At 33.3% G+C, this 72,089-nt stretch overlaps 1 protein-coding gene across 2 annotated transcripts; it reads right to left on the reverse strand.

The window, feature by feature from the left end:
• Positions 1 to 5,019: 5,019 nt before the first annotated feature.
• On the reverse strand, positions 5,020 to 35,460 carry LOC127848480 (uncharacterized). Of its 2 annotated transcripts, XM_052380963.1 has the most exons (16): positions 35,322 to 35,450; positions 28,269 to 28,369; positions 24,207 to 24,306; positions 20,070 to 20,204; positions 19,077 to 19,150; positions 18,535 to 18,689; positions 18,044 to 18,104; positions 17,229 to 17,326; positions 16,289 to 16,456; positions 10,361 to 10,435; positions 9,319 to 9,480; positions 8,473 to 8,540; positions 7,983 to 8,025; positions 7,447 to 7,519; positions 6,695 to 6,768; positions 5,020 to 6,323 (listed from the first exon to the last, which is right to left on the reverse strand). In XM_052380963.1, coding segments are annotated over exons 2-16 (1,575 nt in total). In that variant the 5' UTR covers positions 28,270 to 28,369; positions 35,322 to 35,450; the 3' UTR covers positions 5,020 to 6,035. The 2 variants fall into 2 exon arrangements, with proteins under 2 accessions (XP_052236923.1, XP_052236924.1); XM_052380964.1 differs by lacking the exon at positions 28,269 to 28,369 and having other exon boundaries at positions 35,322 to 35,460.
• Positions 35,461 to 72,089: the final 36,629 nt, after the last annotated feature.

Below are 72,089 nucleotides of genomic sequence, written 5' to 3' on the forward strand. Positions count from 1 at the left end.
TGTGACAAAGATGATGATGAGGGTCCTGGTCTTGAAGAGCTTGATGATGAATTCAACAGTTTGCTTTTGAATTTAGATGATTACGAGGAAAATGAAGTATCTCTACCAGAGGGGCTAGACTTGAACCAAGTAATGGAAAAGCTGAGATCAGAAACACCTTTATCACCGTTGCAATATGAATGTAATGAGATAATCTCAAAAATAAGTGAGTTTAGATTAGAACATTTTGCTAAACAGGAGATTTCAAAGCTTAGTCAGCTTTTGAATGAATCAAAAACCTCTGACACAGGACAGGTTGTCTCTCAAGATCTTGGAATATTCTTTTCAAAAGTTCATACTCATGCCAATAGCTTAGATTTCAGGATGCAATGTCTGAAACTATTTAAAAATGAAACTTCCGATTCAATCGCCCATACAAGAAATTGTTTCAATATTTCAGTGGAAATCCGGAAATTCGTCTTAGCCAAGAAGGCTAAAAAAGTTCAACTAGTTACAAAAAGCCTGTCAAAAAGTACAATTACCGTGCTCGTGTTAGATATGTAGGTGGCTACTGCATTGCAAAGTTGAGGCACAAATATATTAACAAAAAAGCTAGTCACAGGTTTTCAAGTAAACCAAGTGATGAAGACATTTATCAAGAGGCCAAGTGTGCTTTGAACATTTTGGATTATTTTATTGTAGATGAACAGAGCTTAATTGCAACAACAAGTGAACCAGGATCAGGTCAAGGCGTCAACATCTTAATAGAGGTCTCACAAACATCACAGACAGGCTTTTTCAATTCTTCATAAATTTAACCGGGAAATGTTTAGGTTTTTTGATAGATGAAAATGTGAACAGACTAGGTGCAGACATGTTGAAGGTGTGCCAAAAAGAGATTCTGTCATCCTTACCTTTATATGAAGAATTCTTAAAGTGCTGCACAAAAAAAGAAGAGGTGAGAATGGATGATATGTCAATTGAAGGCATTATGCAAAGTGCAGTTCTGAAAGTGTCTCAATATGAGAGTATATATGAATCAGTTATCAAACATTATCTTATGATCATGTTTAATCAGTAAGCCTCCGAAATTGGCTGGTATGCCGAACGGAGAGATTGAAGGGTCTAAGTCACATGACTTGTTATATATATAAGTAGAAACAATTGTTTTCGACAATATTTTTGGTCATGTTATTTTGTATTACTAATGGACAATTTTGAGAGAGAAAAAAAGTTTGAGAGTTTTTTGGGGGAGGGGGGTAGTAGCTAATGCCGAATGCCTGTGCTTTCACCTACTATGAATGTTTATATCACGATATCGGCTGAAGATTATGTCATTTTCTAGACATAAATACGTCATGATGAGGTCACACAGCATAAAAAAATAATTGATTATATGAAGGGATATAACCCTTACATTTTTATTTCATTTGAACGTTGTTTATTGACTGCCATTACCAATGCAGCAATTACTTAAACGTTATGACGTTCACTTATGGCAAAAGTCTGTAATCCCTACCTTCCTAGCTGCTTACTTTACAAAAAATCCGTTAGAATATGGTCAAATATCAAAAACAATTCACCACTCTCTCAGTCAAACTCTAATTACACAGGATTTAGACAAAATATAAATGTTAACAACATTTTATTTAAATATTTTATCATTTGTCTTCGGTTATTTCAAATTAAAGCACATAAACAAACAGCATTTTTATCAACGATTAAAATCGAGTGGGGTTTTAAAAAACGCCTATAGATAACGACCGTGACTATTTATTAGATGGCCATGATTTATCTCCGTGCAAGTGCGGCAGGTTCTTGCAACAAAGTATTGTAAGGCAAAACAAAAATTTTCCGGTGCTAGGCTTGAGAACGGTTTGCAATGCATAAGTATTTTCAAACTCAATGTCCAATTTCATCGTAAGTTTTAAAGAATGCACATGAACGACTTGATGACATTTGCCAGACTACGAGACTCTGACCAAATGGATAGAACAGGATTTGGGCATTCTCCCATAAAAAGGGAGTTTGTCAGCATTCATGTAATTCAAATTATTTTATTTTAAATATACCAACCCCCACTAAGGTCCGAATGTTTTAAATGTCCAGCCAACAGAAGCCGACACACGTTATATACCGTTATATATGATTTTCAATTATCTAAAAAATATACTGAATAGTTAATGTATAGAGGGTTCAAGCGGCTTTCCACAAGAATGTGTGTTAAAAAATATGACATTTCCATAGATGTCCATTAATAGGCGGACAAAATAAACAAGACGCGCTTTTGAACAGGTCAGTTCTATAAAATAAATATGACATAGATTAACATAGACTGTTTAGAATGTTTAGCGTTAAACGTATATTAAACAACATAATACTTTAGTGATGTCAGCAACATTAAAAAAATAGTTTTGTGAGTGGTTTAATATGCATAGACATTTTAATCCTTATTGTCAGAGCATAATAAAGGGTTGAGAAATTTAAGTGTATGTGAAACTTATACAGAAAGCATTGGGCTTACCGCGATATGATTTACCTTCTTATTCCCACCGCACTCTCTGTATATGTCTGCCGTTTTCTGAGCATGCGGAAAGTAACTCGGAAGATAATCATCAACCCATACAAAATATTACGGGTTTGCTTCATCATGAAATCGTCCCCAATAGCCATGCAGGATAAGTTTGTATATTCGTGCGTTACAAACTATGCAAAAAGAGTTAACATGTCGACCGCCACTTTTATCGTCAACAAGTTGTATAGTGTATGAGAACGGTAAATCTTTGTGTCAAGCATGTGTAATCGGAACTGTTGGGTCGATATGACAATTGTTCAAATAAAAGACCTGCAACATGTCCTAAGTGTGTATTCGCTATCTGTTAAAAAGCACAGAGATGTTATTAACGAAATATTATCGGCAGGACGGGTAATAAACCCATGCTCATAAAAACAAAAATCATCCTTGTATGCATCAGCCTCGAGAGGATTTATCATATACAGAGGCCATTTAATTATATTGTTTTAAGCGTTATATAATGCGCAGTATTTATTTCGATAGAATTTATCTGTCGTTCCAGAAACGGTGTGAAAATCATCCGATTTAGAATAACATTTTTCTATCAAATGCTAATACCCTTTAGTGTTTAGATCTGATTAACAATAACTATTCAGATATAGGCGAAATCACTGCTGCGTGTTATCATTTGACTAGTCAGAAACAATTATAATGCGTTTAAGTCACAGAAACGTACTACTGTCAGTGATTGATGGAAACCAAACACCAATAACAATGTCTTTTTAAGAAGGAAGTACAAGTTAGGCCTTTTTACACTTGTAATGTTGTATTTTACAAACATATCATAAATATTCGGGTATTGTTATGGAATTTATTTTGAACTCTGACGACTTTCGTTAATTGAAAAATCTGAAAAACATTTCCTTGAATCATTTATATTATAAAAACCATTGCCCACTAAAGTAATGCATCATTGACCATGGTTTCTATATTTATCATTCGGTACCCCTCGCAGATTATGAATATGTACTTATCCGATGTTTGACGGAAAGGGCCGAGAATGTGCAATTGTATGTTTATTTCGCGAGTATATGACAGCAGCCATTAAGGTACATGTTTACACGTGTATATACACGGCTTACGTATAAATACATCGAATGAGCAACTTCTATTAGAATATGCATTTTTTTCTCATACATTAGTAATCGATCTGTTTAGCTATTGTATTTCACGAAAGACACACACAACACACACAGCAACAACAAAAGTTATATTCGTAAATGTATACGGTTTCTTCGCAGTAATTCTGAACAAGTACAGGTATCTTTTGGTTTAGAAAACAACGATACATTCTTAGAGTAATATGAATAAATTCTAAGAATGTTTGTGAACATCAACCATTGACATGTTGTCGCGACGTAAGCTAGCATATCGTTTATTTTTCGTTAAAGGTTACAATGCACTAAGATTACATTTTCTTAAAATCATCGAGATAGTGCGGATGGCATGTTTTCGTTCCAAGGGAAAATATTGTTGTCAATTAAGATACAACTATTATGCTTCAAATTTGAAGAATTGCGCGTAGGCGATTAACCATCAACTAAAATGTAGCCCGCCAAATTTGATGAAAAAACACCAGAACACATTTATAAGTGTTGAGTTATTCCTTAAATGTCACATGCGATACATTGCTATTGCTTAAACCTAATCAGAGTAAAATGCATTTTAGGAAGCTCGAAATCATATAGAATCGTTAGGTGCAAACTATTGTCTCCATTTTTTATTAAATAGCATAAGGATGTTATTAAGTGTATTGTGAACTTAAAGTATATAATTAAGTTGAGATTAAATGCATACATTTATACTTACGATTTGCTAAAAAGAGCCAATGTTAAATATATTTGTGGAAGATAATTTGAACGGGGAATATATTCAACAATATGTGTTCTTGTGATGATATATTGACTACTAATAACAAACTCGTAGCCGTTGTCCTTCAATAATAAATAGTTAAAGGGGCCTTTTCACGTTTTGGTAAATTGAAAAACTTTAAACAAGTTGTTTCAGATTCGCAAATTCATTTTAGTTATGATGTATGTGAGAAAATAGTAATACTGAATATTTACCATGCTCTAGAATATCCACTTTATGCATCTTTTGACGATTTGAAAACCTGAAAAGTATAAAGCGTTGCAACGCGAAACGATTGAATAAAATTTGGAAAGTTCTGCTGTTGTTATATTTTGTGAAACTACGAGGATTGGTTATATAAGTAAAACATACATCAGCTTTAAGCATGAGCATGGATGGTTGAGTGGTATAGGCTGGCGACTATTTTCACCAGGACTCCAGGGGCAGTGGTTCGAGCCCAGTTTCGGGTTACTTTTTTTTTCCATTTTTAAATTGTATTCTTGTTTTTTAGGACCAATGTTTTAATTTATCAATATAAAGCATTAAATGACAAGCTTCAATACATGCCAAAATCTGTGTGTGCCGTAGCAACACAAACAAACAAACTCGATGGATTGTTCTTTACTATTTATTCAGTTGTTAACATAAAGTCTCCAAGTCCATAATATTTTTTTAATTAGTTGTTAATGAAATATTTCAAAGTCCATGTAATTCTCTAAGTAACTAACAACGTTTCCAAGACATGACAAAATCCGTCCAAATCCATCCAGACAGGATCCCACCCCACCCCACTTGGGGTTGGGTTCTGGAAATAACCTGTAGAGTTTCTCCTACGTCGTAAATCCTTCTTTTTCAAGTGTCAAAAAAGCATTCTTTATATACTTGTATCGTTACATAAGCATGTCAACTTGATGGGTCAAACCAATTTGTTTATTAGCTGGTAATTACAACGATACGGAAACAAACATCTTTCAACTTAGTAATCCTGTCATGATCTACACTTTAAACGGACTGAACTTGTGCGTCTACTGTCAACAAATTAATGAGTTTCGGCCATACTGACGTTAACCAGGGCATGCATTATTATCAAATATACACCAATTATGCGACATGTGAAAAGGCCCCTTTAATACCGATGTAAGTATTCTCGAACAATATTGAAATAAATCATAGTAAAAAGTTTATACAGAATGTAAGAAGGTATAAGCCAGTGATAGATACAACACACGTATGTGATGATACATACACAAAACTATGGTTACAGCACACACATACATACAGGTACTGAATTAATAATATTACATGGACAGTATTGTTTATTTTGAATTGTGCAATACTTGTGATTAATTACAAGTAAATATCATTCAGATATAAATTGAGCAATTAACAAATTTGAAGGAAAATACACGATGTCAAGAAACACTGCTTTTACCATTTTATTTTGTTGTTGCAAGCTGATTGAAACGCGCTTGCGTCATTAAAAATAGTATTTTACAACATAAAAAGAACCGGTACAACTAGAGAAATGCGATGTAATATTTGAATGTGATGTTGTATAGTAAAGTTACGACATTGCATATTTGGCTTTCTCTCAAAATAACATAATTTATAAATCAGTGAATTAACAGTTTTAAAGAAAGTGTTTGAACTTCGACAAAACAATGCACATGAGAAGTTCTACGAGCAAGGTCAATGTGATAGCATGGGCTCCGTTCGTTTTCGCCGGGACCTTGGTTGTTATTGTCGTGGTTGGTGTTCGTGTGGTAGTGGTTGTTGTGGTTGTACTTGTGGTGGTGGTTATAGTGTCAACAACACTGATCGCTCCACCTTCGCTTCTGCCCACCCATTCGTCTTTGGCGGAATAGGTGCAACCGTATGTACCTTTCTGACAGAGGTCTGCGTTTACACGTATCATTTTCTACAAACATAATACACTTTACATTACCAACGTATAGAAATAATGTACAAATATAACTATTGAGTGACACACACACACAAAACAAGGATAAAGAAGTAAACGGCATTCTTCAACGAAACTAAATGTTGTATCGTCGCACTTTTATTTATTTATTTATTGTTGGTGCATAAAGATATTTTTGGTAAATAGAAACGGCGAATAAGTGTGAAACTATTTTGTGTAAAACAACAAAATGTTCATATCTACATTTACTTACATGTCGACTATAAAATATTACATCGTCTCCAAAAACGATTAAAAATCAAACCCGTAAAAATGATGGTAAAGATAAGTATTAAATTGTTATAACAATATTAGCGTGTATATATTACCGGAAACAGCTGCACGCTGCTGGTTTGAAACATGACGTCATTTGGAAGTTTAATTTCAGTGGACACCGGGTTGGCTGGAAAAAAGTTAGATTGTTGTAAGAGCAGTTTATCCTGGTATGAAATGTGTTCGCTTTATTGCCACAATAAGAGAGAACAGCGCGGGAATTTTATATACACACTTTCTCTGTGTATATGTTAATTAACATGTTATAACTGACATTTCCCTGGAACGTTAAAAATGTTGTAAATAAATATTGTCGAAATAAGTTAAAAAAAATGTAACCTCTTCAAACGCGCACCCAGCGGAGTCTAAAAGCATATAGTTTCTTTTGTTGTATTTTTTTTACAGGGATGTTTGTTAATATTATTTCACAAAATGCTTTCCTGTATTTTATAGGCGAATGAGTGATTAAAAATTAGTATACTTTGAGTACTGCGGATCGGTGGGTAGAACGTATCGATGAAATCCGAAACATGCCAAATATCTGCCCCATAACTTATTAATTCCGGTTCCGATTTAAGCAAAAATACCCGTTAAATGGCATAGATATTGGAAAGCATGATCTCTTTTATAACAAATACGATGTCATTAAAAGAATCTTGCACTTTGTTGTCCCTGATAAGCCTGTGCGGACTGCACAGGCTAATCTGGAACGACACTTTACGCACATGCATTAAACCCCTTTGCACAGAGCACGGCTCAATTATTTTTGCCGAAACAAAATAAGGGGTCGTTTCCGTATAAAACTTACAGTTCAATGTCTCCACACCAAGTCGAGTAAGAATCGGTGTCATGACGTCAAAGAGATTACGCAACCCGGGAATCTGGAAATGTTTTAACCCATTTATGCCTAGTGGACTCACCCATCCTTCTACATTGGATCAATTTATTTCCAAAATTAGGGATGTCTAGAATACATATTTCTACATTTAAAATATTTCTTACAGAAGTTCCTTTAAGCAAACAGCGCATACCTTCATCTGGGTCTACGCTGTTTGCCAAGGCCTTTTTTTCTAGACGCTAGGTATAAATGGTTTAAGTATGTTACGTAGTAACTATTATGCATATAAATATTTATGCATATGTGTACACGTTATTTTTTATAAATCTTTATGATAGAAAAATGAACCTTTTCACCACTGTTACTACCCGGCACGTATCGGTATGTGAAGCATAATGTTCGTCTTTCTTTCCGTCCGAAAAAAATATGAGTAAACAACACAGAATAATTTAATTTAAATACTTCATAAAATAATATTTAAAAAAATGAAATTAAAACGTTCTTACCAAAATCTTGCCAATATGTGACTGGTCTATAACAATCTGTCCGCTACAAATTAACAAAGTTGCCCGATTAAAGTCGGTATAATGAAATTGATCAATTATTAACACCTGTACATACACTTATCCAAGTGGCTAAATATACCTACATATGATATAAAATGGATATGTATTATTAATTTTTTAGATCAATAAAGACAAATTAATACTTTCGATTCTTACAAAGGTAAATCAAAAACAATTTTGAATATAATATTTTATGAAATCACAAGGCAAACTTTACTTAACTGCTCATGAACTACCGTTTCACACAATACAATGTTAACTTGCAGTTAAAACACCGTATTGTCGTTATTAAAAATAGAACCAACCGTTATTGTTTTCAAAATATTTTGAAAATAATAGCTATGAGCATATATATACCTATTCTTTAAGTCGTATTAACAAACAATACACGTTATTATACATATACAAGTTGAATTAACGTTTACCTCACCTTGCGTTTGCAAGCTTAGCAGAAATATAACCGTTGAAGAATTTTACTTTTACTGGCAACGCAAAGTTCTGAAATGCAAACATATTTTATCAATTCTGTATGTTTTAATAATAGGTCAATAAACTTAATAAGGTAATTGGTATTGCGGATTGGAAATTCCATACCGAGCCAAAGTCGAAATTCTAGCAGGGTATTGGGTATTGGAACATTTGCAAAAACAGAAAAAGGACGAATACCTGCCAGGGTATATGTTATCAGAAATATTCCGAATATTCAGCGAGAGACAAACCTCGTGCTAAGTATTTGGTATTAGAACTTAAGCGAATATCGATCCTAAGTCGAATACCCGGCTTGTTTGTGAGTGTTAGCAATTTGGCTATTATCAAGATCGGTATTGGGCTTCGTACTTTTGTAGAGCGAGTCGGATATCTACTCCGCATGTTATTCGAACTTAAGCAAGTATCAAGCAAAGTTCACTCAGCTTGGTATTATATATTCGGTCTTAAGCGAATATCGAGCCGGAGACAAATACCCTCGATTTCTATTATTTCGAAATCTCAACAACCAGCTGGGTTTTTGCCATTCGCTCAATATTCGACCGTTTAAGCTGTGAATAAGACCTTGCCTCAATACTTTCTTCGGCTGGAATCGCAATTATTCAGCTGAATATTCTAAATTGGTTCAAAATTCGCTAAGTTCAAATACCCTATCCAAATCTCGGTATTTAACATTGGCTCCATATTTGCAATAATTCGAATACCAACTACTGAGCAGAATATTCAACCCAGGTTCGAGGTCGACGTAGGGATTCTCGTTGAAATAATATAAAAAAATAGTGGTTCTTACAAAAGTGGCGGAGAACATTGGATCTGCTTCGGTGGCGCTTTCGGCGGAAAAATTGAAGCGGCCCCGGATGTTCAGGGTCGCTCCCATAGTGTCAAGTGAGAGGCTGGAGTCGCTAACGTATACACGTACACCCATCACCCTTTCTGGCCACCGTAGCTTCGCCTGGAGAGATGGATATATATATATATATATATATATATATAAATATATATAATATTATATTATATGAGGAAAGATTTTTAATTGTATGATATAGGGCATTCCCATTTAAATGAAATATCATAACCGAATAAACAAACCAAAAAAATGTTTCACAACAAAAATATCTCTAAATATTACACAAACAAAATTGCGTAAATCTATTTTCTCTTTTTTTTAACTCTGCGAATATTCAAATGGTCATTTTGACATTTTTGCCAGGTAATGAATATTGTTAATATTATGTTTTACTCGCATATGGTCCGTCTGTAAGATTTGTTCGTGGTTAGCAAACTCGCTGCTGTAGTCGACGAAGCGCAATTACATGCATAATTCACAGATACTCGGTGACACTGTATTTTGTCAAAGGAAGTTAAGGTTGAATGGTTGTCCGAATATCGCTTTTAAAGTGTAGTTCAATTTGTAACAGTGACATATTGGCCCCTAGAGACATGTGGCTCTGTTGTTCGATCCCCATACAGAGTCGTTCTAAAGACCTTTAACAAAGCCATCAAGCACTACATTGTAATTCTACGGACTCAGCGGTGTGTAACTATCGATAAACATGTTTAAAGTCCCCGTTCTGGGAGATATATACATGTATGGGCAGAATCGTAAGAAAACGTGTTTTTATTGAGGATATCACTGAAAATCTGATTGAAATAGGTTGAAAACAAACAATATAGCGATTTTTATTTTGGGGTCGAGTAAGGTCAAGTACGAAAACGACCTTATTAATATTCATGATTCGACACGTTAATTCCAGCCTAAACAAACCAAATTGCTGATACGGGCGTATTAAGCGGAGAGAAGGTAAGACTTTAAGTAATTCACCCATTCTCACCTGCGGTAGCAGACGACCAAGACAGAAGGCGTTGTCACACGTTAAGTACAGGAAGGTCAGCTTCAAGCGTTTTACCTGCGGTATAATTCCATGTTTTAATCTATTGTAAGCAAAGGATGGTGAAAAAGAGATTAACTATATCCCTACCGGATGGTTATAAAACAAGTTACCTGAGCATAAAGAACGAAAAGAGAAAATCGTCGACAGAACCCCGTATATAGATTATATATGATTCGTATGATACAATATTTAAATCGAGTGGAAATATTAACTTCACCCCGAACTAAACAAGTATATACGTAAATAAAGCACTTAAATATGTTTAAACCTATATTTGTCGTGGTGGTTTTTACTTTAAAGAGGACAATAGATTCGTTCAAGATGGCAGCATCAATATCAATAGATCCCGATGCATTCATTCCTTGGTATTTATTTTTAATAAAACCATTATAAGTTTTTGCCAACCCGATTTGTTTAACGGTCTTATATGAGTCTACATTGATTTTCGTGATTGAAATTAAATCACTTAGCAAACGTATATCTTAACTTAAATGTAATATATATATATATATATATATATATATATATATATATATATATATATATATATATATATATATATATATATATATATATATATATATATATGTGTGTCATAGTCTACAAAAATCAGTACAAACGAGGAAAATTTACATTTTCGTTTTTTGTCATTTTTTAAATGATGAAGGCAAGCATAAGTCAAATCCAAAGTTTAAGGTTTCTAACTATAATAGTTTTTGAAATGTTGGGTTTTGAACACATGCACCCTTTATACGATCTTATAGCTAAATAATGGTTTTCTATATCAATTGACATTGACAACAAACTCTTTTGTAAATACAGTATACATGCATTTACTGTATAAAATTCACACATAGATTCAATGCATAAGTAGAACTGGCCATGTTTTTCACATTTTATGTTCAAACAAAAACAAACATTTGAACACAGTGGTTGCTATGGTAACGAATTTACATAAAATAGGTTATTTTCATTAAAATTGTCTAAATATCAGGAAAAAAATTAATATTTACGTGTTTGTCAATTATATGATAAAACTGCTTACAGTGAATGATCTTTTTTCAACATGATATTTATTTAATACATAGTAACAAAAAGAATCTAAGAAAATAGTTTGAGTTATAGTGCAACATGTCCTTTTTTTATTGAAAAGATCCACATATTTTACAGTGTATTTAGTTCAATCTATTAAAGACTTCGCCCAACGTAAACACCATACATGGAATTTAAAAGTGCCATACATATATGCTGGTAAAAAAGTTAATGTACAGACATTTTGCTGATGGTAATCATGGTTACCAAGGCAACAAAAAGATAAAATATCGATTTTTACTGTTTTGAACAGCAAAAACACCTTATTTTATCAGTAAATCCTTTCTCATACATAACAAACATGAAAAAGAACAACATTATTTGACAAAACAATTTAACTACAATTTGTTTACGAAACCCACATAGTAAAACCTCCATAAATAAACACAAATAATAACGACATTTACTTCTAATTCAAAACAAACAAAGATGAACATGTATTAATTTTAAGGCATTAAAAGGTACCTTCTATAAATCAGTTAAAATAAACATAATAGCATTTTCATATAAATCGAATTAATTAGATCAACAAAGAAGTTAATGCCAACAAAATGTTTCCATAGCAACCAACAATCTTATTTTACATGTAAATGGGTTTCTTAATCATGTGTATGATGAGTTACATCAACAGAGCTGATATTTAACCGCCTGTCATAATAAATGAACACACATGATCAGTGGTTTATTTATATGGCTAAATGTTTTGACAAACTTTATAAAACATGTTTCAAGACATGAAAAGTTCACCAATGAACAGTTTATATGGTAAACAATAACATATAATTTGGTAATCAAAACAAATAATCTAAGACTTTTTGACAAACAGGATCATACAATTTTCAACCTTAACAGGTTCGCACAGACCTTAAAAAGTGCTTGAAAGTAAAGATTTACCTTGAAAAGTACTTAAAAAATATGGAGTGCTTAAAAATGCTTATTTTTGACCATGGTCTTAAAACATGCTTAGAATGTGCTTGAATTCGGCTCCAGACTGCTTGAAAATTGAAATCTTTAATACCTATGCCATTCGATAGATCGACATAAATCATTTTAGTTTCTTTAAAGGGGGCATGAGGCGAATCGTGGATTAAACATAACAGGCTGTATATGAACATTGACGAATCCAGTTTTAACTAGTCTCGTCAGTTACGGAACCACCCTATTGTTCATCGTAGACGTTTGTTATCGCCCGGCAGCGAATCATATTTGCGCTGTATGTACAACTATAGCCGGAAATATCCTGATCGATTATATTGGTTTGTGGAAAATCTGCGAGAAAAAACAAAATAAATTGATCAGAAAACAAAAGGCAACACTTTTTATACGAAACAATAGCAACGAAAATTGTTTGTTTTTTCTTCGATGAGCGACATGATTCACTTTATTTTTTATTTTTCTTTATAGCATCGTATTACATATTTCTCGGAACAAATACTTCAATCTTAAAAATGAATGCATAACCCCTTCCTCTGCATGTTCTTTGCAAAAGACGAAATCTTAAGAAAAATACAGCATAGTTATACCATTGCAACTTCATGAGAATGTTTGCTATTGTTAAACAATGTTTGCTTCATGGGGATTCATGATGAAATTTATCTTTCAGGTGTTTCCAAATACGAGTCCATGAGATATTATCAACTTAGCTATCTTGTTCAAGTCACCATGTTGTGTTTGCTTATTAATTTTATATCTGTGTTCAATAACTCTTTGTGTCAAGCTTGAGCACGAAACAACAATTCAGCAAATAATTTGATTGACACGCAGTCGCTTTAGTAATCTTACGCTGATACTGGTTATCTTTTTCTGCAGGTAGAATCTTGAGACCAGTTATGACGCAGATCGAACATGGTCTATCATTTTACGAGATAACGATGATAAGTGTCACATGGGAAGGTGACAACTCAACCTGTTTGACTGTTGATTGTGTGAAGCCCGAGTTTTTAAATGTGATAAAGCCTCGTTTGAATGACTCATATTAGCATGGGTGTATTTTAGTTACCTGATTCCTGTGTTCGTGATTACCCTTTTTATGTGCTCTACTATGAACATTCTTTGTCAACATGATGACCTACCTAATTACAGTATATTTTACATGGTCAGTTATAAAACATAGTTAAAAGTAATTGATTTTGCTAATCAAAATAACCAATTGGTATACTTGAATTTCATGTAATTTTGCTATTATTTTTTTACACATTTTCATCAGTCAGTAAACATATTGTAATGCTAATATCTAGTCATTCTAACCACTAGTTCATTAAATCATTGTCTTTAATTTCAAAATATAATGATAAAGAAACCATATAATCACAGTTTGGGCATCATGTGTGCTCATGTTGTGCCTTAGTCATTTGATGATTTGGGCTTTGATATTCATTTAAATTTATGATAAATCATTGACATCATGAAAACGGGATAAAATGCATGTGTCGTTAGGAAAAGGTTTTAAAAGCTTACAAGTTTTATTGCACTTGTATTTGTTCAATAAACAAAGTTTAAAATGGATGGATGGGTGGACGGGGGATGGTATAGGATGGTTTGATGGTTGGATGGATGGATAGATTTGGGTAGGTTTCGGATGAATGGGTGATTGGAAAGAGGGAGGGACAAACGACTTGACTTACAGACAAACTGACATCTACTTGATAAGCTTTTATAATGGTTCACTTAAAAATTTGTCTAAAGTCATACAAAAAACAACAATTTAACTATATATGAACACGAACAGTTATTTAAAATTATTAATACAACGTTAAATTATTGGCTTTATGATTTTTACTTATATATACATTTTTTTTGTATAAACACAGCCACTTGTTTTTAGCTCATGAAAGCACAATATGCACATGCTGAGCATCTAATTTGCCTTTTGTCCGTCGCTCGTTGTGCGTCATCTATCGTCAATTTATCCTGTTAACACTCTAGGGCCACATTTATTTCCAATATTCATGAAACTTGGTCAGACGATTTGTCTCAATGATGTCTAGGCCGAATTCAACGATGGGTCATGTGAGGTCAAAAAATAGGTCAATTGGTCAAATTAAAGAAAAAGCTTGTTTACACTCTAGAAGCCAATTTTTTTTCCAATGTTAATGAAATTATGTATAAAAATTTGTTCTTATAGTATCTCTATTGAGTTTGAAAATGGTTCTGACCCAAAAACATGGAAACCAAGGGGCAGGCAGTTTGCCTTATACGGCTATAGTGAAACATTGTTAGCACTCTAGAAGTCACATTTGTGATCCCATCATGATGAAATTTACTCAGAACATGTATAATTATCATATGTCGGCCGAGTTCGAAAATGGTTCCGTCAGTGGAACATGCCTACTAGTGGCTGTGGCAGTTTTTCTGATAAGGCTTTAGTGAAAACTTGTTTATTCTCTAGGAATCACATTTTAGTTTAATCTACATGACGCTTTCAACGGCAACTTTTATGAATAAATCTGTGTGTCATTGTACGGGAACTTTGTGACCTTTCTCAAAACAGATTATACCAATGGGAAAAGTACCTTTATCAAATTTGAAGGGGTTGGGTTTCTCTTATTTGTCACCGGAAATCCTGTTTGCAGGGTAACATGCAGTCAACTTGATACTAAGCACACATTGTTCAGCGCATGCTGCCTAGGATTTGTAAAATACATTGCAAATGGTGTGTTTTGGTGTAAAATTGAAGGTATATATGTAAGCAGTAAGAAAAAAAGTCATGTTTGTGCTCTATTTTTTCTGTTGATGGTTCCCGGCTTTGAAAGTAGGTCATACTATTTGAGCCCAAAATGGCCGCCTCAACAGGTGTCAAAACGGGTGTGCCGAAATTGTAAATATTTTGAGTTACGACGTATTGAATGTAATGTCATGCATTTGTTCAAAAGATTATGCATTTATCTTTCCAATGATGTATTATGATAAAGTGACTTATCGCTTGATCATGGTAAAAGATGATATCGAACTTCACTTATTTTATATGTAATATAAAAGGAAATTAATTGCGTATGCGTAACCTTTTAGAAGAGGTCGCTCAATCAAGCAACGGTTACTTCCAACCAATTAAAAAATTATAAGTGTACATTGTCGATCAGAGCTCGGGGCATTTCATTCTTCGAAAACATGCATATATTTCAAGTTTCAATATTTTTTCATAATATAATTATAATTGTATTTCCATTTTTATAACGCCACGCTTTAATCATGCGTAGCTCAAAATAACGTCGACCGCGTTTGTACGGATTTCTGCTGACGACGTCACATATATATATATATATATATATATATATATATATATATATATATATATATATATATATATATATATATATATATATATATATATATATATATATATATATATATATATATATATATATAATAGTGCGCATGCGTGACTTGCGACCAAAAGGTCAGTGTCGAAATGCTCACCGTGATGCTAGGGGTATTTATCAAACCAGCTAACAAACGGCCACCAGTGTGAGAAGTTTCACCATGGCATAGTATGTCCGATGTATGGTGGCTGAATTCAGCCATAATTGTTCTTGTTTCATGACTTGAAGAAGATCTCAAATACACCGACACAAAACAAGGACACATATACCCATCAGAACAAAGTAAGGACGCGCAAATACGACAATTATGACATTTTTCTACATTTTTGGTCGTGCTTGATTGCTGTCGTGTTAGCGACTTTCAAAGCCACGCCAAGATGAAATGAGAGACATTTACCATAGAAGGGAATGATTTTTTTGTTTTTACTTCTTATTTAATGAAGATGGCATAATTTACCTTCGCGTTGTCGGCAAATGCGTTTAAGAAATTATTCTTCAGGGAAATCCCCAAGACGTTGTTGAAAATGTCCTCCGCCAGATCGAAACTCACACCTGAACTAGGCATGGCTCGTATGAAAGGGGTCACACGAACGGGAAATCTTTGCCCAGCACAGCTGACGGTTCCCTGCAATTTTGTTATATTCACGATGACGTTATAAAAAGTCATCTATTGATCGTATTAACTGCATGATAAGCAATGAATCATATATATTATGACATACAATAATAATTATACAACAATTTATGCTGTAATTAAGGTTCATGTATCAGCAAATGCAAAACGATATAAATAAGATTTTTTAAAGGCAAACTTTTGTGTATTGCTTTGCTCTAATTAAATTTGATATCAATTTAAGATTAATATACTCTCTTTAGAAATTGTTTAAAAATATCATTCCTACATGTGTGCAAATTTGTCTCGCCTAAATAGACGGAAAAACTATTATCGGCAGTACAATTTCGAAACAGAAACCATATCGTAATAAACGCGCAGGAACATTGTAACCCATGTATGCCTAGTGGACTCTCCCATCCTTCTAAATTGGATCAATTAATTAAAAAAAAATAGGGATGTCTAGTATATTTATTTCTATATTAAGAATATTTATTACAGAAATTCCTTTAAGCAAACAGCGCAGACCCAGATGAGACGCCGCATCGTGCGGCGTCTCATCTGGATCTACGCTGTTTACCAAGGCCTTTTTTCTAGACGCGATGCATAAATGGGTTTACATAGTCTAATAATTATGAAAATGAACTACACCATACTGGTTTTAACACATACATATTTATAGGAAATACGCCGAAAAGTCATCTTAAGACAGGTAAAATACTTCAATACTGACGATAAAATGAAATCTTAAGATACACAATTTATTTTTAGTAAAAGAACTCACCTTATGGAAGGTTGCTATATGATCGCTTGTCACTTCAACGGCTGTCACACTATAGTCCACAGTGAAATCCGTATTGAAAACATGCAGGTTGGAGGTTGCTAAAACAGACGACGTAATTCAATTTCAAATATAATTGACAAATCAAGCGCTTAATAGATGTTGTTAACAGCTCAGGGTTCATGGAAAACCACATCTAACACAGGCCACATGGGGCCAGGTTGCACAAAAGAGATTAATCAATTCGTTCATCAAATGTAGTTTCGATCACATAATTATTGCTGATACAGTATGTGATTTAGAAAGAGTTTTAAATAGTTTAATTGTTGATACAGTATGTGATTTAGAACGAGTTTTAAATAGGACATTTGTGTTTATACCCAAAGATTAGTCGGTATTTCCGAATGTTGCTCATTCCGGCAAACTGCTTATTGTGCGTACATGTAAATGATTTTACAATTAAATATTAACAGGCATGGTTTTATTATTCAATCGTAATAAGTCTATTTGAAATTGAATTTGAAATTTAAATCTATTTTCTTGGAGAACTTCCTTTGGCTATAAGCCTACACGTTAACCTGCACTTTAAGAAACTGGCTTATCTCGAAACCTTACAGTATTTAAATTATTTGTAACTAACAGCAGTAGAAATAGTAGTAAAAAAAGTACAAACATCATTCTTATTATATAGGAAACAAACCATCATCATCATCATCATCATCATCATCATCATCATCATCATCATCATCATCATCATCATCATGCTTTTTTTATTACAAATTTTTCACCTCTACATTGAAAAGTCGAAACTGACTCACTTTGCACGTCGGTAAGCGTCTTGCGAATGTCTCCCATGGATTTGGTAACCGTTTCGCAAATCTGAAAAAGCGGTTTGAAGATAAAAGCAGAATTCGCCAAAGGTTAAAAGCAAACAGAAATTAACAATACATTAGAAAATTAGTAGTAGGGTAAAAACAAAATTAACCGTTGCTTTAAATCGATTTCAGACACCTATTGAGAAAGCCACCTGCTGCAAAGCTTGTCACATACGATATTATGTTAACCCATTTATGCCTAGCGTCCTGAAAAAAGGACATTGCAAACAGCGTAGACCCAGATGAGACGCCGCATGTTTGCTTAAATGAATTTCTTTATGAAATATTCTAAATATAGACATAAATTTACTTGACACCCCTAATTTTGGAAATAAATTGATCCAATTTAGAAGGATGGGAGAGTCCACTGGGCATAAATGGGTTAATGTCTATTGCATAAGGACTGAGGCAAAACTTTAAAGTAGCAAACTTGCAGCAATTTCCAGTTGTCGCCGAATGTCGCCTTCGAAAGCATTTGCAACCAACGTATAGAATTGACTGAGGATACTTCCATCAAAGAAGACTTCTAGACCGGAAAGAGAGGCGGAGCAGCCCCGCAGGATCACTTGCACACTACCGGTCTCAACAACTGACGGAAAAAACTTATCATTATTGAAATAATCTAATGCATAATCATCATTGTCATCATGTCAAACAGTGCAACGTTTTATGCATGCATCATATTTGAAAAAAATACGTACTTCTTGTCACACTATTTTAAAATGTTAACGGACTGCCAATGCTTGACCGTAATGTTCCTAAATAAATATGTGTATGTGGTCTCACCGTTACAGTTCACTGGTATTCAAGTTTCAAAATCGTCATGGCATACAATCACAGTAATTGAGTCGTCATGGCATACAATCACAGTAATTGAGTCGTGTTCTGAGTATTTTTGTCATAACAAAACTCATATTATGAACAACTGGCCGTACGCGTATCGCCAACTACCATATGAATTAATAACATTGTATACCCGGCTGTACGGTTAAGGTGATCCCGGACTGGCCCATGCTGGCAGATAGCCTGCCGCTATCCCTCACTGTGGGGCTACAAAGTACATCGTGCAGGTGAAATTCATTCACATGCTTATTGAGAACCAAAGAGTCGCGTTCTCAGAAAACTGGGCATAATGCATGTGCGTAAAATGTCGTCCCAGATTAGCCTGTGCAGCCCGCACAGGCTAATCAGGGACGACACTTTCCGCTTTCATGACATATTTCGTTCAAATGAAGTATCTTCTTCGCAAAAATTCAATTTAGGCGGAAAGTGTCGTCACTGATTAGCCTGTGCGGACTGCACAGGCTTATCTGGGACGACACTTTACGCACATGCATTATGCCCAGTTTTCTCAGAATGAGACTCAAATATGCGCGAAAACCTTTTGGAGTTTTGTTCTCCGAAACTTCCGTCATGTGTACTTTAAATAGGCGAATATCTTTTAAAATCATAACAATATAATAAACAATTTATTGACGTTATTTTAATAAGGGCTTAGTTTTGTTTAAATATTTGTTCGTATCACTATATATTTTGAGTATATAAATGCAAACAAAACAAGACTTATACGAATGAATGTGTTCATCATTAGACATGTTTTGCATCGTACAGCCCAAACTCTATATACCAAAACGAGCATTTTAACATTTAAGATAAATATTACGAAATAAATTATGTCGCGTTCTGAGAAAACTGGGCATAATGCCTGTGCGTAAAGTGTCGTCCCAGATTAGCCTGTGCAGTCCGCACAGGCTAAACAGGGACGACACTTACCGCCTAAACAAGATTTTCCGTAAGAAGGGACTTCCTTTAAACGAAAAATACAATGGGAGCGGAAAGTGTCGTCCCCGATTAGCCTGTGCGGACTGCACAAGCTAATCTTGGACGACACTTTACGCACATGCATTATGCCCAGTTTTCTCAGAACGCGACACAATTATGTATTTTGACAAGTGTACATGTGACATACAGCCAGCGGCTTAGATCATATTTCATATTCCAGTTGGCGTTGATCTCAAGGCTGCTGATCTGAAGGGACCAGCGGAAACTTCCGGTCCCTAACTGCACGCTGGAGCTTAGGGTCCCTACTCTGGATACTTGAATACTGAAAGATTGCTTAGTAATAGTGACTTCTTCACCGAACCGTATACATGTATTCTTAAAGATAAAGTGATAAAGTGAATAATATATACGTTTATATAGAGGATTTGCGCCCCGCATTTGGTATGTAGATACTTCAAAATACAGGAATTTTAGAGTGAACAAGAAATTTGTCCACACGACACGGATCCCCCCAACTGTAACTTTGTCACTACAAAAAACATATATGTGTGAATGTTTTTGAGATATACATCGCCTTCATTTTATTGAACTACTAGTTTGCTGCATAACAGGTGTTCACTATTTAAATTTTTGTCGTTTGTTACATATGTCATCTGCTGCAGTTTGTATATGTTTTTTTCTGCCAATTCTTTGCATGCAAATAACAGGAATGCACGTATCTTCTTGTCAACTGTACTTGTTTCTATGGCAGTCTTTTTTCATAGATAAAACTTGTGACCAAGTTTGGTGAAGATCGGATGAAAACTACTTGAATTAGAGAGCGGACACCATGCTGAATGTTTGAAACGCACTAAGTGATCCCGTGGCCTAGTTTTGACCATGAATGGCCCATGTTCGAACTTGGCATTATCTAGATACAACTTCTGAGCAATTTTGGTGAAGATCGGATGAGAACTACTTGAATTAGAGAGCGGACGAAAAGTGTGGCGGACGGACTGACAGACAGACAGACAGACATACTGACCGACCAACCGACCGACGGACAGTGCGAAAACTATATGCCACACGTTGGGGTCATACATATAGTACTTTAAATATGTTGATTTTGCAATAGAAGGCAAATGTAGAGTGGGTTAAAGTAAATTCACCTTTCCATTTTAAATGTGGACATTGTAGAGTGAGTTATAATAAATGTGTTAAATGTGATATATAAAGAGTTATAATAAATGCGAAACTTCACTTGACATAAAGATATAACAAGACACAGAAGTTGTATAGTGAAACAGAATGACAAGGTCAACGCATTTTGGCGCATATAAGTGGCGTGATATATGCATATTACACAAAATGAGTGTGATATATAGAGACTGCGTCTCTTCACCTTATGTATGAATAGTGAATGACGTGAGTGTGAGATAAAAAGACGGCGTCTCTTCACATAATGTGTGGGTAGTGCTAGATATGAGTGTGATATATAGTAACTGTGTCTCTTAATGTGATGCGTTGGTACTGCTCGATATGAGTGTGAGATAAAGTGAATGTGTCTCTTCACATGATGTGTGGATAGTGTAAGATATGAGTGTGAGATATAGTGACTGTGTCTATTCATGTGATGTGTGGGTAGTGCACGATATGAGTGTGAGATATAGTGACTGTGTCTCTTCACATGATGTGTGGATGGTGCACGATATGAGCGTGATATATAGTGACTGTGTCTCTTCACATGATGTGTGGATAGTGCACGATATGAGTTTGAGATAAAGTGACTGTGTCTCATCACATGATATGTGAATGGTGCATGATATGAGTGTGAGATATAGTGACTGTGTCTCTTCACATGATGTGTAGATAATGAATGATATGAGTATGAGATATAGTGACTGTGTCTCATCACTTGATGTGTAGATAGTGCACGATATGAGTGTGAGATATAGTGACTGTGTCTCTTCACATGATGTGTGGATAGTGTAAGATATGAATGTGAGATATAGTGACTGTGTCACTTGACATGATATGTGGATAGTGCAAGATATGAATGTGAGATATAGTGACTGTGTCACTTGACATGATATGTGGATATTGCACGATATGAGTGTGAGATATAGTGACTGTTTCCTTTCACATGATATGTGGATAGTGCACGATATTAGTGTGAGATATAGTGACTGTGTCTCTCTACATGATGTGTAGATAGTGCACGATATGAGCTTGATATATAGTGATATTATCTCTTCACATGAGTTGTTAGTTCATGATATGAGTGTGAGATATAGAGACTGTGTCTCTTCAAATGATGTGTGGATAGTGAATGATATGAGTGTGAGATATAGTGAATGTGTCTCTTCACATGATATGTGAATGGTGCACGATATGATTGTGAGATATAGTGACTGTGTCTATTCATGTGATGTGTGGATAGTGCACGATAGGAGTGTGAGATATAGTGACTGTGTCTATTCATGTGATGTTTGGATAGTGCACGATATATGTGTGTGATAAAGTGACTGTGTCTCTTTACATGAGGTGTGGATAGCGCGCGATATGAGTGTTGGATATAGTGACTGTGTCTCTCCACATGATGTGTAGATGGTGCACGATATGAGTGTGAGATATAGCGACTGTGTCTCTTCACATGATGTGTGGATGGTGCATGATATGAGTGTGAGATATAGCGACTGTGTCTCTCCACATGATGTGTAGATGGTGCATGATATGAGTGTGAGATATAGCGACTGTGTCTCTTCACATGATGTGTGGATGGTGCACGATATGAGTGTGAGATAAAGTGACTGTGTCTCATCACTTGATGTGTAGATAGTGCACGATATGAGTGTGAGATAAAGTGACTTTGTCTCTCCACATGATGTGTGGACGGTGCACGATGAGGAATTTGTTGATTGAGATATACGTCCGCGGGGATTAATTTTGGGATAATGCACGACACGGAAATTGTCGAGCGAGATATGCCGATACCGGCTCTTCACTTGATATATGAATATTGAGAGAAAGATAAATCATAGTTCTTTTTGTATATATGACTGTTTTCAATAGCAAAATAAATTCGTCTGTGCATAAACAGTTTATCTTAGTTTAATCAAATTACTGGCTCAATTATGCTGTTGTAGAAACATCAAATGAATGTTTACCATTCCGTATTTAAAAAAAATGTGTAAAAACATTTGAAAACACTTTCATTTACGTTATTATGCAGCTCATAGTGCCCTTCATGTCGAATACTTGACAATGAAACGATTATTTCCCGAACAGTACTCAATTCATTTCATACATAACAAACATATCATCTCTGTTTGACCAAATTAAAAAAATGATTTAAGGCATATTCAATACAGAACTAACTACTGCTATTATAAATTTACCAATTTATATCATTGCATTTTATGAAACATATACACATGTGGCAGAGCTTTTCTGTCAAACCACGAACCATCGTTTGTCTTGAACCTTTTATGACAATCCTAATTTAACGCATTTAAAGTGAAAATACACAAGTTTGAGACTTTACTTTTATCAACTGAAACAAATGAATGACACGTTCCGTTGACTTAATGCATGTACGTCAAGTGTCATTCAAGATTAGTTGTATGGTATGTTTCGTTATAATGAAGATTCTTCTTAGCAAAAATCTAGTATTAGCGAAGTGTCGTCCTTTAGAATAATCTAGGGCGGCACTAGACTCAAATTCAGAGTGTCGTCACTTATGATAATCTAGGGCGACACTAGACTCACATAATCTAGGGCGGCACTAGACGCACATCTAGGGCGGCATTAGACTAACATACTCTAGGGCGACACTAGACTCACATTAATTAAGCCCAGTTTAGGATAATCTAGGGCGGCACTAGACTCACATTCATAACGCCCAGTTTAGGATTATCTAGGGCGGCACTAGACTCACATTCATAACGCCCAGTTTAGGATTATCTAGGGCGGCACTAGACTCACATTCATAACGCCCAGTTTAGGATTATCTAGGGCGGCACTAGACTCACATTCATAACGCCCAGTTTAGGATTATCTAGGGCGGCACTAGACTCACATTCATAAAGCCCAGTTTTTCCAGAACGAGATTCGTATGTACGTTTTTAAAAAGAAGCAATCACCTTCCTGTCCCCTTTGCAGTTGCTGACGTTGTCTTGTGTTTTACATAAACAATAAATACTACTATGTCGTTGTTTTTTTTTGCCTTTACCGATTCTCTGGCACATCGAACAGATAGAACATCGGCATCAAATTACCACATTGAATCATATTTTAAAACTTATTTCGAATATGTCCCTTTAAGTGATAAAATAGGTAGACTTACTCCGAGATCCTCCAGGAAAAGGTTCCCTCGTCGTCATATGCATCGTCTAGCGTCATCCTGGTCAGAAGTGTCTCCAGTCGTTGCAGCTCCCTGGCGTTCACTTAAAGCGAGTATATACGACTTAAATGTAAACATTTTATTTTTTATGATTTATTAATTATATTTTATAAAAACGGTGCCGTGACTTTGTTGATATGGTGACCGCCGGGCAACTGGTAGATTACGGGTTCGATCCCCACTGCGGGAGCGTTCGTTATATTCCGTAAATGGTTCTAACCAGCAAACGCACTCGAGAGCGTTCTATTAAGCCTTTTAAGCTCGATTTAGTCGAGCCTAAATAAATAAGTTTAAAAAAATATATATGACTCTTGCTTTTTTCAACCAACACATAAATATGGAAGAAGTATATTATATAGAGTGGTGGTAGATTGTTTACTTCAATGAAATCTGTAATGAACAAGTTTACGCGAATACCAACGATACGTTTACGTAGTTTAGTTAAAGAACCAACATTGAGTACAATGTACATTTGTGTCGTATGAACGAATATGCTTAGACTTTTATGGATACCATAAAAGTGTGTCTTGTTTACATGAAGTAGTTGTCTGCTTGATATCAGGACATTTTTTGCAATTGAATAAACACTGTTTTCGTTTATTTTCTGGTACGACTTCTTTTGCACTCGTTTCCTTTTTAGTTATCAATATTTTATTTAATATTATTTATCTTTTACGATAAAACACTAATTAGCATTTAAAGGCAATGTTTGGACAATGTTTCAGTTATAGAAACATTACTATACATAGAAGATTTTAACATACCTACGTCTTTTAAGTATCTAGTATATGCATCAAACTTACATGGGCTTTGCTATATTAAACGCGCTAAAACGCTGTTACGTTTTCAAAGATACATTATATTTTAATAAGTATTTGTTTGAACAAAGCATGAGTCTCAAATAAATAAATACTCAATGACATTGTATGTAAATAATAAATACATTGCTACTTGAAAAAAGTCCTCATAGTATATTTTGGTTTTTACAACGGATATGATTATGGTTTGACAAACTGTTTATTTTAAGTATTAAAATAGTTAAAACAAAAAACAATTTAGTGTCAAGAAAGGAGCGAAATATATGCAGAAAAATACATGATTTGTCGATACCGTTTTGCGTATGATACCATCACTTGAAGTATTGTTATTTGAACAATTTGCACTGTAGACATGAAAATCACTTGCATGAAAAAAAGCCAGCCACATCTATGGAAGGGTATTTAGGTAAAAATTGCATCATTCTTTGTGACTGTGTCATGATTCTTGTTGGTACTTTCAATTTGTACCTTTTCATGCTTGGTGACACTTACATCTTGCCTGATGTCCAATGTCTATATACATTCTGCTTAATGGTATCATGCATGTGTACAGATGCAAATTCTTGTTCGTTCATTGCATGCTGCATATGTGTATGTTGGTTTGTGCAGAGAGACTTGTGCAATAGGCGCATTGCATAATGGAATCAAATGTTGATGCGTTGAATAAATTAACGCGATGGCAAGATGTGAGTTTCACTCAAGCACAAAGCAACATACAATCATGCATGATACAATGACGTCAATTGACAGTCGTTCCGAAATGCTACGGACGACTACGGAAATTTACGGCGTATAACGGAAATTTTATGTTATAGGAGAAGTTGCGCCCCTTTGTAAAATATATGCTACTGAACCGAAATTAACCGCGTGTTTGTAGACGTAACATTTTATTTTTGGTTAATGACAAACCATAATTTCTGTACAGTAATTTACCTTCAATAACCAAAGTAATTCTATAGATATATTTCAATATAAGCTACTAATGCATGTATGCAGATAAGACGCTTAAAGTCGTAAAAAATGAATTAAATTTCGTAAAAAAGTAGACTTAAATTCTGAGCGTACGGTTTCACATTGGCAAAATAAAATAAGAATTCAAAATGTGTGATCATGCGTAAAACTCAATATCAATGCATATAATGTAAACATTTTATCAATGAGTTCCCACTCGTCTAGGCCCTCATTACAATTATGAAATTAACAGCACTTTAACGTTATAATGAATAACAGACCATCTTTAAAACAGTCGAAAAGCCGAACATTTTCCATTATCTGGTCCTTTTATCGCAAAAGTCTGCTGTAACCCGGCATTTGTCATGAGCTCTTCTTAGACTATAAAAAAAGGAATTAATAATAGACTTTAAGGCTGGATTTTTTTATAGAGTGTAAACCAAGATTTTGCTGAAAAAGTTATCTGAAACTCTGCATGTATGTTGAGAGGAAATCCATTACATAATTTCAAATTTACTAGAGTAATTTTATATTGCACCACATAAAATGCTATAAAACTATAAAACTATAATATTGAAGTGCACATATAAACTTGATTATAGATGGTTAGGTATTTCGTGTCAACCTCTTTCACATATGAAAGAGCTGTTGGTCATGCTGCTTTAAGTACATATAGATGCATGACACAATTTAGATTAAGCAAAATAAAACACTAGGTATTTGCCAAGATTCATAAGAGTCAAAAATATACGAGCAGTAAGAGCGTAATCGTGCGCAGCGAGACTTACTCATGTAGAATTGAAACTCTTATTGCTTTCTTTCGAAATAATTTCATGTGTCCGATCTAATATGCAATATGTCCGGTGTTTTTTTGGTCTGATCGATCACAACTGGGTCACGCGAGTTGTGTATCGTGTTATTTCTTAAAAGTTGACCCATTATTTGTAAAAATATTGCAAGACATATCCATTTCCAGAAAGGAAATTTATTTATGCGTTGAATAAGACCAAGATCGTGAAAATCGCTCCAAAATTGATGAAGTAATGGCTGTTTAAAACGATGCACCCCGTTTTCGGATGATTTAGAGTTGGATATCTTGTTATATATATATATATATTTATATATATATATATATATATATATATATATATATATATATATATATATATATATATATATATATATATATATATATATATATATATATATATATATATATATATATTTATATATATATTTGATAGTGAATTTTTTTTATAGAACAGTTGATTTTTCATTATAATATAATTATTTATTATTCCAAAATATGTTTTCACTAATTATTATCATAGCTAAACGCTAACCACCTGTGGCTGGACATACACCTTAAAAAAACGCTATACAAATTCAAGTACTTATGCACTTAATTGATTGTAAACAATGACGGTTGAAATACGTGCGTGGGAATTTTTCTGGTAGCCAAGAGCGACGTCAACGTTCATGACATACCTGTTTATATGACTTTTTTTTTCCAACTTGATTGAAAATTATGTTTTATGATTTTTTAATACATGTAGTAGAAGTAGTTGTTTTCTCAAGGAGGAGTACAATAGTTGTACTAAATGCCCCAGATAATTATTTGGGAAAAAGGGTTTTCACCCATCGATTTTGAAAAATAGGGTGATTTCATTCTTGAAATAGGGTGAAATGATTTATAAAAATGCATACTGTAACGAGTCGAGCGGTTCTTCTTTCTCTTGACCTTATTGCAATGTGATAGCGGGCCTACTCTTTGTGTCAAACCAACTTTTCTTTCATTAATTTGTATTTAAACATTTTTAACTTAAATGGACTCTGTTAAAATAAACTGAAGATAATAACCTGAGTCATTAAAAACTCTCAAATAATAATTATAATAAACAACCAAATAAAGTTCAACACATTTTATCATTAACTAACTTGCATCAATAGTACATCAATGCATTCATCAATTTATCATAAATAATACAATTCTCAAACTCACATTTACAATGCTCAATTAGTCTTAATGCTGTACGATAAAATATCCCTATACCTTGGTCTTAAATCTTATTCAAAAACTCTATTATATGAAAAAATATGTAAAATGTTTCTAACTTACTTTAAATAAAAATTCCTAAAAATAATATTTATTAGATAAAAATTTATTAATGAGAATGTGCTTTTAATTCCAAAAAAATCAGAGTCCCTGACTGTGGAATTAATAGAGTTTATATACTTAGGCTCCGAGCAGGTCCGCGCCTTGCGCAGTCATAACATTAATCCGAGCAATAACTCAACCGCGCACCATCCGCGCGTCTTCCGAGCGTAACCTATCACCTAAAAATAAACAGAGTTACCGCCTAAAGTTTAAACAACAAAAACATTAGTAAAATGACTGGAAATGTTTCTTTAAGTATAATAATAAGGTTAAGAACATATACATACACATGACTGTAATTATTTGATAAAAATCAAACCTCCGCATGATGAAGAAATGTACTGCGAAAATGAAAAGTTAAACCGTCAGCTGACATGTTTGACAGAGGTCGTCAATGTACACTACCCATAATTCAACAAAAGGTCAAAAGTCACTTCCTTTAAATATGGCGTCTATCCAAACATGTGATTGTAATCACCAACAAAAATGGATTTTACATGGATATGAAGCGTACAAATGGTATATTAAGCCTAGTAGATATTGATGATAAGATGTTTAGTTTTATATGCAATAAGAAATTACACTTGACATAGAGTTAAAATGTAAACCATGGTCATAAAAACAAACATGTACTCGTGACCTATTTAATAAAAATGTCAAACATGGGGTCATGACAATACCTTAAAATCATTGCTACTTTATTTTTGTTGAAGCTGCACACTTGTATTGATTCAAAAAAACTGTAAACTATCATAATAAACTGAAGTTTCATAACATCTTTAATCCTTGAAACTGTCCTTAATATAAACTTTAGATTTAAAAAAATCGCTAACACGAATTATTCTGCACATATTGGCTCTTGCTTTCTTGGTTCGAAAAAGTTTGCAATCGACTGATATTTTGGCGCAACAATCGCGGACGTCTTTCAATCTCTCTTAAACATTTTGATTTCGCATCCTTATAGAAACTGAAAGTACAGACGCTTTACAAATACATGCACAATGAGCGACGAATTATGTCAGATTGAAAACGCATGTATGTCTTCGTCAATTATTTGGTCAAACGCTTTATTTAACTGTGAAATCTAGTCCGCAGAGCGTTTTAATAATTTTGACTGCTCCGTTATCCGTGCGCTTGCTGAATGAAAGCGTCGCCGTGTTACGATAATAATTCCAAAGTTAAGAGAAAATTCCGACTAGGATTGGGCAACACTTCCAATACATCAGCCTTGTTATGTTCTGAATAAAATACATGTATAATTTTTTGAGTGCCAATTGCATCTTACAAATATCAAAAACATTCACGGCATTCAATTCATTGTATAGGCCTACAGGGGCCGTTTCTTAGAACAACGTACGTTCAAAAAGCATACGTAAGTGCAAAACTTAAAGCTAGTAGCGTTTCTATAAACTTCGTAAAGTTACGTTTACCGTAACTTTGCACGTAAAGTTACGGTTGCTCAAAGGCTCGCGTAACTCAGTTATTTTACGTAAATATGGCGGCATATGCAACGATTGTTCGGAGAACCGCACGTTTGTATCGAATCTATAGGGAATAATGGTGTCAATAAATATTTTAGCCTACGAAATCTACGAGCGTAACATCATGTTAGTTAATTTAAACCTTATCTATATTTAGATCTTACTATATGGCAGGGCATGGGAAGATACTGTAACGGAAATCCTGCGTTGATTGTGCAGGAAATATTGTGTACGATTGTGGATTGGAGTTTTGCTAAAAAGGAATTTTGACATGTTCGAATCGATTGTTGTTATGATTTGTTCTAGTTTCCTTTTGACAATTCATTCAACTTTCGTTTTGGACAAGGCTTTACCCATCACAAGAAAAGTTGAACTCAACGAATGTGACGTACGCTGAGTGATAGAATTGATTCATTGTAAACATGGGTAAAAGTTTACTTTTTTGTAAAGAATTATGTATTAGCATTGTATAATCTACGTGTTTGTTAACAGTTGCATTGATATAATACTGCTGTTTCCATGAATGACAATTATATAGTAATCTGTGCTAATATTGATTTATATGCCAACATCGCTTCTAATACACGTGTATATGGTTGTCTCTTTATTGTTGATTGGTACATTTACAGTTTAAGCAGAAGGTCAGCGTCAAGATTAATTTCTTTGGAAATAATATCATGCATTTATCATTTTGACAAAACTGCGTAAAATATACTTTACTGTAGAGACTGTTGGATACAACCAGTCGACAGATTCTCTCAGTCGAGTTAGATTGGTCTTTGTCCGCTCTGATACTTATTTGGTTAGATTGGTCTTTGTAGGCTCTGATACCACTTGAAAGTTCCCTGGGTACTCTTTAGTATACTACAATATACCCTGGATACAGAAAATATACTAAAACGACCCAGGAATACTTTGGCTAAATCTGCCGTTGTTGACTTTTTTTTCAAATAAATTATTTTTATGTTTATATTCTGTGAAAGGGCATCAGCGAAGATATTAATTATTATCGAAACTCATACTCAAAAAAGCATACTGAGTTAGGTTTTGTTCAAAGAGGATTTTGTTTCAGAAGTGCGTTTTATGACAGATTTTAGGCGGAATATACCTCTGGTACAGTCTTAATATTGGCCAAGTGCATTTCAGTGCACATGTATTTAGTATTGTTCATACCCAGGGTACATTGTAGTGTACTTAAGAGTACCTCAGGTACTTTAAAGAAGTACCGGGCAAACAATGACCAGTCGAGCCCCAGTTGTTTAGGCGCTGCAATTATTATCAGGAAGTAAAGGTCAAGGCTCACACACTTGGCTTACTCGGCAATGGTTATTGTTGAAAAATTTATCCACAAACAGTTAATTAATATTACTTTTAATTGTCTAATACATTCCCCATATACTGTCACCGGTAATTACTTTTTTTAAATCCTACTGAATAATAACAACTTAAATTTAAGTTATCTGAATATTCATAATGGCTAATTTTAAAGAAGGTTTGAAAAGTTTTGACTGTTGAAGTAAATTTACTGAAAACATGTATTGAAATGTACCAAATATGTCATTTTATACAAAACCTGTAAAAACACTAGGACTTTTAAACAATGAGATATGTTTTTGGTAAATTACACATGTAAAATGCATACAGTTTTATTTTTTATTATCAGATTTGATCTGTAATCAATATTGATATCATATTAATGGCAAAACTTTGTTGTTTCTGTATGCTTTACAATCATTTTTCTTAGTTTTTAGTTTTTTTACAAAGGAAATTTAGAACACAAACCATGGAGACAATATAAAATCAATGCATTTTGTTTTATATATGGTATCATCAACATTCAAAATCTTTTATTTAATTATTATAAATGCAGGTGCCATGAAAAAGGTGTCAAATTTTAATCAAGGTAATTGTTAATCTTTACTGTCTAAAATATTTAATTACTAATGTTAAGATTATTTTTTTGTTTCCTATAAACCATATGGACACATTAAATGCATTTTGATTGATATGTTCAAAAAATTGTTATGTCATAAGAAGTTATTTTAAATTAGAACCTTTTTTCTTTATATGTTATCACACAGATTGACAAAAAACTATCAACAATCAATTTTATTTTCAACTATCTTTGAATACATTTCTTTAAAATCTATACTGTGTTTGTGTACATACAGTTATGTCCATTTATACCATTTAAAGTTCTATAATAACGCTGTAAACATTTCAAAACCCACTTTATTGTATCTTATATTGTAAAAAGAAATGCTACAAATTTTCTCTTTTTTTTAACATTCACTTATTTTATACCATTTTTTGTTCGGAAAGATTATAATAAGTAAATGTATTTTTTTAATGTTTTAAATGCATTAACTTGTACAAATAAATAAATAAGATATACAATAGACAATTTTTGTGTTGTGTAAAGCATTTACTACCATTGCAATCAAATGATTTAAAAAATTCCATTTTTTTATTTCTTCACTTTGAACACCATATTAACGCATAATATTAACATTAAATTATTTGTCAAAAACATAAATTATAAGACAATATAAATTCAAAAGAAGTTGTTTGTTTGGCGCTATATAAAGCTTCTTGCGGACAAGTATGGTAGCAGTGTATGTGTTCAAAATCAATTGTAAAAAAATTAGATTTGAACTGAAAAAAAAAACAGATTTAACATATTCTCATAATTATGTATCTTTCCAAAACACATAAAAAACAATTGAATAACACAATTTTTACAGTTTTTTTTAGAAATTGTAACAGAAATTTAATTTCAAGTATATGGACACATAATTTTAATAGCATATGTATTAGGAACTTGCAAGAATAAATTATGTCATCGTGACATGATTCAACCTACAGTACACTATGATTCAAGTAAAATATAACTTCCTGAAAATAGGAACATTATAAAATTGTTTGCTTTCTCTCTGTGTTTTGTTCACAGCGATGTTTTTGTCCAATTGGGGAAAGTACCCGTACCGGTCCAATTGGGAAAAATTGAGTCGTGAAAGCCTGAAAATTGGGAAAAATCGAGTCGTGAAACCCTCAAATTGGGAAATTGGTGTATTTGATTTTATGCTCCCAAATACTTTAAAATTGATAACTAAGTGTTTTCAAGCTGTCAATATTATATTTACCTAGGTTCAAACCATAGGGAAACTAACAAAATGTTGCATTTTCCAAAAAAAGAGATTTTTTTTTACCTTAAAGCGAGATTATACGATTTTGTCAAATATTTATTAATTAAAATAAAATGTGTAAAAAACTAATTAAACATATATTTAAATATAAATTAAAATAAAAGTTAAGGAGAACATGTGTCGAAAAATGCGAAATAAGCCAGATATTTAATTCTGAAATCGAAAAAGGCTGTACAGTCGAATTCTATTCATACGACACACAAACACTAACTAAAAAGACGAATGCTTCGGTTATTGTAGGAAAATATGTACGAAATATCTTCGTCACAATCGGCTCGGGGCGCTAATTTGTCTTTGCTGCATTTTATAAAATTCGTCTTCAAAGTATTATTTATCTTGCCTATTTTGTGTTATTGTTTCATATTTTATAAATATATTACAATTTAACACATATAAAAAATCGTATAATCTCGCTTTAAATTGGGAATTTTTTGGACAGCAATTGGGAAATTTGTAGTTTTTTCGTAATTGGGAAAGTGCCGTTTACTAGTACTTTATAAAGAAGGAAAAATATCGCTGAGTTCATATGTACATTTAGTCAGATGTGTAGAACTGTTTCATGAATTTAAATTGATGCATTAGTTTCCATTAGTGAATGGCATTATGTATAATTATATTATGAGTAATTAACCTTTTTCACAAATATTTCAGTCATGTTGGTAAACCATGTAAAGTGATTAAGGTTATGTAAGTGCCCGATTGTGACCCCATACCAATGACCCAGGATATATCCCAATGTCTCACATTTTGTATTTAGAACTAACCACAACTGGTATATATTTTAGCAATCCATGCATTTTTAAAATATTGAATAAAAAAATATAATATGTGTAGCAGCATACTTTATGATTATTGCAAATGCCAATTGTCTCAAATGAAATGAAGCATTTATGGACAATGTTGTCGCTAATTTATCACAGAAAAAGATTCTCATTTTAAATGAATTTATGAGTAAAAATCTGTTGTTTTTTTTAATATTTGGCGCAAAAGTATAAATATAAACATGGTAAAAACATGATGTTGATTGTTATTAAACTATCTAGAAATGCAACAAGTGAATACAAGTTACAGAGACCTTTGTTAATACAAATGTACTTCTAAAACCATACTGTACTGTACATTCCAAATTATTAATCAGTAAATGAAATTATAAAAATACTACCTTCTTTACAGAGGGCATTGCTGATGTTCTTCTCATGATAGGACATTCAATTTGTAATTCAGAGACGCACTAAACATTATCAAAGATACCCTTCCAGTTAATTGAATTACTGTCAGGAAACTTCTTGATTATGTTTCTGTAAATTCAGATGTGTAAGCTGTAATACACATGCAATCGATTGGTGAATAGCGGATTTTAGTGAGTAACGGATAGCTTAAACTTTTTTTGCAAAATACTTTTATTTATGCTAAGATTTATAGTTTTCTATGAATTGAATACAAAAAGCCTATCATTGTTAAGTAGATTCATGTTTTTGTTGATGTGTGTCAATGTTTATAACTGTTTCTGTTTTCGAAAGCAAAACAAGGTCACGTTATGTACGCAGCGTTTTTGTGACGACAGGAAAAGTGCAGACGAATGGTTTCTTAAATTTTGCAGATTTTATTTGGTAAAAATAATGTTCATTGATGTAATATTTTAGTATTATGTGTCCTTTACAAATGTAAGAATGCTTAGAAACCAAATTGATGCGTACCATTTAAAATAAGCATGAAAGCTTCAAGTCGGGATTAAGTGAATAACGGACATGTGGTGACCCATATTCAGGAATGTGGGGATTGTCTCAAAATAAATATAAACTCAATTAAAATTGTCAAATACACATGTGGTTAGCGTGTGGATATGATATTAATAAGTGAAAACATCATTGTTTATGCAAAATAATCAAATTATAACGGAAAATCGATTTCTCTGAAAACATATTTTCCACTATCAAATCTATATATAGATTCAACTCAAAATGACCCGAATATAGGGTGCATCGCTTTGAACGGCCATTACTTCATCAATTGTGCAACGATTTCCATGAACTTGGTCTTATTAAACGCAGAAATGAATTTCCTTTCTGGAAATGTACATATATTGCATTTTTTTAAAATGCTGTGTCAAATTTCAAGAAATAACACGATACACATGTAATTCGATAAAGACATAAGCGATCCGGTAATGGCTGAATCAGTGTACTATGAAATTTGCGCTGTAAACAAATAATATTTTTCGGAAATTTAAAACCGCTGGCATGTTTCAATAGGAAAGACATGTTTCTATTTAGGTTTAATTGTTTAGTTACTGAATGCATGGTTTTTACGTTGAAATGAGACTCGAAGTCCATAGCTATGCGTTATACACCAATCGACTGTGCCTGTCTTCTCAGTATTATCCATTCATGTTTTCCAGTTTGCTCCATCAATTCCAGTTTGAAATATAGATCTATCTGACTAACCTTTCGTATCAGATTTTTTCAGTAAGAATCATCTCTTCTGTTTTAACAAAGAGCATATCCAGCACAACAAAGAATGGCCACACTTAATTTTAAAAGAATCCAGAGACTGCACTTTGTTTACAATTGACCTTGTTTCCTCGTCGCGATTTCGCAAACAAGGGAAAGAACTGTGATATTATAAGGTACTTCTTAAAGATAAATGTATACATATTTAGTCTACCGAAAGTTTGTTAGAGAAAGCAAATTAAATCAACTTAATGAATTTCTTCAAATGTTCTCTATAAGGTCCGCGCAATAGCAAGACTTTTGTTTAATTTTTTCAACATACGGAAAATAAACGCGCGCCACCTGTTGTCATAATGTAATAACTTGCATTCTGCTTAGTTGCATTCTGCTTACTGCTAGTTGCTTACTGCCGTTGTTAATGATGCTTAGTGGCAAAACCGATTATGACTGGTGTCAGAAATAATTAACACACAAACATTGGATAGTCACCAAGAATGTTGCAACAATCATCAAGTATAACCGATAAAGAACAAGCATGTTGGAACTGTCATGAAGCATGTTAGAATAAACATCTCGCATAATGTAAATATTCATCATGAATGATGTAATGTTTCAGCAATCATCAAGTTTAAACGAATAGACAACACGCATGTTGGAATTGTCATAAAGCATATTAGAATAAGCATCAGTACTTATGTAAATATTCACCACGAATGATGTAATTTTTACCTAAATACCTTCCTATACACATCCGTGTTTATGTATAAAGTTGATGTTAGACTTTAAAATCTCACAATTATGTGAACAGGTCGCGTTAGTGAGATTCGCAGCATAATACTTGCACTTGAAATTAATTTGTATGGCTACAAACACATACATAAATATTTGTTACACATTTAAGTCTTACATGTATATGCGCAAATTACCAAACATGCATATACATATGTAATCTATGTAAATTAACAGAACGTTACTACACTAAAGCAAATCGACAGCTTTAACCGTATTACTTTTTCAAAAAAGAGTATAATAATTAAAAGCTGTTAGCGTATTTCGTCGACGAGGGCTCAAATTCGTGTAGAACCGCTTATCCAAAGTTCTTGTATTGTTTATATTTTCCTAAACGAAAACAAATACAGTGTTCGACAATAACAGGAGTCCGGTAATCCAAGACTCCTGGACATGAGACACGGACTTGTCTTTGTGTTAAGATGGTCCGTCGGACTCCTAAAAAATCATCTATGAATTCTAAAAAAAATCCCTTCGTTTATGTATTTGTTTCGCAAGATCCGAATGTCTGCACAAAGTACATATTACTCAGAATAGTCAGTGGCGAACACTGGCCATAAAAACTTTTAGTTGCATTTGTTTATGGTCGCATTATAATTGTAAAAGTTTAATATTTGTTTCCGTTCAATATATTTTATTTCCCACTCCACATTCCAAAGTTTAATGTTAACCCTCTACATATTTATCATTTAATTACTTCAGAAGGGAGTTTTTAATACCAAGTAATGACCGCACACTTTAACCAAAGCTTGAGAACTGGATGAGTTCTTCTCAACAAGGAAGATTATAAATAACTAGTCTATTGATAGTGATAAGTGTTCATTCCAAACTAAGTGATGTCGGAAGCACATACAAAACTAGAACAATACCATCATTAGGACTACGCACTTGAATAATTACTTTTCTTTTGACCTATAAAGAACCCTGCCTGGTCAACAAGTTGTTTACAGACGAATATAATGGTATGCTTATAAGTGTATTATTATGATGAAAATACTTTTGTTTTAAATTTTATAATGTAGGTAAGCAAAACAAAGAAATTACATTTACCAGTTTAATCCATTTATGCCTAGTGGACTCTCCCATCCTTCAAAATTAGATCAATTCATTTCCAAAATTAGGGATGTCTAGTATATTTATTTCTATATTTAGAATATTTCTTACAGAAATTCTTCTAAGCAAACAGCGCAGACCCTGATGAGACGCCGCATCATGCGGGTCTGCGCTGTTTGCTTAAAGGAATTTCAGTAAGAAATATTCTAAATATAGAAATAAATATTCAAGACATCCCTTATTTTGGAATTAAATTGATCCAATTTAAAAGGATGGGATAGTCCACTAGGCATAAATGGGGTAAACACACACAAAATAGTATTTGTTTAAACATATAATAATAAACATAAATATTACTTTCATGGAAAATGTTCAATGTGAGATAACCAATGACAACAAATATTGAAAAGCAGTCACTTTGAACTTCGCTCTAAAACCAAACATAACAAAGGAATAAAAAATATATGGTGAACATGTATTATTACCCAATCAATAAGCTGTAAAAAAGTTTCATAATTGTTGGACTACCTTAAGTCTGATCGGACTTCTAAATTTAAGAAGATAGGAGTCCACTATATTATTGCTGCTAAACGACAAAAATGTGCGAAAAAGAAATAAAAACGCATTTTGTAAAATATTGTCATTTTTATTGAGAAGAACACTTCGAGATGTACCTTTGAGTGGCCTTTTCACAAATTTTGGCATGTATTGAAGTTAGTCATTAAATGCGTTGCATTGAAAAATGTAAACACTGGATTTACAAAGCTCCAGTAAACAAAACTATAATTACATTAAAAAAAGAGTAACACTCAACTGGGCTCGAACCACTTATCCCTGGAGTAAAAGTCTATCGCTTTGACCACTCGGCCATCCGTGCTCATACAATAAGCGGTATATATTATACTTTATAAAAGCAATCCTCGTAGTGTCACAAAATATAACGACAACAACAGAACTCTCCTAATTATTCAAGCGTTTCGCGTTGCAACGCTTTTTAAATCAGGTTTTAAAAAACGTCAAAGATGCATATAATGGTTATTTTAGAGCATCGTAAATATTCAGTATTACTGTTTGCTACAAATATCACAACTAAAACTAAAATTTGCGAATCTGAAATATTTATTTTTTTTAACAAAAAGTCCCCTTTAATATAAAACTTGTTTAACTAACCTAATTCACCATTTTGAAGAAACCCACTTACATGGGCAGTTCGAAGTCTACTTCTTACTATAACACCACCGTCTTTCTGTTTGTTCTAGAAAACCTGTATACACTACATGTAACCGTACTAAATAATACTTTTCAGTTTCGATTAGTGTAAATGTTTTGAAATAATGCTAAAAGCGCTGACCTTTGTCCAATATCTCCTTAGTAACCGTCAGCTTAAGGCCGGCACTGGTTTGACATATGACTTCCAGCACCGTTGTCAGTAGCAACAACAAACATACTGCTTTGATGTCCATGTTTTCTAATGTCGTGATTATACCGTATCTATGATGATAGAGAAAAAACAGCAACATGTACCTGCAGATCATTATTGAATTTAATTCACATTAAACCCCTTGAAATCGATGAATCGATGAATGCAGTAACAGTTAAATGTCCTGAGGGGTTTTATCACAAAAGAAATATATTCTTTAATATTTGAAAGCATACCTAGCGGTGTAATGCGTCACTATGAACCTTAGTAATAATATAATTAGTTTGTTACGTCATATGCAATTAAAAAAAAACTTTTGATTAGAACTTATCCGTCTTGCGTAATGAATCATTAGGAAACGTCGTAGGGGTTAAACTGGCAATTGACGTCAATGTCACTTAGAATCTGGAAAGTGACGTCAATGTCACCAAGAATATACAACCTGATGTATTTGACTAGTAATTAATATGAAACTTGATCCTTACGGAAGTTATTGATGAAATACGCCAGTAATGGAACAAAGTTATTTTCAACCACATTATAATGAATGAAAGAATTTCCGCTATATATGAACAATTCGGCACAGACTTATGTTCAACAGTAAAGCCAAGTTGAATTGTTTCATACGCATAATAATGTATTTGTATGTGTCTTGTATAAAATGCAATTTTTACAATTTGTATATTTTAACGCAAAACCATAACCTGGTTCTGAATTGTTTTTGTTAGTGTGCATGCATTAAAATATAGTGAATCACTAAATACAATAGAAGGAACAAGTATATCTTTTATATCAACGAACAACATGTTTAAAGTGAATGTTAAATACTATGTGGTTTTCGACTTGAATAGGATTTATATAAGCTTATAAAATACGATGTACAACTACATTAATATAACCTCTCCAATTTATGTTGTGTTGTGTATAATCTTTATTTCGCACCAAATTATGCCAAGTTTAAAAGCAAAAACGAAGTACCGTTCATTGTTAATCCATGATAAAGAAAGCAACTAAAGTGTTGGATCAAATCGTTAACAAATGACCAATTCATAAAACGATCTACTTAAGCGACAAATTACACATTGGGATATCACGTGATGGTCAAGAGGGCGACGTCCATGCCGAGACAGTAATTTTTTTCGCCGAGTTATAAACGCGAAACATGCCCCGTCACAAATGAGCTGTATTTACATAAAATCAACATTTGTTGTGCGGGGTATTCTTCGTTTTGTTAAGTTTCATGGAATAAATGCGCCGTGTTTCATCTATTAAACAAGCAAGGAAAACAAACTAAAAACGTACAAAAACTGTTCTTGAGCATCTCAAATAGCATCAATTTGTGCTGAAAGAACCCACAAACACGTTTTAATTGTTGTTTATATCTTCTTCGACATAGCTTGTAACACCATTCCAATACTCTGACTGATTTGTATTATTAAGGTTAATCTTTTTACTCTTGAACGCCCTTTATTAATCAAAGCACCGACAGCGAAAGCCAGATGGCTTACCAGGTGTTATTTATTATAAAATGCATTTTCAAGCATTTCTACGCGAAAGATCGATCTGAAATTATGCATGATCATCGTTATCAAGAAGTGCTTATTTTTCGCGATGAGAATAGTTAACGTTTGTCTTATAGGCTACATCTAAAAAAATATCATAGTTTACTCAAAGGCATGTTTCAAACTTAATGCTATGGTTCTGGTTTTATCATATGGAGATAATGAAAGGTCATGATTAAGTGTTCACTACTAAATCCCTGAAATATGATAAAGTTAGAGACTAAAGTAACACATTGCACTGAAAAAGGTTACATTCGACTAGAAATCAGTATCATCATCATCATCGGCGTCGGCATCAACACCATCATTATCAACATTATCAGCAGCAGTAGCAGCATTCGCATCAGCATTGCCGTTATAACGCCGCCATCATCGTAATCATTATGGGACGACACTTTACGCACATGCATTTTGCCCAATTTTCACAGAACAAGAAACATATATTTATATCAGTATGATAAACAAACCTTCTTGTTTCTGTATGTGCGTATACTATACAAAGTTGAAAACAAATAATTGTGCCGCATAAAGGAACTGTTGAGCCATATTTGACGTCTCAAATCCGTATATGCGATGATTATATAGTTTTTATCGGAATCAGCTAACACACGCGTACTTATTGTGATATTCATTTGATTTATATTTGGTAGTATCGATTGTTTTGTTCTGTTTGTAAAATATTTGCATTGTTTTGTTTGTTTTTCCGTTAAGACTATAGTGGTCAACGTCTTCAATAAAATGGAAATAATTATCCATGGACTTGGTTTACCATCTACAATGGGTTTGGTAGAATCTATCCCAACATTTTGTATAGTAAGAAGGTGTTTTGGTTCAAAAATATAATTTAATTGGTGTAGTATATGCCTTTTTGTGTACACACATGACTACTGTCTGTCATCCAGGTTACGATTAGTTAATAATAATAATAATAAAAGCTTTATTTACAGAAGGTAACACATAAAGACAATGACACATTATACATATTAAGCAGATGAATCAATACTTTTTTACAATGTGGCCTTCTTAAAATAACATACACAAATAGGTCTATAACAAGTAAAACATTCAAACAATATTTTCTTACACTAATACATAACATACCATTTGCCTTTTAGACAGACACACGTGAAATATCATTGATTAGAAAAAAACACATGACATATCATTGATTAGGAAATAAATGTGTTTTATATTGCCTTTTGAAGGCAGAAATAGAGCATGCCATTCTTATTCCTATTGGTATACTGTTCCAAATATCAATGCTATGGTATGAAAAAGCTCGTTTCTTATAACCTGTATTCGCTTTGGTATTAGCAATATCGTTATGGGTGGCAGATCTTAAGTTATATTTGTGATTTCGAGAAAAAGTTATAATATTATTAAAATATTCTGCAGTATGATTGTTGACACATTTACATATCAAGAGTGCCGTGTGGTATTTACATCTGTTATTAAACGAGAGCCAATTAAGCTGTAAAAACATTTTTTTGGATGGTGTTCTATTTGGCTTTTGTAGAATGACTTTTGCTGCGCGTTTTTGTAAAATATTCACTTTTGTTAAATTGGTTTTATTAGCGTTGCTCCAGATCGTACAACAGTAATTGAAACAGGTTAGAATATATGTATTATGAAATAATGTCTTCATATCAAAATTAAGATAATTTGATATCATTTTTAGCAGAGTTATTTTACTGCTTATTCATTACATAATGAAATAAATCCATACTTCGTACACTTCTCTACCTTATTCAAAAGTTTATGCGTTCTAGACATTGAAGTATTGGCAACTTGGTGCTGCTGAAAAGGGAAAAATATAAAATTTAGTTAATTATTTCCGACATTCAAAATGTGATAGCTCGCCTTGCAATTGTTGTCATGTATACATACATTTGTATTCTCAGAATAAAGCATGCGTGTCCATACGGTCTCTGCTGTACATGCCTTAGAAACTCGCATGTCAACCCAATTGTATGCCATACCTGCAGAATGGAGATTGAACCGTTCATTGGTTAGTATAAAATAACATTAAATATAACAATTAACCTATTTTAAAACACTTATATTGCCTTTCAAATGTTATGGTTGTACTCTACTCGCTCAGGCATCTTGACATCGGTAAGCGGGTATGTGGATGTATGAATATTAAGATTTAGCACTTGTTTATGTTTTCAGATTCATATTTACTATACATGTAAAAGCATATTCCACTCTAAACGCATACATCAACATTTCCAATGTGTTCTAGAAACTACGATCTTTGATAAGACGGACCCCTGGTATTTATTGAAGTACACACGCAACTAAATTATTGAATTTGAAAGTCATAGCAATATTCACTTTGAATGTGTTGTTTATCCAGAAAAATACACAACACAAAGTGACATTTGCAACAATCAGAATGACGTACGAATACGTTGATTCTATTTGTTTTCTTATTTCTATCAGGTGACGGTGTTTGTGCCCTACTTGTCGCAGGATATGATGAATGCAATACGTTTGTAGAAGATATTCGGAAGTTCGCCATTATTGCTACTTCCAGGGTGGTACCGTCAATGTGTATACGGTATGAACAGTCATGTAATGTAGTCGATTGTTTACAAGTGATGTAATAAGTCATTTTATAGGAAATCGATTACATCTTGGATTCTTATAAACATATACCGTTTAACATTTTGTACAGTACATCTTATAAAATGGATGTACGCATTCAACGCTTTATCGTTGTCGATGCTGAATGTATTTCTTTGTTTTAATAAGACGTTTTAATATGACATATAAGAGGTTTAAGCTTTCTGTCAAGTGATTGTTCATAAGGTTATGCAGTACTTAAAATGTCATTTAACACTGCGCTCAATGGTGAGCATCTGTGGTCATTAAATCCCGGCTTCCGACTTTTGACGTACTTCAAACCTATTTCTCTAACAGGTTTGCTGTGGAATTGAATCAAAAATGCTTATAATGCAATAGTATAAGTTATCTGCTCCAATTCATTAAAGTGTTCTAAATAGTCTGATTATAACATTAGTGGCAACTTAAATCGTAACAAATAAGAAAGTCATATAGAACATAATGTGGTTCTTAAAATTTGATATAATAATTAAACAAACATTAATGCGCTAAGAAAAGAAAACATTCACGTAATTATTAATCGACTAGCCATTTGCCTTATTCCCTAAAATTGTTGTGTTGTGTTTTCTGATTGGACCGTTTGAATAATCTTGCAATATGAAAATCATTTGAATATTCATGGTATCTAATGGATGCTTGAAGTAATTGTGTCCCTTTAAATATGTTTTTCCGAATTACTTTATTATCAAATCAAATATATTTCAAGCATACATATTATATAGTCATAGTCATTATTGCGTTCTGGCAGCTACAAAAATAACCATTCATTTTGGAACCTGGAAGCAACTTATCTGGTCTCTTCTCTGTGTTTGATATTTTGCTTATTTTAATAATATTGTTACAAAATGACATTCGTAGACTGTTTTCGCGATGTCGGTGCCAGTTGAGAGACATACAACCTTTTGCCGCAAAATTGGAAGCATAAAGCATTTCACTTGCGCGTCCGTTTGTAAGTGCCGTAGATTGTATTTTCAACTACTGTGTTAATACCGGTTTGATCTTAGTCAAAATTGTACAGCTGAATGCTTATTTGAAGATGATCATAATGAAATAAACTTTTCTGTGATCAGTGTTTGCAAAATATTTGCCATTTTTTCTCTGTAAAATAAATATTTTCATCAATACTACCTACAAAACTTATCTTTACTTTTTATACGGATTTCGCTTAAAGAGTGACATCCGAATAACCTCAAATGTGAAGATGATCATAATAAATATTCAACGCTGTTTTACTATTTAGCTCATTTTACTTAAGCTTACACATTTGCTGCATCATCATGTTCAGGTGATAACTCAGAAAGAAATTTCGGCAGCGTTTTCTTTAGTTTCGTTGTATCTACACCTCTTTAGTTCGTTCCTTCTTTGCTCAACTTTATCAGCAGAAAAACATGTAAGTGGGGGTGATTGTAAAGGATGATATGTTAGCTGCAACACATTTAGTCGAATAACGTAATGTATATAAAGATTGTTAGTGCTAGCAAGTTCTCTGAATCTGACCTTTTAGATTTGTACATAAAACAATGAGCAGGTGGCTGCATCAGTACATGTGACAGATCTAGTACATAATTGTTTGTTGCACGCCCTAAATAATGTATGATTGTTTTACTTTTGATAATCTGTGGACCTCTTGTTGGTAAAAAAGTACTCCCTTGCGCAGCAGTTTTTATGTTGTGAACATTTGAGCCAAGCATATATGTTTGTTAAATTGTAGAGAATCTAATCTGAAAATAATTACTGCAAATGCAACGGAAACATCGGATGGAATCAGAACAAATATACTAAAAGCACTGGAAGAGCTTGTCACGAAATCCGGAATTCACACTCTGATATTCTATTATTCGGGACATAATAAAGATAATACAGATAAAAAAGATAGTGAAGATAATTACCTTCAGATAGTCGACGACAAGTGTACTTTTCAATCAAGCCTCTTAGCAGAAAAGCTTCGTCAACTTATGAAAGGAAACCCTAACGTGCGGGAGACGCTAAAGAAGACTATTGTGTTTTTAGATTGCTGTTATCCGAAGTTCGTTGAAATGCCAACTGAAAACAGGATACAGATTAATGCATGTGCGCCAAACATAAAGGCGGATGCTATAAAAGGAGAATCAAGTTTTTTCACAAAATGCGTTATACAGGCTTTAACTATGAAAAGCATGAAAGCTAACGAATTTAAATGCACATTGTCAGAGTGCGATTACAATTGTGTTATCCAGGAAGATATCATCTCCGTTGAACGTTTAGTTACGTTTATTAATCGTCATGCAGGCCAAAAGGAAAGCAGAAAACCAATAATGTCTTTACATCCAGTTTCTGCAGATAACGTATATTTAGCTTACAATGACCACTTTCCAGTACAATTCGAGTTTAAAGTTGAGATAAAACAGTTTGGAAACACGTCTAAATCAGAATCCCTTTTTTTATTTGAAGATGTGGGACTGCCTGACTGTTTGGAACTTACTCGTTTGAATACGCGCTTGAGGAAAGTGTACTTAGGTATGTTTAAAGTTAAATACATTCATAATATGACTGACTTTGTTAAAACTGCACACTATTTTATTTTCATGTGTTTTGTCGTTTCCGCAAACTGTTTATATACAATACAATAGAAAACACTACAACTTGTGACTATAATACTTATATTTTTATTTGTAAACACGCTTTGATTAAATTATATAATTACATAACATTGTAACCAAAAAGTTGATATTTAATGTTAATCAAAAGTAATATAGTTCTATCTTGTAACAAAACAATATAGATGTGTTTTGTTTGTTTTTCAAGAAATAAAGCTTTCATATTCCTTCACTTTTAGTGGAGTGGGCACATATTTTGAGTGTTTCAAGTCAGTCCTCCAATCCGGTTTTCTTTTATTACTGATAGCTATTGTGTTGAAACTTTACTCAACATACTTATTACTAATCAGCATGTGAAGCTTTGAACTCGATTGCCATGTTATATGTTATATGTTCGGATGTGTTTTCTTAAAGCAAAGTAATGGCCCTTTTCTAGCACTCAACTTCAACTTCACCCCAAATATTAACCACTCGGTGATCAGTGCTCCAATGCCTTGTTCTTTGTCTATTAACCACTCGGTGATCAGTGCTCCAATGCCTTGTTCTTTGTCTATTAACCACTCGGTGATCAGTGCTCCAATGCCTTGTTCTTTGTCAATCAGTTAGCAGTATCTCAGTCCTATGGACGCGATGTTTAATCAATTATTTACAATGTTCACATTTTTCATTTAACACAGAATATCTTGCACGTTTCGTGAAAACACCTAATACGTGTGAATCATTGAGCCAAGACATGTTTTGCATAGAATGCAAATCGGGACCAGCAAGGAACGATATTCAAGAACTAGACGACATAAACGATCTTCCAAGAAAACACTGTTTGACATTTAAGCTTCGTGACATAGAACATATAATCATTAACAAACCTGTTGCAATGTTTCTGAGGAATGTCAACTTACTTCCCAAACAACATCAAAAGGTAAGTATTATTTATATCCCCTAAGCCGAAGTAAAGGCGGAGAGTATTCTTGGATTACCATAAATGTCTGTCCATATGTCAGTCCAACTGTATGTCCGTCCGTCCGTTCATCCGTCTGTCTGATTATCTGTCCGAAGACGCAAATTTGAACGGAGTGAGTTTCCCTACCGTTTTAAACATAACGTACCTTGTATTTAAACTTGAGAGCGTGTTCCTTATTATATATGATTGTGCATGTGCAATTTGTATCATTGTACGCTAAAAATACAATACTTAAAATTACTTATACACCTTTTTCAACTAAGAGTTTTAGTATTATTATGATTCTTCCTACTATTGACCATTTAGCCGAAACTTCATCCCTGAGAGTACACGCTCCAGATTTGGAAATGCCATTACATCTCTGCTAAGTTTTATGAAATCAAGACCCCATAGTATAACCGTCCACATCAAGTGGTTTGAAAATGTTATAGCAGTATTATTAAAATCCTATTGCAAAGTAACTTTACAAATATGTTCATCAGAAGTACGCGGTGCAACAGTTAAATAGTTGCTATTAAACATTGTGTACCTTTATACCGCTTGTTCAATTCATGACTCTGGGTCGAATCATGCTTGGCATACAACTTATGTAATAATATTTACAAATTAAGACATTGTCATCTTCTTTGAAGCCACAAAGCCATAAAGAGGTGCCGTATTTCATTCAAAACAGAACATAGTTTTTCATGGTGATTAAAAACAATTCATCCATGTGATCGCATGTTGTATAACGACTTACAACCATGCTTGGTTCAAGGTCATGGTTTAAGTTCAAGGGCTAACGTGAAATCAAAAGACATTTCGACATCAATTATTTCAACTTTTGCCTGTCATAAATTTTGTCCAGGATGAATACATTTTCCAATGAGTGGGTACACATAATAAATTCAGATAATATTAAATGCAAACCAAGTTGTATCATCAGGACTTAAATCGTATCATCACAACCAACGACGTTCTTAATTCATGAAAAATGTAATGTTGTTCAACAATAAGATGTACATAGGGAAAAACTCATGACTGCCATGAACACAAATGAATAGGGTCATCGATTTAGAACAGCCAGTAGAATAGTATTCACATAATAATTGGATTTTAACCAAGTTTACAAGGATGTAGTTTTTTTGTTTGGACTTGTATTGCTTTATACTAGAGAGCTCTTATCTCAATAGATCCATTCAAATTGTTTTCAGTAACATACTTGCAAGAGGGTTATATATTGGCCGTGTATCAATCTCCCAATCACTTCTTATGTTTATCCGTACGTACGTCCGTCCGTCTGTCCTTCCGCAAATATCAAGTATAAAAATTAAAAGTTATGATATGCATGCCCTTTAATAGCTGCAGAAATCACCTTTCATTGTGTGTTGATTTACTTTTGGGTAATAAAGAAGGTTTTTGAATTCTGAAATAATCGACGAGCACATACTATATAATCATGAAACTTTGCATACAGATGCATATAAATGAAAGATTCCTTGGCATCATTTGCTCACCAGTGCTCACAATTCTCGTGAATGGTAATTGTAATAAACTTATTTTACATTTTACAATGGATTTTAATATGGGCAAATATATACCTGTACATATCAAGGTCAATGTGAAGGTAATTCACACTCGTTTGAGGGGCGGCGGTTGTGGGTAGGAGACTACTTAAAATACTGTTGATAACAACTTATACCGTATGTTATAATTAAACGAGAGTATTTTGTTTCCGTTTCAAGCACATTTTAAATTGACAAATTGTTTAAACATGAGCACATTGGAATTAATGAAGTATCAAAGAAGGTTCAGTGAGTGTTCAAATTACTTAACATCTCTGAAATACCTTTACATATTTTTTTACAAATAATTTATGCTTGTATCGTGTAGTGTTTGATAGTGTGATATATTCAAGAACTGGCCAACGCTGCTTGTGAAGAATCACAAAAGGTTAATTTTATGGACCTGATACATATGTTTACTGAAAATTATTGATAATAGTCCAAAGATTGCTATAGACATTGACCGATTTTTGTAGTCACTGTATATATTTCAGACGAAAATAAAGTTGGATGAAACAACTGAGAACATGGAGAAAAGTAAAAACGAACATGGGTCAAATTTGGCGAAACCGTCGATTACGGATGGAGAAACTCATGTGAGCTTAGTTATTTGTTTTAAGAGATTGCTAATAAAGGAAATTTTCTTTACGTAGTCGATACAGGAGCTGGAATAGGAATTCGAAGCTGTTAGAAATTATGACGAACACAGTCGTAATTGTTTGAGTTATGTAATTATGGAACAAACATTTACAACCCGTTACATACATTAACGCGTATTGAGCCCTGCTTTAGGCTTAACCTATATATGCAACAACCAAATGTGCGATACTATTTTTTTGCGTATCAGATATTTCTCAGATCGTTTAGGCTGGTAAGATGATATGATCTTTAGTAGCCCTGATTGAGATTTTACTAGTGCGCGCCGTAAAGACGTACCTTTTTGTCAAACCACGCATGTGCGTTCTAAAACTAAGGCACAGGTCAAGTTAGAAAACTTGTAAACACTCTACAGGCTATATATATGACTTAATAATGATACAATATTATCTTTATTATCTTGATATTGCCCATGCCAATCTGTGTTACTTGCGTTAAAAAAGCCACCAAGTCAAATCTTAGAAGAATCGTGTTATCTCTCCAGAGACTACATTTATGACTCATTTTTATGAAATGTCATTTTTTTTTCTTGGCCGTGATAAAATAAGGTGGGTAACCAGATAATAACCTAGAAAAACCTGGTACCAATAAAAGAGCCACATTTATGACCCACTCTTGTTGAAACTTGATCAAAAATTGGTTTTTAACAAAACATAGGCCGATGATTTCGAATGCGGGTAGCATGCATCCAAAACCTAGATCACCTGGTAAACTCTTAAAAAAACCTTGTTACTAATCTAGAGGTCTTCTTTATAACTGAATCTTGAAAAAAAAACTTGGTCGCCTTTTTCTTTGCCAATCTAAGAACTGCATCACATGCTTACCAAACTTTTGACAGTAGGTCAAATCTATGATAAACGTTGTTGACTCATTTTTTTATTAAACTTTAGAATCTTAAATTCCTTAAGCCAAGTTCAAATATGGTTCCTTTCCTCTATCAACTTAACACTATGGTTGAAACATATAAGACCTGGTTAGAATGTTGATCTTAACAATATCTATGTAATTTTCGAAACTGGATCAGATGCGTGTACAAACTAAGTCACCAGGTAAAATCTTTAAGGGCATATTTATGACTCAGTCCAGAGGAAACGTGGTCAGAATGACATTTTTTACAATATGCAGGCCATGTGTGAATATGTATGATGTGTGGTCAAAAACTAGTTCGACTGGTCGAGTCTTCAGCATGTGGTTCCCATGAACTCAGTTGAGCGCTTCAAACCCATCATGGCTGTCTTGTTGATACTAAGTGTTGTGTTATTGTTTAGAGTGTCTTGTTATTCATGTTCAATAAGTAACTTGTTCCGTACCTTATGGAATACAATAATATGTTATAATTATTTTCTTGTGAAACGTTTGATAATTTGATTCAAACACTTGTTGATAAATATATCAATTTCATGACCCCATTTTTCTGCTTTCATAACGTTCATATTTGGTATAAATCTGTGCAACACCTTTTAAATGGCGATTGTGATAATATATATATATTTCAGGAAATGAAGTTGAGTTCGCTTGAAGAAGATGCATTCAACGATAATTGGAATGAAGCGCTTTCAAAAATTGAAAAGCGCATGGAAGTGGATTTAAAGGTTAACATAGTTTTATTTATTTTGACAATTAAAATGTGCTTAAAACTTATTAACACTGTTGTTTGGTTATTCACACATATTTACCTCATAAAGATGAGCAAATGAAACCACCATATGTCAGAAGTTCGTCGTCGTTGGTGCGCGGTGTCCGTTGTCTTACGTGCGTCGTCAACGTTTAGCTCGTGACATCTTTTAAGGCAATATTTTCATCCAATGTTGATAAAAATCCATTATTCGAAAAACAGGCAAGAGGCACAACATTTAAATCAATCTTTATGAAACTTGGATTCAATGTGCATTTCAAAAATATATAGACCGATATTGAACCAATCCTAATTCTTTTATGCCGAATATATCTTGATGAAACTTGGTTTATATGGACATTGTCTAAGCTAGGTATGCATGTGAGTAATGTGCTACCAAAACCTAGGTCAATACAACGATTCTTAGAAAAACAAATTTACCACTCTATATGACCAAAACCTAGGTCACTACAACGATTCTTAAAAAAACAAATTTACCACTCTATATGACTCATGTATGACTCAAAATTGATTAAACTTGGTCAGAATGTTTATCTTGACAAATCTCCTGTGACTAACGGACATTAGATTTGATTGTTAAACCTTTTTCACGTACATAGTATTGGAAATATCATGTAATGAAAAATAGTGGTTTAAACCTGTATGTGACTAATGTTTTGCTTTCAAAGCTGTCAACGACTTGTTTTGATTGGTTAAATGGCTAAATGCCCATTCAATCAATCTGATACAGTGTAGGTCGAGTCAAAATGTTTAAAATGTGTATTTAAATGTTTCAGATTCCCAAAGAGCGTTTGAACATAAGTTTCGAACCCATAGGCAACGATGGTGCCGGCTTTGTTAAGTTTGTAATCGTCTAGGAAATAAATAACATTCAAAAGTGTAAAATGGCTGCTTAATGCTAACTAGATAAATATGGCTGTCAAACAAGCAAATGAATAGTTTATGGAATATGCATCTTTCTTTAAGTATGGTATATATAATAATTGAATATATTGTGTGTTTACTATGTGAATGTATAGTATGTATAATATGTGAATGTATGGTATCTATACTATTTGAATGCTTGATAAATATATGTCATTTTTTATTATTTTATTTGAAAACTTGGTAAAGCGTTTGATTATGAACAAATAATCAATCAAATTTAAATCGGAATCATACATGAGATTGTATCAAAATATTCGGCTGTATACGGCTTCGTAACTGGACTTTATTTTCTTTTTATTATTACATCATTTACATAACATGTGAACATAACTTAATATTCTAACATAATGATTGTCATAATGTTTTTGTATCATTTACATTCTTCCTCTCATACATTATTTTAACTATCCTAGTATATGTATAGTTTTACTTCTCTCATACAACGACCTTTCCAAAATGTACATGTTAAATTAAATAGCTTACCTGTATTAACAGTTTGTAAAAACACAATAACATCCACTCTCGTAAACATTCATATACATTCATATTAATTCATGTAATGCTTAGAACTATTCATCTACTGCAACTCGAACTATTTCCAAAAAAAATACGTATTCTAATAACATTGGTTATGAAAAAAAATCTGTTTCTATATCATCAAGACAAGACAATATAAAACACAAGACAAGGATAGAAAGGTTTATGTTTTATCAATTAAAACCTTAAACAGATCAGAACAGATCTCTGAATAAGTTACAATGTTTTAAACTTAAAATGAGCTTGATAGTTTTCATTTGATACCAAGATATCTGCTTTGAATTAAACAGTTTCATTAATGTTTTGAATACGATGATCAAACGTAGGTACACAGCTACAATTTCGCATAATATGTATATTTCATAATTAAACTTGTACACTTTATTACTTGTGCATGCGATTAACGTTCAGTGTATCCAACAGGATCAACCTGTTTCGACAGAGTAACCTTATTTGATTACTTGTTGATGTATTCTATATGTTTACACAAAGAACTTTGACTATTTGAGCATCCCCAAAACAAGTGCTATACCCCTATTTTCCCTTTCGATATGTACGCGGTTTCGAAGTGGTTGATATAAGGTTCCGATGTGTTTTTGTTTGTTTATAATACTGTTTGTCAATGAAACGGGTGGATGCTTTATATGTGTATCTTGTGACAGTCATATTTTTTTTATCATTATGACTTCTTATAACAGGTTTATTTATGAAGGAGATCGTTATCTTCTATTTTATATATTTTTATAATTATTTTTATATCTGTAATAATCATTGTTTTGAAATATATGTTCAATGAATTGTATCCCTCTATTGTACAATTTATCATAATATATAATCGTGTTATTATGTAGTATTTTTGAGTTGTTCAATTAGATAATTTTAAGAACTTTTATTGGCTCTTTTTTCTCAAGATACCCACCCATTGTTTAAAACCATATTATTTATGTCGCTGTGAAATAATATTATTTTGGTAATCATTACAATTGGTGTTTTCAACTGTCGCAAAGTCAGTAAAAAAAGAAGGCCAGATTTTTTTTTAATATTGATATAGTCTTAAGCTTCAAAAGTAAACGTGCTTTTTCTCATACATATCGATGTTTTATGCAAACCGTGTGGGTATGTTTAATGAGTAAAGGAAGAATCTTCGGTTCGATATAGATTTTGTTGTGATTTTAAAATCCGTATTCAGCAATGTTATAGGCAGACAGCTGTCGAATGATTCAAGATTGTTTTTCTGCTTTGGCATTCAAGATATAATACTTTGTCTTTTAAGTTTCATAAGAGTTCCATTGTCCAATGAGTTTAATGAGTTAAATAGATATTTTCAATGTAGCGCCAAAAAAACTTGATAAGACTCTTCATCTGATTAGTATTTATTATCGACTTTAAAGATAAATGTCTTAAATATTTTGTTGGTTTCAAAAACTATATTATTTATACTGAATACAAATGCATTTTGGGGCGGAATATTTTGTCTTTGTTTTCGAAAAAAATTACCGCCGACCTTGAATTTATTTATAATCTTTCTTCAGTCCATGCTGTTTAAATGCTCTCAAAATAAGTAGTGTTCTTTTGATTATTTTTAACGTGCTGTGTTATAGAGCGTATAAGAATTTCTTCAATTGTACAATATTTACTATTTTCTTGTTTTACTGGTCGTTAAATCCGTTTTATAGTTTAGTTTTATCTTACACAGCACGGATTAATGTGCTTTTTATATTTTGAATACTACATTTAATATTTGGTTCTTTGTGTGTTGTTTGTTAATTTTCTAATGATGAATATTGAATTGTTTAATTTCCAATTGTCCTCTTGATTATTGCCTTGACAAAATGCGATTTGCATCTTGATTTATTTATGCATTCTGTTTAATGCGTAATATATATAAGCAATATCAAATTCATCATCTAATAATAGAAAATTATTCATTCTAAAATAAACTCGGTGTTTAATTTAGTTATGTGAGCTCAACACAAGAATGATCAGTTGTACATCCAGTCAGATTATTTAAAGTTTTAATAAAACAAAATAACATAATTGAAATAAATAAGAATAATTTAGAACTGGCCTTTTATCACAGGCTATTCCCTGTTTCCCATGTAATACAACCAGTACATATTTGTTTATATTACACGTGTGTAATACAACATTTTTAAGCGTTTTCATTCGCTTAGTTTTGGTTTATTGCCCATTCGCATTTTGTTATTTTGCTGAAATGACGTTGCAACGTCAAATGACTTCACGAAATGTAAACAACATTCGGGATTTATCATTATGTTTGCGTAAATATTTATTTAATTTGCTCATTTAAAAGCATGTGATAAAAAAGATCTGACACTCGTTGTCATATCATACCATATTTTATTAAACTCGTCAAGGAAATTTGTTAGTAAGCTCGCCAAAGGCTCGCTTACTAACAAAATTCCTGAACTCGTTTAATAAAATATGATATGATATGACAACTCGTGCCAGATCCTATATGTATCAGAATTCCTTGATATTTATGTTTTTGTGGATGTTTATAGCAATAAACAACATGTTAAATCACAGGCGTTAACTATTCCTAAAAGTTCTTTTACTACAGTTTTTGTGTGTATTGCGTTGATGTCACTATGTATATATACCTTTTGAAATATATTTATGCGTTTTATGTGTATTTTAATTTCATATGCCCTTGACATCCCTTTGCATAATTGGTAGATAGTAATGATTTCAATGTAAATTCTTGGGTTAATTATATGGCTACCAATTCATTGTTTGATTCCTCTAAAATGTGTATGCCTTTTCATTTATAACCCTATTATTTCAGACAATAAAGATTTGACACGCGTTTCTTGCAAAAATTCACGTCTGAACTCATATGTTGTTTAATATTGTGTATTCAAAAACTTGTTCTCGTTTCGTTTGTCGGCAAGATCTCTGACATTAATTGTTGTTATTGTATTATGCATATAATTGTCGAGCTAGTGTTGCTTTCAAAAAGTTGGTGAACCTGTTGTTTTGTAACACAAAATAAAGGCATATTCTGTTTACATGGTGCTTTGCCATATGTTAACAGAAATAATGTAATGCAAAATATGCAACGGTGAGCATGCGCTATAATTGACGAATAATACGGATTATTTGGACTTATATGTGTATTTTGATATAAATGTATATGAAATTTTATATAAATGTACATATAATTGTCATGGATAGGCAATACTGGTTGATTTATATATTGCCTGTTGGGATTAGTATATTATCAAGTAAGTTACTGTTAATGTCTATATGATATACTTATGTACTTATTGCCGTGCTGTAATCGTGTGTTTATGTATTGGTGTGAGTGTGCATTCGTAATATAATCATAAATGTATTACTTTACATTTCTGGTTAACAACTAATCGACTTAAATATGTATCATATTATACCCAAATGCAGTATAGTATGTGCTATATACAACACATAAAAGCATCAAAAATCAATAATTTGTTACATAGACAACGAAACATATCTGTGAAGCGATATTAACATGTACTTGAATACATGACCCGTTATGCGTAACTTACCTATGGTAGAAAAATGTCTTTTATTAACTAAGATAACTGCCTCCTTCTGTATACAATGCACTACACACACTCACAATATTATACACTTCTACAGTGTTGTGTACATGATCCAGCTGCGGTTGATCTCAGTTTAAAATCGAAATTAGATAAGGTGTTGACCTCGATATAAAAACATTAACACATGCAGCTGCGAATATCCATTTGTAGGACAATAATATGCCTATACGTTGACATTGATTACTGGTTTACGAATTATATTCCAATGTCGTGTAGCTTTAAATCATCATACATTGTGTACGTGTTATTAACTCTAGTATCATAAGCATCGTTCCGCAAAACTATTGCTCATTGATGTGTATCCATCCTTTTTAGCTCGACTTTTCGAAGAAAAATGAGAGCTATAATACTCGCCCCGGCGTCGGCGTCGCCGTTGGTTTAAGTTTTTTTTATAAAGTCAAATAACTTTAACACTATCAAAGATAATTAACTCAAACTTTATGGCAACAAAACAATTGTGTAGGTCAAGGTGCATAACTCTGTCAGCATTATTTTTATAGTTATTCCCCTTTTTATACTTAGAAAATTAAAATTTGGTCAAGTTTTGTGTGTGGGTCCACTTGATTCCTAAAGTGTCAAAGCTATTGCTTTCATAATTGCAACACTTACTAACTTTCATAAGGTGACTGGGCAGGCAAAGTAATGTAACTCTGACTGGCATGTTGACAGAACTATGGCCCCTTTTATACTAAGAAAATTTGGTTAAGTTTTGTGTTTTGGTCCATTTTACTCCTAAAGTATCATAGCTATTGCTTTCAGACTTGGAACACTCGCTAACTATCAAAAGGGGGCTGTACAGGACAAGTTGTATAATTCTGGTTGGCGTTTTGACGAAATTATGGCCTTTTTTGACTTAGTAACTTTGAATATTTTGTTAAATTTTGTGTTTAGATACACTTTACTTCTCAAGTATCAATGCTATTGCTTTCAAATTTCAAATACTTTCTTACTATCATGAGGGTACTGTACCTGGCAAGTTGAATTTGACCTTGACCTTTGAATGACCTTGAATCTTAAGGTCAAATAAATAAAGTTTGCTTAAATTGCCATAACTTCTTTATTTAGGATCAGATTTGATTCATACTTTGATAAAACAACACGTACCTGACATACCATAATGGACTCCACCTAAACCATTCTCCATGCCCCACCCCAGAATTCCCCCCCCCAACAATTGTTTTCCTTTGTTTTTCTTATTTTTGAAATATCATCTAATAAATGACCACACACCCACATTATTCTCCCTCTCCATCCCCCAACCCCCCCCCCCCCCCAGACACAGATTTTTTTTAACATGGTACAAAAAACTCAGAAAGATTCATCTTATATATAGGGACATGATTCAACAGTTTATAATGCATTTAATGTAGATATCTTTGAAATTTTAGAAAACGATATAACTTATTATTCTGAATCTAGCAAAATATTTGTTACTGGCAACGTAAATAGCAGAGTTGGCAATACGTGTGATTATATTATACAAGATGGAATTAATACTGAATATGATGACGGTGATAACTGTCCTGAGAACACCTCTGTGGGGGCCTCAGTAGATTGTTCATTTAATAGCCACGGTGTAAAAGTATTATACCTATGCAAATCCACATGTTTACACAGTGTTAATGGTAGACTTGGAAATATCTGTAAACATACTTTTTATTCTAATAACTGTTCGTCTGTAATTGATTATTTGCTAGCAAACAAATACAGCTTTTCAAGTATATCTGATTTTATCGTGCATGATTTCAACGAATTTAGTTATCACGCCCCGCTACATGTTTAATTATTATGTGATAATGTCCCGTCTGCTTACCAGTCATTCACCGATGTCAAGTATAAATGGGACGGATGCACTACGTGGGTAATTTCGCTCACAAATCATTGCGATGTTACCGTATTTAATACCACTGTACAAAATGTAGATTATGCATTAAGAACGTCAATTGGATAGATTTACTGAAACCATTCGCAGTATTGCTGATCCGTTATTTTCTCTTACATGTGTTAATAAAACGAACCCTAGTTTCAATGTAGATAGCTGTGTAAAGAATGCATAATGGTTTGATAACGAGTGCAATACTGTACGAAATTTATATCACGAAGCTGTACGTACTTTTAACTCTCGTAAGTCAGATCTAAATAGAGAAGGTTGATGTAAAAGTAAAAGACATTATAAGGATTTAATTCGTAAGAGGAAAGCCTGTTGTTATAGGAAAAACTGTTGGAGATTGAACATTTAAGAAAACACAAACCAAAGTACTTCTGGCGATTTTTCAAATAAAAAAAAATGTAATTAAAATAAAATATCTTTAGAAGAATTCACAAAGCTTTTTGAAAACCTAAGTAACAATATGTCCGATTGTTGCAATCTGTTGCAGAAGATTTCTGTTCAAATAATATTAACTTAGAAAATTCTGCATTTCCAGAACTTGACTTACCTATATCTACCTTTAAGTCCGGTATAAAATGTAAATTGCTTAGAATAGTGTATGATATGTATGCAAATGTCACGTTTTAAATCATGTTCATCTTATTCAGAATGTTTTAGTTATGTGGATGGATTGAGGCAAGGGGAGGTATGTCCCCGATTTTGTTTTCTTTAATTGTTGAGGATCTTGAACTTAATCTTCAAGACAACATTAACTCTGGTTTGAATATATATGATATTGTGTTAATTTTATTATTATTTGCTGATGACAGGGCTATTTTGAGCAAGTCATCTGCCGAAGTCCAAACACGGTTGATTAAAAATTTATATTTATATTGCAATTCTTCGTGACTAAATGTTAACACTGCGAAAACGGAGATTATGGTATTTCGGAAGAGGGGAGGATCAAAACAAAACGAAAAGTGGACATACAATGGTAATGATATTAAATTGGTTGACAACTTTGACTATGTAGGAACGGTTTTGAATTATCAAGACATTTTAAAATAAATCAGCAACCTTATTTTGGTTGGAAAGACCCTTAAGGCAATGAATACATTATTGTTTAAATGCAATGATTTTAACATAAAACCAAAAATATATTGTCAGTTGTTCGACTCTTTTGTTGGCTCCATATTTAGTTATGCTTCAGAAGTGTGGGGATTCACAAAGTCAGATGATATTGAACGCATACATTTAAAAAATTTGCAAACGATTGTTACAGGTGAAAATAAATACATTTAATGTAGCTGTTTATGGAGAATTAGGTAGATATGCATTGTAGGAAAACAGAATCGTTAACATTATAAAATACTGGTTTAAAATTATAAGCAATGAAAATATAATAATGCGAATTGTTTATAAAAAAAAAACGAGCTTTAAACGATTGTAATATAGGTTATACAAATTGGGTCTCAAATGTCAAGAGCATATTAAATAATTTTGATTCGGCTATGTATTTGAAAATCCAAACGTTGTCCACGTTAAAAGTTCTATTAGCGAGCTAAAATGCAGACTTGGTGAAAACTGTAAACAATAGTGGTATTGTAAAATGAATAACAGTTCTGTATTAGATGTGTTGTAAGTCTACGAGTGTCTGCACATCCGTTGAGGATCCAAACTGCCAGATACGCTCAGAATAACATACCACGTAATGAACGCTATTGTTTATGTTGTAATGAATTTGATTTAGAAGATGAATACCATTTTATATGTATATGCCGCTGTTTTACTGGTTTATAAAAAATATATATATTAGCCGTATTTCAACAAAATTCGTACAAATTTCACAACTTGTTCGTTTCATGTAACAAAACAGTAATTTCTAATTTATGTATATATATCAAAGACGCTCTTGTTATAAGAAATACCATTCTTTATAATTATGTTTAATAAATTTCAGTACGTCTTCAGAATCTATGTGTTTTGCAGTTGATTTTGTTGTTTTTTTGTATTTGTACTCTTACATGACTATTTCTATGTTATGATATGTTTTGTTGTTTTACCTATTCACGTGACAGAAATAAATGTGTATATGAAAGTATGAAGACGATGTACTTTGTATAAGTCTGAATAAATGGTCTGTCTATATGTCTGTCTTTATTCTTTTATTTTTGAAAGGCCGTCCAACCATCCCACCCAAGCTATTGCTATCAAACTTGAAATATAATCTTATTAGTTTGTTGTATGTCTTTACAAATGTCCAATAGATTGTGGAAAATATACCTCAACTCGGAATCGTCTATAATGTACCATTTCTTTAAAACATAAGCGATCAATATGTTTCAATTATGGTCCTCTTCCAGTTAGAATATGACTATATTACCTCGACCTTATTAACTATAACAATTTCCCTATGATGGCTTACGTTATACTGTCAAGCATTCGAAAAGTCGAGCGCGCCTTCTTCTGAAAGCTCTTGTTTATATCGATTTCTACTGAACAAGTATGGAAAGTCCTTACACAAATATTCGTTATTAATTTAAGTTTTGAATTTTCCGTTATCAACCAGCACATAATTAATTGTGTAATTTCCACATCTACTTTTCGGTTTACATAAAATAAAAATAAGTTTGTTTCGATAGTATTAACATTCTGTGACAACACATCATATAAGAGTCTTTCACATGGAACTTCAAATACATTTTTATCATTAACTCCATCATCGGTTGGGTAAGTCCGGATTTTGTGGATTTAGTGGGGTCGATTTGTGACATATTTTTGCAAAACACTTCAGAAAAGCACCAAACTGAGTCTACATTTTATAATGACATTTAACGCATCAAAAGACCCATTTTATATCTGTTACAATGGAGGACGACGGCCATTTTTCAAAACGGCAGCCATCTTAATGTCGTCGGTCCAGCGTTTCTTTATATTTTATCTGGACAATAACTTCACTAGAAACTGAAGTATTTCAAATGCATTTTTTGAAAAAAACCTGTAAATGTGTATGTCTCAGAGTGTACACGCACGACCACTCTAGCTCGCGATAAAGTTAATCTTCGAGGTCAAAGCCAACTTCTATCTTAGGTTTGCATTCAAGTTACCTGCATGTATACTGTTAGAGGAATGCATCGATCAACAATAAAGTTATAGAGCGGAAATGGTTTTCCCCTTTGATTTAAGTAACCTTTTGTTTACAATGCACATCAAACAAGTTCTACTTTCTAAAATAATAACGCACACAAACACCAGGAAACTTGACCTTGATATTGACCCGACTCACCCCAAATACAATCGTAGAGACTCCATGCATGCGTGCCATTATATCCAAACAAACAGCACGACTAGTCTAGCGCACTTAAGTTTTTGACAAGAACCATTTTTAGACGCCGCCCGAAGATCTACCACCCGCTACATTCATTTTTATTTTAAAACCAGGCTTGTTGTGAAAAACGTGATTATAGTCTGCACAGATATTTTCTCATAACGACAATGGTAGGCTCAAATTAATTTTACATTTAAATAATTCATGATTTACGATTATGTCACATTGTGAGAAACAATAACATATTTATACATAAACAAGAACCAGCGTTATTTATTCGATTAACAAGCAAAATGATGCTCCATGACTTGCAACACTTACTAACTATCATAAGGGGACTGGGCAGGCAAAGTTATGTAACTCTGACTGGCATGTTGACAGAACTAGGGCCCTGGCCTAATATAAACTTAGAAAATTCTGCATTTCCAGAACTTAACCTACCTATATCTACCTATAAGTCCGGTATAAAATGTAAATTGCTTAGAACAGTGTTTGATATGTATGCAAATGTCACGTGTTAAATCATGTTTATCTTATTCAGATTGTTTTAGTTATGTGGTTGGATTGAGGCAAGGGGAGGTAATGTCCCCGATTTTGTTTTCTTTATTTGTTGAGGATCTTGAACTTTATCTTCAAGACAACATTAACTCTGGTTTGAATATATATATGATATTATGTTAATTTTATTATTATTTGCTGATGTCAGGGCTATTTTAGGCAAGTCACCTGCCGAAGTTCAAACACGGTTTATTAACAATAAATATTTATATTGCAATTCTTGGTGACTAAATGTTAACACTGCGAAAACGAAGATTATGGTATTTCGGAAGAGGGGAGGATTAAAAACAAAACGAAAAATTGACATACAATGGTAATGATATTGAATTGGTTGACAACTTTAACTATTTAGAAACGGTTTTAAATTATCAAGAAATTTTAAAATAAATCAGCAACATTATTTTGGTTGGAAAGACCCTTAAGGCAATGAATACATTATTGTTTAAATGCAATGATTTTAACCTAAAACCAAAAATATATTGTCAGTTGTTCGACTCTTTTGTTGGCTCCATATTAAGTTATGCTTCAGAAGTGTGGGGATTCACAAAGTCAGATGATAGTGAACGCAAACATTTAAATATTTTGCAAACGACTGTTACAGGTTAAAATAAATACATGTAATGCAGCTGTTTATGGAGAATTAGGTAGATATGCATTGTATGAAAACAGGTTCGTTAAAATTATAGAATACTGGTTTAAAATAATGCGTTCTAAAGTATCCACGCATATGGCATGCCAATCGTTCTTGATCGCACAATGATCAACGTCATACCAGGTCAAGCGGCCTCACGCATAACTGAATTTTTATTCAAATTAACTAAATAATAAAAAGGCAAATTTTGCATTTTGTACAAGTGTGCACACACCATAGTTGCAACGCATGACCATATAAAGATGTACCGGAGAACGTATTCGAAAATGCAATATACCGGTTAGTAACGGAGATAAAAAAATAACCTCTTAAAAAGAAATATTAGGTTTCAGATGCTAACCCGCCCATCCGTTAAAAATGGATGAATGAAAGCGTTTCATAGAATCACATTTGTTATATAAGAAAAACCGTGTGTATTGAGTTTTTAACTCTCTATTTGGCAAAATATTAAACATTTAAAGTTAAAACAAATAAGCCTATTTCTAATTTCGCCCAATGGTATCATTTATGCTGCCGAATGGGTATTTGCTATATACGTTTTATCCACCATTACAAATTTCAATTAATATCTCCAGTTACCACTTATACATAATTAAGTATACGTGAGCATTTATTATTGAATACATGAAGGCAAATACCCGGTATTGTGATTCACAAAGAATGTGCGCGTGTGTACTAAATGTCAAACAAAGAATGCGTAATTTCAAAACTTCATTAAAAAAATAAGAATGATTTTTTTTTAATGTGTGAATATGTTATACTCACAAATCGATCAAATCGAATATGTTATACTCACAAATCGATCTACTATCTATGTACACATCGTACAAAACGTGTCAGGCACATTTGCTAATCAAGGGAAATTATGGTGGTCTGATGTGTTTCGAATGTAGTTAAGTGCATTTCTCTATATAACATATGTTGTTATGTAGACTTTCTTTTGTGTTTTATATAATGAAGCTTTTCAGGGTAAACGAAGAAATATGAAATCAATATATGAACGAAACGATATCACCTTTTGAGATAACGATAAATATTGTAATCAGGAGTAACGTTTGGTTAATATTACGTAGGTTTGCAATCCGTTTTCCCACATTCGGTTCCCTATAGTTACGATTCTATGTGCGTTCATTCATTGGAAATAAACATTAAAATAACCAAACCATTATTGACAATAGATAGTTGACATAAAATATTTGAGTTTTACAAGTTCAATATTGGGTCTTTGCTAATTACTCGTAACGAAATACCCCCTTGAACAAATACCCGATTATTGCGCGGCTTTATTGAAGAATAAAGCCACAATTACAAATTAATCATTCCTAGTAGATAAAATCCTCTCATTGTCAGAAGAAATGGTTTGTTATAGCAATTATGAAAGATATTAACACTGTTTGTGAGAAGTGTATTCTCAGTTGTCGCCCTCGAACAAAACATTTTTACAAACGCAGATATGTTAAAAGTGAACCCGAGATTGAAAAGGAAAAACATTGAACCAAGACAAACCGGCATTGTCGATTTCTTTACGTGCAAAATACTAGTTATATTATGGATGCACTTCGGGTTAGCCTCTGTAAAGCACAACTGCACACATTCAGGTATTCGCTAATACGGGTGAACGCCCAACCATCTAGGTCACAGAGGCGGCTGAATAATGACCATTTTAACCCATTTATGCCTAGCGTCTAGAAAAAAAGGCATTGGCAAACAGCATAGACCCAGATGAGACGTCACATGATGCGGCGTCTCATCAGGGTCTGCGCTGTTTGCTTTAAGGAATTTCTGTAAGAAATATTGTAAATATAGAAATAAATATACTAAACATCCCTAATTTTGGAAATAAATTGATCCAATTTAGAAGGATGGGGGAGTCCACTAGGCAAAATTGATGAAGGCAGGTGGTTTGAAAAAAAGGTTCATGAAGATTTGGCCAATGTTCAAGCAAACAACAAAATGCACAGTGCAAGCTTCCTATTCAGTGCAGGTGAACTATTATGTATCCATCACCCTACATGGGAATTCTGGGAAAGTGCTGGATGCAACGTGTGATTGCAAAGCTTCTGCAATGGGAAGATGCAACCATATTGCGGCTGTATTGTTTGCTGTGGATGATATCGTTTTAGAACATGGTCACCACATTGCTCCAACATCCAAACTATGCAGTTGGAACAAGGAGAGGAAAAACAAGCGTGACCCTCAACCCTGTCACACAGCTACCTAGAGTAAAAAAATGAAAGCAGACAGAATTATCCACTTTGATCCAAGGCCAGACCAACAAGATGACAGCACATTTATTAATATCTTCATAACATCACTTCCTTCATGCCAACCATTGACCATGTTTGAACAGATTCTTGAAGTCAAATATGAAGACTATGAGGTTTTAAAAAAGGCTTAACATTAAGAACTCAATCTGCATTGAAATTATTTAAATCAACAGTCAGTTGAAATGAACCCTATCAAATTGAAAATACTCAGACACAATCTGAATAAAATGAATGGCAACGAAGTAGATTTTTGCATGTTACAGCATTTGCTGCAAAGGGTATTTCAAATGTGAAAACCACGCGTGGAAAATATAACCTTTTAAGGCGTTTACTCTGGGGCAGGAAACTTCGGGACCTGAAGACATTACGATAAGAACGAACAAACGAGAGTAAAGCATTCTAACAGTATAGTGAAACTGTAAATGAAAATCAAACAGTGGAAACTATAGGTCTTTGCATAAACCCAAAATTTCCAGAGCTTGGATGTAGCCCTGATGGCATATTGAAAACTGATGGGAAAAGCACCAGCGTCATAGAAATCAAATGTCCTTTCATACTAGAATGCATTCACCAATGTGAATTAGACAAATTAAAACCTAAACAAAGATATGTCCTGTGCTACACTCTGACAGATGGGAAAATGCAAGTGAAAAAGACACATGCCTATTTCTATCAGGCACAAATGCAAATTGCAATTTGTGAGACAGATATATGTGAGTTTGTCATTTGGTCACCAAAAGGCATGATTGTAGAAACAATTAAAAGGGACATTGAGTTTTATGAGGAGGTGATTCCTAAGCTTATTGCCTTTCACACCAACATACTCATGCCGGAATTTTTTGAGATGAGGGTACCCCGCCGCCTCATGCCAACAGAACTATAGGGAAAAGAACTAAAATTGGAAAAAAACAACAAGTAAATGTGTTGACAATAATATATTCTGTGATGTGCGTTAAAAAGTCTGATTTTGTATCAAACAATATAAAACCATATACATAAGAAAGTACAATCATGCTATAGCATGTTTTATATATAAAAAAATACAATATTCAATGGAATGAAATTTTCATGTTATTCTATTTCATTAAAGCCACAAAACAGTCACCATCATATTAAAGGAATATTTTTTCTAATATCAAATGACTATCTCACCAAGAATATAAATTCATAATGTAAGTTCCGTGTACAAAACTTTTGATTTTTGACACCATATACAAATTCAAAATATACAATAATCTTCGTAGCTTGTATATGGAAGAATAAAAGTATACAAACATTGCTGTTTATGCTTTACTTGTTACCCAAGCAGTTCACACGGTGTCAACAACGCTGACATAAACATAGGTATAGAGCACTAATGCGCTTTTAGGCGTACCTGTTTTACTCGTTTTCATCTTAGTGATTTTTACATAACGCCAACAGACACGCATGCATATTTTCGAATATTTAATAAGCTGATTCGAGATAAAACCTCTGAATTTTTGCTACATCACTGCGTATGTGCTCAATTCAAAGGATGGAGCACTGTTCAGTGTAAGGAATTCCGGACTACTCTCTGTATGCTCAAACGACACAAATTGTGGCCCTGTTACAATTACGCGTTACAATCCATCTCGCAGAATTTCACTTTCGCCTCCAAGATGAGAAAACAATCATTAGCGAAATAGTATAGTGTCACGATAAGAGAAAATCGTTTAATTATCATACCACAATGTTTGCCGTACTTGGTCAGCACGTCTGGAAATCATTCCAGACGTGCTGACCAAGTTCGTCAAACATTGTGTGGATAGGCTGCCATTATTAACAAGTTTGCTATTTTGAATTCAATTTTGTATCAAAAAGCATTGTTCTTAAATGTGGCATTTTCAATTCGCAATGAGATTTGCAATGACCCTCGTCATGCGAAAATGGGTCTTATTCCATATGCGCCCATCATATAAATAGCCCACTCAGCTATCTCTCCTTCTGGTAAGGAGAAACATAACATATTGAGTGATTTTAAAGCGAACAGCATCGCCTAAGGCCTGACTGCGCAAAAGCATATGTTGGGTTTAACAAACGCTTGCCGAAACGCATAAGACCCATTTTCGCATGACGGCGCTATTGACGTGTGATTTAAATGTGTCGAAAGAAAACTGCGTTTAAATCAAATATAATCATACAATTTATTTCGATAGTGAAGAAAGATACTCATAACAAGGCATATGAGGACACATATGAAGTGCTCTCCCGTAGTATTTTTTTTCTACTCACACTAATGTGTGGTTTGACAATGCTAACACATATTTCATGCGGTAAATATGCAGCTTACAAGTGAAAAACACAACACAATAGTTTAACTATTGTATTTATTAATTTAGAAAAGTAAATTGCTAACTTTATTTCAAATTCAGCGTATACACTGACTACATTTTAAAAAGATATTTATTGTTATAAATATATTTAATATAATATATTTAGTTGTTTTCGGTTTTAGCAATTATAAAGCATTTTCGAGGTTGCCTATAGTATGCCTGAAGTAATTGATGAACTCATATCCAACTGTCTATGTATTGAGAACTGTGAATATAAACAAGCTAAACCTTCTACTAACCTTCTACTATTGCGTTGCTAGCACCCGTAAATACAAACGATCGCCGCTATCTGTTGAGAACCAAAGAACGTTTTCCAGAAATACCCGCTGTAGTAGCATGAACGAAGTTACGAAACAGGTCATTCGTATTATTATTATAAATCGTTTGTTATATTCGGGTTAAGCGATTATGAAACCTTTTTTTTTGTTTTTGTCTATCGTATCGCTGAAGTTATTGCTGAACTTATGTTCAACGTTTTATAGATTGAGAATATAAATAAGCGTCAACTTTTTCCCGAATCTATTAATAGCATCAATTTACGACCTGTACTACGTCATTGAGTTGTATGTGAGAGCGTAACCTATTGCGTTGTTATCGCCCGTGCACTTTCCTTTGTTTATCGACAGGCGCATCTATAAATAGCCTCATATCATGAATGCCAAAACACCCGCGAAAAAGAACCACGTGACGAAATAGGACGCTAAACGCAAATACCATGCGACTACGACTTTTATTATGTAAGAACGCTCCGCAATTCCTTTGATGCCGGGGCCTTGTGATTGCTATTACGTAAAGAATTGACCTATAACTGAAGTAAGCAAAGGAAACGCAGCACCTAATTGACCCATTCCTTCTATGTGCGAAGGCAGTACTAATGTATGGTTTGCCTATTATAACACACATTATAATGCGGTAAATATGCGACTTACAAGTAAAAAACACTGTTATTAAACTTTTGTTTTGAATTAAGTTATTTAGAAACCAAAATTCCAAACCTTATTTCAAAACAGCAAGACCACATTTTTTATAGAATATTGTTGTTATATTTAAATGTTTTTAAAGGGGCCTTTTCACAGATTTTGGCATATTTTTAAGTTTGTCATTAAATGCTTAATATTGATAAATGTAAACATTGGATCTTAAAAGTTCCAGTAAAAAATCAAGAATAAAATTAAAAAAGCAAAAAAAAGTAGCAGGTATTAGGGCTCGAACCAGTGACCCCCGGATTCCTGGATTTAGTCTGAATAAAACGCATTAGCCCTCTCGGCTATTCCGCCGGACATACACCAGTTAAGTATTTGTTACCTTATATAAGTAATCTTCGTAGTTTCGTAAATTTAAACGACAACAACAGAACTCTCCAAATTATTCAATCGTTTCGCGTTGCAACGCTTTATAATTTTTAGGTTTTCAAATCGTCACAAGATACATATCATAGCTATATTGGACTATGGTAAATGTTCAGTAATACTGTTTCCTCACAAATATCATAACTAAAACGAAAATTTGCGAATCTGAAACAACTTTTTTCAATTTTGTCAATTTACCAAACCGTGAAAAGATCCCTTTACTATTCAGTTTCAGCGATAATGAAACATTTTTTATGTTGTCTATCGTATCCCTGTAATAATTGTTGAACTCGTGGTCAACGTATTATTAATTGAGACCTGTGAATATAAACAAGCGTAACCTTATACCAGTGCGTTATTCTCACCCGGACTCCCCTTTGTTTATCGCCAGCCTCAGATTTATGAATAAAATGAGCTGAAATACTACGTCACGCAGACGCAGCAGAAATTGGACTATTTTAATCATTCATAAACAATCTCCTCCGCTACACGTACAATACGATCATTGCTTTTTTATTCTTTTCTATAAAACACAATTCGAAACTATTGCATTTAACACGATATTAATATAATGTTTCCATTTGTGAATAAACATAATTGGAGAACTCAAACTTCTTGCATAAATTATACAACTCTGTCTTGCGCGGATAAGCGGAAATTGGGCTCCTAGTAGCTAGGCCGTACCGACCTGAATTTTTCACTAAGCACTTTAGACGGTCGCTAAAGCGACCATCTAAAAACTGAACCCATGTGATGAAAATGCTTGAAACCATACTTGCGCCTTCCCAAATCTGTAAGCCAAATCTTTGTTTGGTAATGCATGTCTAAGTTTCATGAGAGTAAGAAGCAGTTGGTTATCGAGCGTGATTTTCATTATTGTTTTTCTTTTCTTGTTTGGTCCATGCCAGTATTTCAATTTATGTACCGACCGCCGAGGGACATGCATAAATGACTAAACTGATTCGGGGTAATGCCTGTGTAAAATTTAAATAACTTGGTATCAGTAAGTAGCTGTTCACATGACATTTTAGAATCCTGTTTTATTGAACTTCTTTTCTTTTTTGGGCTCACGGCTATTGAGGATCTATTGCTTTGAATGCGCCTTTCTATTTTATTAAAAGCTGATCACTGCAGGTAAATTGTGTTTGGGTTTCCTTAGCATCTGTTGATATTAACTTTGTGGCGGTGTACATCTCCTGGTCATTAAACACATCTGGCTGAAATTGGATAAGAAATCATTCAAAGAACCATTCAGACTTATCTGCAGAAATATATAATGAAGGCACATGTGTTTTGATTCAATAATGCAAAATGATCTACTTTCACTTATATAATAAAGTCATATGTGTATTGATTCAATAATGCAAAATGATCTACTTTAAAAATGAAAACATTATCAGTTGAGTAAATAATTACTGATATATATATATATATATATATATATATATATATATATATATATATATATATATATATATATATATATATATTATTTGAAAACAATATATTATTTACCTGTTCAATTATTTGATCAATTCGAGCAGTCTGTAATTGTGGGGATACCACATCTGGGTTTGTTTTCTGCAATGGAGTATCTGGTGTATCTTTTAGCTGAAGTAGTGCCTCTTATACTTCAAATAAAGTCTTTTTAGATACAGGTGCTGTCCTTGGTGTTGGTGCCTTTCTTTTTCGAGAAAACTTCTCAACCTATGACTGTAAAGGCTTTTTTAGTAGTATGTACCAAACTGAGCTTCATTACTAATTATTTAGCGTATCTTGTTATTAAAAGATATTTCCTACTGGTGAATTCATGATCTCACAGTCATATCAATAATTATATTTATATCTGATTGATTCACAACATGTTATACAATACAAACACTTATTTTCATATATATAATGTTCATACCTGTTGTGGTGTAAATGTGGCAGGGATAGGATCTGGATGATTCTCCATCGTTCCTTTACCTGCAATAAAATGCTTACTGCATAATTATGTAAGTCCACTTTTTTACATTACTTGCTGTAAAGTCTTTTCGACCACATGCACTTAACCACTTGTTACACTTTTCTTCATTTGTTTTTGGTTTTGGGAAAGGTATGAAATTAACACCTTCCATGTAATCTGTCACTATACCTTGAGTCACAATTACATAGTCCATAACAGCAATGTTTTGTCCCACCAATATGTTTTTTAAACGAAGTAGATGGCAAATCCATACTCAAGCATGTATAAATCTATAAAGATTAAGAAGGTCGTACACACAGAGATCAACAAGCAAATTCGTTGAATTGATATCCCCCGCCCATATGCTTCTTGACACAAAAGGATTATATTTGACACTGAAAAAAGCATTTTTTCAAGATACACAGGGCCATAACTCTGTAATTAACAGATGGTGTACAATGTCATTTGGCAAGCATCATCCTCTTGTCCATATATATACTTATACCAAGTTTCAATGAAATCCGCCAAAGCACTTCCAAGATATGGCTCCGGACACAAAAGTGCCTATAGTAAAAAGCATTTTTTCAAGATACAAAGGGCCATAACTCTGTTTTTAACAGGTGGTATACAATGCCACTTGGCGTGCATCATCCTCTTATGCATTTATATACTCATACCAAGTTTCAATGAAATCCGCCAAAGCACTCCCAAGATATGGCTCCGGACACAAAAGTGCCTATAGTAAAAAGCATTTTTTAAAGATAAAAAGGGCCATAACTCAGTTTTTAACAGATGGTGTACAATGCCATTTGGCATGCATCATCCTCTTATGCATATATACACTCATACCAAGTTTGAAAGAAATCTGCCAAAGCACTTCCAAGATATTGCTCCGGACACAAAAGTACCTATAGTAAAAAGCATTTTTTCAAGATACAAAGGGCCATAACTCTGTTTTTTTAAAAGATGGTGTACAATGCCATTTGGCGTGCATCATCCTCTTATGCATATATATACTCATACGAAGTTTCAATGAAATCCGCCAAAGCACTTCCAAGATATGGCTCCGGACACAAAAGTGCCGGACGGACGAATGGACGGACGGACGGACGGACAGCCGGACGGACGGACAACGTCAAAACAATATCACTCCGCCTCTGGCGGGGGATAACAAAGATTGTCCGGCCAGCAACAGTTGCCATGGGCAGTGCTTATCAGTGATTCTATTGTTAGCATATTGACAACCTGTAAACCTCTTTAACCCGTTTATTCATCTGATAAGATGGGGATCTCAACAGGGGTTTCATCTCGATTATTATGTTTGTAGAAGGGTCTGAATGATAAAGTTACAGTCGGCTCACTAATCACATTTCACAGGTTTAACATACGTTATAAACATAAGTTAAGTATAACAAAGATCATAACTTATCTTTATTTTGATTAACGACGTTTAAGGTATAAAACTATAATTATATATTTGTTGTGTGCCGTATAAATACAAAATTGATTTTTTATGTAATACCGGGTGGAAGTCATAAACATTCACTATGCATGGTTGCTAAAGCACAGTGTATACGACCGATGTCTATTGTTGTTTGCTAGAGTCATTTTTTTTGGTGGAGGGGGGGCTTTTATGGATGGATTTAACTAGTCCTTCAAATAACAAAAATTAAACAAACAATTATTGGTATAGTAAACATAAAATAGTAAAAATAGCTTTCCGTTATACTGTTCTATTATGGTGTTTTAACGTATATAATTATGCATGGTTGTTAAAGCACAGTGTGTACTAACGAAGTTTATTGTTGTTTGATGATTATGGTGATGTTAATGCTGATGTTATTGATGATGATGATGACGATGATGATGATGATGATGATGATGATGATGATGATGATGATGATGATGATGATGATGATGATGATGATGATGATGATGATGATGATATTTGAATTAAATTAATGCGCAATTTTTTTCTATATAGCGGCCTAGCGCAGATACCTGCGCTAGGCCGCTGTAAGGGTTATGCAATATATACAATCTACATAGGAGACAATAGCAGACAACAAACACCATATTTGAGAAACAAGAAAAATATTACTTAAACTTTAAGGTCAAGTATTACTTATTTTTTAAAAGAACTGTGTTATTTACCACGGCCGGTGTTCATAAAAGCTCATTGGGAGAGTCCTAACCTTAGTTCTTCTGCAATTTGCCGAAGCTGGTGTTTTGCAAAGAAACAATTTACATCTGAGCCATACGAAAAACAGAAAAAAAGAAACATAATTAACATTAAATATTATTTCACGCTTTGAAATTACTATTTTTTTCAGGGGATTCAATATGCACGATAGCGGCAAAGTGTATTTATTTACGTGTGGCCGCGGCCGATGTCAATCGCTTAAATCACGAATATGACTTTTTTTATTTAAGGAAAACTGTAAACTATTTTAACTGTTATTCTATTGTAACAATATAGCGTGAGCTTGTTTTATCCGAAAGATCATTATTATAATGACAGGGGTGTCAATAGTCCAA

This window comes from Dreissena polymorpha, chromosome 10 (assembly GCF_020536995.1).
Source record: "Dreissena polymorpha isolate Duluth1 chromosome 10, UMN_Dpol_1.0, whole genome shotgun sequence".
NCBI lineage: Eukaryota > Metazoa > Mollusca > Bivalvia > Myida > Dreissenidae > Dreissena > Dreissena polymorpha.

Bases quoted from the DNA above. Each gene is read 5' to 3' on its own strand.
- LOC127848480 (XM_052380963.1), bottom strand. The intron at 18,105-18,534 runs GCAAGTTTGCTA...CCGCTTTTTCAG, and splicing joins GGCGACAACTGGAAATTGCT to ATTTGCGAAACGGTTACCAA. The intron at 6,769-7,446 runs GTAAGTTTTATA...ACTTTTTTCCAG, and splicing joins TGGTGTGGAGACATTGAACT to CCAACCCGGTGTCCACTGAA.